The sequence below is a fragment of the Drosophila novamexicana genome, unplaced genomic scaffold, assembly GCF_003285875.2.
Source record: "Drosophila novamexicana strain 15010-1031.04,08,12 unplaced genomic scaffold, DnovRS2.1 tig00000644-arrow-pilon, whole genome shotgun sequence".
Lineage (NCBI taxonomy): Eukaryota > Metazoa > Arthropoda > Insecta > Diptera > Drosophilidae > Drosophila > Drosophila novamexicana.
This window is the reverse complement of record NW_020824814.1, coordinates 3,230,494-3,284,126: the sequence shown is the minus strand read 5'-3', so window position 1 is coordinate 3,284,126 and position 53,633 is coordinate 3,230,494. Positions and strand designations below refer to the sequence as shown.

Here is a 53,633-nt window from a genome sequence, read left to right as displayed (position 1 = left end):
CGCTGCGACTCTTTATTATTTATGAATTGAGACAACAAAAGCAAACCAAGCGCAGGTTCGAGTTGTCCGTACGTGGGACGTGGGCTCAAAGCACACCGGAGAAAATTAAACCACAAATAAGCCAAGTCAAGATGCGTGTGTGTGTGTGTGCGTGTGCGTGTGTGTGTGTGTGTGTGTGTGTGTGTGTGTGTGTGTGTGTGTGTGTGTGTTTAATAATAAGTCACAAAACAATGAAGCCGCAGTGAAGTGACAAGTGGCCCAAGGGGAAACGTGGGGCAATCATAAATTCATTCATGAAAACGCAGCTCGTCTTTTTTTTCTTATTTTTTTCAAAAATTATTTGTCTTTGTAGTTGATTGAAAACGGGCAACAGTTGACTTAGCCCCCCTCCACACTCAAACGAAAAAAAAAAGCGATAGCTACCCCGATCCTCAGCACGTAATCAGTTGTTACTCTGCTACTAAGTCTTCTGATACCCTCTAAAAGCATGCTGCTTGTCAGAGTATTAGTGAGCTTTTGTGCGAAAAGCTCTGTTTGCTCCAAATAGCTTCGTTGTGCTTTAAGCTTTTGGCTTGCCAGCGTCTGTGTGACGTGTATGTGAGAGCACACAATCGCACTTTGTCTAGGAACACACATTCCTTAAAGCTTTTATTTATTTATTAGACTTTCAAATTTATGGCTTGTTTGGCAAATTAATAATGAAAAGTATGATAAATAATTAAAAATAATAACTAAATAAATATTAATAAGTACTGTAATTACTGTAACCCTCGCTAAATAAGCTTAAAATCTTGCCTTGTAGTATACCCATTAATGTACATAAATGTCAACGATTTACAGGGTATTCAAACTGTTTTCACCTTTTTACACTTGTCGCTCTTGCGCGCTTTTTATCTATTTTTTTTTCAAGTGGTTTCGTCTTTGGCTTCGGCTTGTGGTCGGGTTTGTTTTTGTTTTGAATGGGGGGGGCTTAGGTTTTGGGCACACACGTGTGCTCCCATTTCTCACCTTCAATGACACCTTGCCGTAATAATCATGAAAATTATATATGACTTTGGTTTTCTTTGCGCACAATTTCTTCTCTTCACAAGTCATAGATATATATATTTTATTTATTTATTTCCTTTGAGTTGCTGCTTATTATTTGTTGTGCTTGCTGTTTGTCTTCTCATCTGCTGTTGTTGTTTATTTTCAGCTTTTTTTTCTCAAAGCTTGCTGCAATGTTGCGCTTGTTCAGTTTGCGCTACAGAGCTGAGGCGCCTTTCTAACACTCCAGTTGAACAAGCTGAGGCATATGATCTCAGAAAGAATCTGATCTACATGAGAGTAAGTATAAAAGTGCTGGGAAGGTTTGGGTCAAACTTTCGATTTTCATATTTTTGATGCCAGAGATATTGCCAAAACTCATCAAAACAGGTTAACTTTACTACTGAATCGTATTTTATTTTAATTTTTATGAATGCCAATTTATAGAAGGGATTCATACGAATTCAAAAAGGTATAATATTTCAAAATCAGACAATTTTTACCCGAGATATTCACAAAAAATCATCAAAAAAGTTTTGATTTTCGAAGCGACCCTGATTTTGAGAAAAAACGTGATGTAACCCCTTGCTTTTTTGCCAATTTGGGCCAAAATTTAGATTTGAATTCTTTTGATGCCAATCGATATTACTGATCCTTACGAGTCCAAAATGGTATAAAATTTCCAAATCTGCAGCTATTTGGCCGAGATATGACAAAAAATCATAAAAAAAAGGTTGACTTTACAAACGAATCGTTTTTTGGTCCACAACTTTCTATAACCCATCGATTTTAATTAAGTTTGAATGCCAATTGATAGTAGGGATTGTGTGTCTGATAATTATGAGTGAAATTCTTATTTTTTTGTTTAATTATTAATTTTTAAGGAAGCATCTATTAAATAAGATAAATAAACTATACATAATACCCTTTCAGATTCGCCCTGGTCAGCAGCTGCTAATAAAAACATGTTCAGACTGCAAACTAACAGAGTGTTAATATGCGAGTGACTTTAAGCGGACGAAATAACCGGCGCCCAGAAAATAAGCAAGCGATCAGAATTCGAGTGAGAACGATGCAAAATATTGCTAGCATGCACCGACATACACCCACACAAACACGTGCATGCCCAGAGATGAGCCAAAGCCTGAGATAAGCAATCAGCAGTTCGTGTGTGTGTTCGCTGTCATATTTTTCTGCTCACGCTCACGCGCTCTGGATCCTCTTAGGCGCTGATTATCTGATCGCTGATTGGTCCAATTAATGTTCTCAAGTGCTCATCTTTCTGAGCGCAGTTTTTGCGGACCTGCGCAACTTTGTTCTGCGTCAGTGTGGCCCTATTAGTCAATAGGGCATGTCGTTGTGCTGCGGCCGAAGGTCTATTAAGCCGTTTTGTGAATGTGATACATACATACATACATAATTAGATAAGGGACTAGCACGCAAATACACATACATTCGTACGTGCATATTTATGTTTGGGTAAGTGTTTCTTGCAATTATTCTAAAGTTTGACAAAAATTGAATCAAAATTTGAAGAAGTCCATCGACTTAATGTGTTTATCCTAAATTGATATAAAGGCAAAGTATAACAAAAAATAATTTTCTCCTTCGCAAAAAATTCTTGAGAGCGAGATGAATAAGAAGATAAGAAGACAATGCAAATATACACATGCATACGTACATATGTATGTATGTATGTATGTGCATATTTGCTCTAGATATGCTCTCTGCATATGTTTGGGTGTGTGTGTGTTATTTCGCCGACTTTTGTCACTTTGCGTCTGCGCAACATAATTTTGCTTTAGTTGCAGCGCAGCAGTCGAGTCAAGCTGTTTCTTTTTTTAAATATTATAAGTGAAAATTCTCATGGTATACGTTTTCGTATATAAATAACGTAAGATCAAATTTGAATAAGTTCATCGATTTGATAGACTTTCACGAATGTTAAAGTGTTTATTTTAGTGTAATATTCTTCACACTTCGCAAAAAATTTGCGAGAGCGAGATGAAAAAGAAGATAACAAACAAGCAATCATATACACACATATGTATATGTATGTATGTACGTATTTAACGATTCTCTCTGCATACATACGCATATGCGATATGAAGATAATGCACAAGCAATACACATACATACATATGCACAAATTTGACGATTCTCTCTGCATGCATGCATATGCATGTATGTATGTTTGTGTGTGTGTTTTCGCATTTGATATATTTATGTACTTATGCTTGTGCATGTTTATCTACGCCGACTTTTGTCGACTTTGCGTCTGCGTAACATAATTTGCTTTGATCAAATTATAAGTGAAAATTCTCACGTTTTCAGACTTCTCGGGTCGGAAGTATTAATAGCCATACTTGAACAATCCATCGTTTTGATAGACTTTCACGAATGTTAAAGTCATATTGCATACTGAGGTCAAACTAACAGAGTGTTAAATTGTGAGTGACTTTAAGCGGACAAAAAAACCGGCGCACAGAAAATTAGCAAGCGATCAGAATTCCAGTGAGAACGATGCGACACACACACACACACACACACAAACACGTGCATGCCCAGAGATGAGCCAAAGCCTGAGATAAACTATCAGCAGTTCGTGTGTGTGTTCGCTGTCATATTTTTCTGCTCGCACTCACGCGCTCACTATTCTTTTTGGGGCTGATCATCTGATCGCTGATTGGTCCAATCAATGTTCTCAAGTGCTCATCTTGTTGAGCGCAGCAGGTGCGACCAGCTTGATTCTGTGATAGTGTGGCCCCATTAGGCAATATGTTAACTCTGTTATAAATATCTAAATATTCTCTCTGTTTATGTTTGGTGTGTGTTTTCGCCGACATTGCGTCTGCGCAACATAATTTTGTTTGAGTTAAAAAGGGCAGCAGTCGAGTAAAGCTGTTTGAAAATATTAGAAATAAATATATTATCGGGAATATCAATTTATTCGTAAATAAATCGCAGATAGAGAAATATGGTAACATCAAAGTGCTTGCTTAGTTCTTGTCGGTTCTGAAATCGAAATTTCTTAGTGCTCTGTCGATTTTGAAGACTTTCACGAACCTCAAAAGGTATATACTTTCAAAGTCGGACTTAATTTAAACGATATTAAAAGCTTACAAAATAGTAATTCGTTTTTTTTTTTTAATTTTGCAGCTAAAAATGCTAAATCAATCACATTAAATACCCGAATGACCTCGTCTATTTCATGATATGAATATGATATACCTTAAACAAAATTGTATTTAAATTTCGACCAAAATGGCTTACATGGTTTCATGAACGTTGTTGCCAATCTGCTTCGATTCTCAAATCAACAATTTATAGAATTCCGTCGATGTTTAAGGCTCAGGAATCTTTAAAGGTATGTCTTTCCAAAGTCGGACGTAATAAAAACGATGTATTTTAGTTTTTTATTTTTCAGCCTAATCTTCCACGCCAATGGACAACATTTGGTCAGGAAACGATCGCTATTCATGGCACCTAGTTGACCTTTATATCCTTGGTTATTCCATATCATGGATGTAGTCCTAGCGAGCCTAAAGGACCAAGTTCTTGCAAAATGCGTGAAACAGGGTCCAAAAATATGTATGCTTTTCATTTACAGCCGCCCCCAGCAGCAGCCCCGCCCCCTGAATGGTTTCTAGTTGACTAGCATATCCTTGGTTATACCATACCATCGATATAGTCCTTGGGAACCTAAAGGATCAGATCCCTGCAAAATGCGCATTGAAATGGTCCAAAAACATGTATGCTTTTTCTTTCAGGAGCCCTTTACATTAGCTGCAGCTGCAGCTGTTATTTAACAGGCGGCTTACAGCGATTTTACATAAACTGCTAATTAACAGCACTCATTTTAATTGAGTTACATTTCTGCCCCTTAATGCTATGCAATGAATATTTTTATTCAAACCACTCGGCGACCTTCTGGGCATTTATGTTCGCCTGGTATTTGAGTGGAATTTTAGGGCAAATTTGGGGCGTCGCCGCCGGAAAGGGCGCCCCGTGACGGTATGCAATGAATTTTTTCGGCCGCAAAAATATTGTACGTCGACCTTCTGGGCATTTCTGTTCGCCTGGTGTTTTTCGGAAATTTTAGTTAAATTTTGGGACCCAGCCGGCCGTTAGGGCGCCTCTTTTGGGTATGCAATGAAATTTTTTCGGCAGCTAAAAATATTTTTTGTCGACCTTCTGCGCATTTCTGTTCGCCTGGTATTTTGGCAGATTTTAAGAAAACTGGAGATGTGACGTTCCAAAACGACATAACTCCAGCGCCAGCGGTTGCCAATGGAGATATGACGTTCCAAAACGACATAACTCCAGCGCCAGCGGTTGCCAATGGAGATATGACGTTCCAAAACGACATAACTCCAGCGCCATTTCTAAAAACCGTTGATTTTTGAATTTTTAAATAAAAAAACAGGAATTTCGCTTTTATTTTAAATTTATTTATGTTTCAATTTATAAAATTGCTGTTTCTTATGCTAATTTTCTTAATTATTTCTCTTAAAATTATACAAAACGAGCATAATTTATAATTTTAGCTTATTTAAACTTAAATTAACTAAATCTGGCCTTAATTAAGTCCGATCCTTAAGAAATCTGCTTTGTCACTCGTGGAGGTCCTTAGAGGTCCTTATAGTCCTTAATCTGGCGGTCTGAAATGATAAAAACACATTTAAATTAAACATATAGATAATTCTAGAAAATCGGAAAATTGGCCATAACTCGGGCATGTCCCTGCAGATTTTCAAAGGACATGGTGCGTTAGGATCATATAGACCCCCTGCATCAATCTGCATCATAAAAATATAGGGTCATCTAAGAATCACATGACTCGAAATCGGACTTGTAAAATTTTTGTCCCGGAGCGCACGGAAATGGCCCGAAAACACAAATCCTTGAATATCTTCAAAACTACAAGGACGATCTTAATGAAATTTTGCCAGTTGATAGTCCTGGCCAACACAATTATTTTGACATATGACTCGCCAGGATACGCAAGGATATGGTCGAGTTATGGCCTAATTTCTTTAAGCAAAATCGTCCTTAAAACTTTTTTGTCTGAAGGACTTTCGTCCTTTGGGTTGTAAATTGTTCAATGGGATGCTGAGGACTATCTACTGGCCAAAGGACATCCCGATAGTCCTTCAAATGGCGAAGTTAGCCCGGAATTTTTCGATTTTTGCCAATTTTGCGACTAACCCCCTAGGATAAATTTCGATGAAATTTGAAGCGACATAGCTCCGCCGTTGATCATGGCCAGATTATGTCGTTGTCCGCGTGGTGATATGTCGTTTTTAAATCATCAAAAAAGGTTCATTTTGAAAACCAATCGGTTTTTGGTCAATTTTTTTTAACCCATCGATATTGAATTTTTTTTGATTTGAATTCTGATGATGCCAATCGATAGTACTGATCCTTACGAGTCCAAAATGGTATAAAATTTCCAAATCTGAACCTATTTGGCCGAGATATGATAAAAAATCATAAAAAAAAGGTTGACTTTACAAACGAATCGTTTTTTGGTCCACAACTTTCTATAACCCATCGATTTTATTTAAGTTTGAATGCCAATTGATAGTAGCGATTCATACGAATTTAAAAAGGTATAATATTTCAAAATCAGACAGTTTTTACCCGAGATATTCACAAAAAATCATCAAAAAAGTTTTGATTTTCGAAGCGACCCTGATTTTGGGAAAAAACGTGATGTAACCCCTTGCTTTTTTGTTGATTTGGGCCAAAATTTAGATTTGAATTCTTTTGATGCCAATCGATAGTACTGATCCTTACGAGTCCAAAATGGTATAAAATTTCCAAATCTGAAGCTATTTGGCCGAGATATGACAAAAAATCATAAAAAAAAGGTTGACTTTACAAACGAATCGTTTTTTGGTTCACAGCTTTCTATAACCCATCGATTTTAATTAAGTTTGAATGCCAACTGATAGTAGGGATTCATACAAATTTAAAAAGGTATAATATTTCAAAATCAGACAATTTTTACCCGAGATATTCACAAAAAATCATCAAAAAGTTTTGATGTTCGAAGCGACCCTGATTTTGGGAAAAAACGTGATGTAACCCCTTGCTTTTTTGTCAATTTGGGCCAAAATTTAGATTTGAGTTCTTTTGATGCCAATCGATAGTACTGATCCTTAAGAGTCTAAAATGGTATAAAATTTCCAAATCTGAAGCTATTTGGTCGAGATATGACAAAAAATCATAAAAAAAGGTTGACTTTACAAACGAATCGTTTTTTGGTCCACAGCTTTCTATAACCCATCGATTTTAATTAAGTTTGAATGCCAATTGATAGTAGGGATTCATACGAATTTAAAAAGGTATAATATTTCAAAATCAGACAATTTTTACCCGAGATATTCACAAAAAATCATCAAAAAAGATTTGATTTTCGAAGCGACCTTGATTTTGGAAAAAAACGTGATGTAACCCCTTGCTTTTTTGTCGATTTGGGCCACAATTTAGATTTGAATTCTTTTGATGCCAATCGATAGAACTGATCCTTACGAGTCCAAAATGGTATAAAATTTCCAAATCTGAAGCTATTTGGCCGAGATATGACAAAAAATCATAAAAAAAGGTTGACTTTACAAACGAATCGTTTTTTGGTCCACAGACCCATCGATTTTAATTAAGTTTGAATGCCAATTGATAGTAGGGATTCATACGAATTTAAAAAGGTATAATATTTCAAAATCAGACAATTTTTACCCGAGATATTCACAAAAAATTATCAAAAAAGTTTTGATTTTCGAAGCGACCCTGATTTTGGGAAAAAACGTGATGTAACCCCTTGCTTTTTTGTCGATTAGGGCCAAAATTTAGATTTGAATTCTTTTGATGCCAATCGATAGTACTGATCCTTACGAGTCCAAAATGGTATAAAATATCCAAATCTGAAGCTATTTGGCCGAGATATGATAAAAAATCATTAAAAAAAGGTTGACTTTACAAACGAATCGTTTTTTGGTCCACAACTTTCTATAACCCATCGATTTTAATTAAGTTTGAATGCCAATTGATAGTAGGGATTCATACGAATTTAAAAAGGTATAACATTTCAAAATCAGACAATTTTTACCCGAGATATTCACAAAAAATCATCAAAAAAGTTTTGATTTTCGAAGCGACCCTGATTTTGGGAAAAAACGTGATGTAACCCCTTGCTTTTTTGTCGATTTGGGCCAAAATTTAGATTTGAATTCTTTTGATGCCAATCGATAGTACTGATCCTTACGAGTCCAAAATGGTATAAAATTTCCAAATCTGAAGCTATTTGGCCGAGATATGACAAAAAATCATAAAACAAGGTTGACTTTACAAACGAATCGTTTTTTGGTCCACAGACCCATCGATTTTAATTAAGTTTGAATGCCAATTGATATTCACAAAAAATTATCAAAAAAGTTTTGATTTTCGAAGCGACCCTGATTTTGGGAAAAAACGTGATGTAACCCCTTGCTTTTTTGTCGATTTGGGCCAAAATTTAGATTTGAATTCTTTTGATGCCAATCGATAGTACTGATCCTTACGAGTCCAAAATGGTATAAAATATCCAAATCTGAAGCTATTTGGCCGAGATATGACAAAAAATCATAAAAAAAGGTTGACTTTACAAACGAATCGTTTTTTGGTCCACAACTTTCTATAACCCATCGATTTTAATTAAGCTTGAATGCCAATTGATAGTAGGGATTCATACGAATTTAAAAAGGTATAATATTTCAAAATCAGACAATTTTTACCCGAGATATTCACAAAAAATCATCAAAAAAGTTTTGATTTTCGAAGCGACCCTGATTTTGGGAAAAAACGTGATGTAACCCCTTGCTTTTTTGTCGATTTGGGCCACAATTTAGATTTGAATTCTTTTGATGCCAATCGATAGTACTGATCCTTACGAGTCCAAAATGGTATAAAATTTCCAAATCTGAAGCTATTTGGCCGAGATATGATAAAAAATCATAAAAAAAAGGTTGACTTTACAAACGAATCGTTTTTTGGTCCACAGACCCATCGATTTTAATTAAGTTTGAATGCCAATTGATAGTAGGGATTCATACGAATTTAAAAAGGTATAATATTTCAAAATCAGACAATTTTTACCCGAGATATTCACAAAAAATTATCAAAAAAGTTTTGATTTTCGAAGCGACCCTGATTTTGGGAAAAAACGTGATGTAACCCCTTGCTTTTTTGTCGATTTGGGCCAAAATTTAGATTTGAATTCTTTTGATGCCAATCGATAGTACTGATCCTTACGAGTCCAAAATGGTATAAAATATCCAAATCTGAAGCTATTTGGCCGAGATATGACAAAAAATCATAAAAAAAGGTTGACTTTACAAACGAATCGTTTTTTGGTCCACAACTTTCTATAACCCATCGATTTTAATTAAGCTTGAATGCCAATTGATAGTAGGGATTCATACGAATTTAAAAAGGTATAATATTTCAAAATCAGACAATTTTTACCCGAGATATTCACAAAAAATCATCAAAAAAGTTTTGATTTTCGAAGCGACCCTGATTTTGGGAAAAAACGTGATGTAACCCCTTGCTTTTTTGTCGATTTGGGCCACAATTTAGATTTGAATTCTTTTGATGCCAATCGATAGTACTGATCCTTACGAGTCCAAAATGGTATAAAATTTCCAAATCTGAAGCTATTTGGCCGAGATATGATAAAAAATCATAAAAAAAAGGTTGACTTTACAAACGAATCGTTTTTTGGTCCACAGACCCATCGATTTTAATTAAGTTTGAATGCCAATTGATAGTAGGGATTCATACGAATTTAAAAAGGTATAATATTTCAAAATCAGACAATTTTTACCCGAGATATTCACAAAAAATTATCAAAAAAGTTTTGATTTTCGAAGCGACCCTGATTTTGGGAAAAAACGTGATGTAACCCCTTGCTTTTTTGTCGATTTGGGCCAAAATTTAGATTTGAATTCTTTTGATGCCAATCGATAGTACTGATCCTTACGAGTCCAAAATGGTATAAAATATCCAAATCTGAAGCTATTTGGCCGAGATATGATAAAAAATCATAAAAAAAAGGTTGACTTTACAAACGAATCGTTTTTTGGTCCACAACTTTCTATAACCCATCGATTTTAATGCCAATTGATAGTAGGGATTCATACGAATTTAAAAAGGTATAATATTTCAAAATCAGACAGTTTTTACCCGAGATATTCACAAAAAATCATCAAAAAAGTTTTGATTTTCGAAGCGACCCTGATTTTGGGAAAAAACGTGATGTAACCCCTTGCTTTTTTGTCGATTTGGGCCAAAATTTAGATTTGAATTCTTTTGATGCCAATCGATAGTACTGATCCTTACGAGTCCAAAATGGTATAAAATTTCCAAATCTGAAGCTATTTGGCCGAGATATGATAAAAAATCATAAAAAAAAGGTTGACTTTACAAACGAATCGTTTTTTGGTCCACAGACCCATCGATTTTAATTAAGTTTGAATGCCAATTGATAGTAGGGATTCATACGAATTTAAAAAGGTATAATATTTCAAAATCAGACAATTTTTACCCGAGATATTCACAAAAAATCATCAAAAAAGTTTTGATTTTCGAAGCGACCCTGATTTTGGGAAAAAACGTGATGTAACCCCTTGCTTTTTTGTCGATTTGGGCCACAATTTAGATTTGAATTCTTTTGATGCCAATCGATAGTACTGATCCTTACGAGCCCAAAATGGTATAAAATTTCCAAATCTGAAGCTATTTGGCCGAGATATGATAAAAAATCATAAAAAAAAGGTTGACTTTACAAACGAATCGTTTTTTGGTCCACAGACCCATCGATTTTAATTAAGTTTGAATGCCAATTGATAGTAGGGATTCATACGAATTTAAAAAGGTATAATATTTCAAAATCAGACAATTTTTACCCGAGATATTCACAAAAAATTATCAAAAAAGTTTTGATTTTCGAAGCGACCCTGATTTTGGGAAAAAACGTGATGTAACCCCTTGCTTTTTTGTCGATTTGGGCCAAAATTTAGATTTGAATTCTTTTGATGCCAATCGATAGTACTGATCCTTACGAGTCCAAAATGGTATAAAATTTCCAAATCTGAAGCTATTTGGCCGAGATATGACAAAAAATCATAAAAAAAGGTTGACTTTACAAACGAATCGTTTTTTGGTCCACAGACCCATCGATTTTAATTAAGTTTGAATGCCAATTGATAGTAGGGATTCATACGAATTTAAAAAGGTATAATATTTCAAAATCAGACAATTTTTACCCGAGATATTCACAAAAAATCATCAAAAAAGTTTTGATTTTCGAAGCGACCCTGATTTTGGGAAAAAACGTGATGTAACCCCTTGCTTTTTTGTCGATTTGGGCCACAATTTAGATTTGAATTCTTTTGATGCCAATCGATAGTACTGATCCTTACGAGTCCAAAATGGTATAAAATTTCCAAATCTGAAGCTATTTGGCCGAGATATGATAAAAAATCATAAAAAAAAGGTTGACTTTACAAACGAATCGTTTTTTGGTCCACAGACCCATCGATTTTAATTAAGTTTGAATGCCAATTGATAGTAGGGATTCATACGAAGTTAAAAAGGTATAATATTTCAAAATCAGACAATTTTTACCCGAGATATTCACAAAAAATTATCAAAAAAGTTTTGATTTTCGAAGCGACCCTGATTTTGGGAAAAAACGTGATGTAACCCCTTGCTTTTTTGTCGATTTGGGCCAAAATTTAGATTTGAATTCTTTTGATGCCAATCGATAGTACTGATCCTTACGAGTCCAAAATGGTATAAAATATCCAAATCTGAAGCTATTTGGCCGAGATATGATAAAAAATCATAAAAAAAAGGTTGACTTTACAAACGAATCGTTTTTTGGTCCACAACTTTCTATAACCCATCGATTTTAATGCCAATTGATAGTAGGGATTCATACGAATTTAAAAAGGTATAATATTTCAAAATCAGACAGTTTTTACCCGAGATATTCACAAAAAATCATCAAAAAAGTTTTGATTTTCGAAGCGACCCTGATTTTGGGAAAAAACGTGATGTAACCCCTTGCTTTTTTGTCGATTTGGGCCAAAATTTAGATTTGAATTCTTTTGATGCCAATCGATAGTACTGATCCTTACGAGTCCAAAATGGTATAAAATTTCCAAATCTGAAGCTATTTGGCCGAGATATGACAAAAAATCATAAAAAAAGGTTGACTTTACAAACGAATCGTTTTTTGGTCCACAGACCCATCGATTTTAATTAAGTTTGAATGCCAATTGATAGTAGGGATTCATACGAATTTAAAAAGGTATAATATTTCAAAATCAGACAATTTTTACCCGAGATATTCACAAAAAATTATCAAAAAAGTTTTGATTTTCGAAGCGACCCTGATTTTGGGAAAAAACGTGATGTAACCCCTTGCTTTTTTGTCGATTTGGGCCAAAATTTAGATTTGAATTCTTTTGATGCCAATCGATAGTACTGATCCTTACGAGTCCAAAATGGTATAAAATATCCAAATCTGAAGCTATTTGGCCGAGATATGATAAAAAATCATAAAAAAAAGGTTGACTTTACAAACGAATCGTTTTTTGGTCCACAACTTTCTATAGCCCATCGATTTTAATGCCAATTGATAGTAGGGATTCATACGAATTTAAAAAGGTATAATATTTCAAAATCAGACAGTTTTTACCCGAGATATTCACAAAAAATCATCAAAAAAGTTTTGATTTTCGAAGCGACCCTGATTTTGGGAAAAAACGTGATGTAACCCCTTGCTTTTTTGTCGATTTGGGCCAAAATTTAGATTTGAATTCTTTTGATGCCAATCGATAGTACTGATCCTTACGAGTCCAAAATGGTATAAAATTTCCAAATCTGAAGCTATTTGGCCGAGATATGATAAAAAATCATAAAAAAAAGGTTGACTTTACAAACGAATCGTTTTTTGGTCCGAGTCGTTTTTTACCCGAGATATTCACAAAAAATCATCAAAAAAGTTTTGATTTTCGAAGCGACCCTGATTTTGGGAAAAAACGTGATGTAACCCCTTGCTTTTTTGTCGATTTGGGCCAAAATTTAGATTTGAATTCTTTTGATGCCAATCGATAGTACTGATCCTTACGAGTCCAAAATGGTATAAAATTTCCAAATCTGAAGCTATTTGGCCGAGATATGATAAAAAATCATAAAAAAAAGGTTGACTTTACAAACGAATCGTTTTTTGGTCCACAACTTTCTATAACCCATCGATTTTAATTAAGTTTGAATGCCAATTGATAGTAGGGATTCATACGAATTTAAAAAGGTATAATATTTCAAAATCAGACAGTTTTTACCCGAGATATTCACAAAAAATCATCAAAAAAGTTTTGATTTTCGAAGCGACCCTGATTTTGGGAAAAAACGTGATGTAACCCCTTGCTTTTTTGTCGATTTGGGCCAAAATTTAGATTTGAATTCTTTTGATGCCAATCGATAGTACTGATCCTTACGAGTCCAAAATGGTATAAAATTTCCAAATCTGAAGCTATTTGGCCGAGATATGATAAAAAATCATAAAAAAAAGGTTGACTTTACAAACGAATCGTTTTTTGGTCCACAGACCCATCGATTTTAATTAAGTTTGAATGCCAATTGATAGTAGGGATTCATACGAATTTAAAAAGGTATAATATTTCAAAATCAGACAATTTTTACCCGAGATATTCACAAAAAATCATCAAAAAAGTTTTGATTTTCGAAGCGACCCTGATTTTGGGAAAAAACGTGATGTAACCCCTTGCTTTTTTGTCGATTTGGGCCACAATTTAGATTTGAATTCTTTTGATGCCAATCGATAGTACTGATCCTTACGAGCCCAAAATGGTATAAAATTTCCAAATCTGAAGCTATTTGGCCGAGATATGATAAAAAATCATAAAAAAAAGGTTGACTTTACAAACGAATCGTTTTTTGGTCCACAGACCCATCGATTTTAATTAAGTTTGAATGCCAATTGATAGTAGGGATTCATACGAATTTAAAAAGGTATAATATTTCAAAATCAGACAATTTTTACCCGAGATATTCACAAAAAATTATCAAAAAAGTTTTGATTTTCGAAGCGACCCTGATTTTGGGAAAAAACGTGATGTAACCCCTTGCTTTTTTGTCGATTTGGGCCAAAATTTAGATTTGAATTCTTTTGATGCCAATCGATAGTACTGATCCTTACGAGTCCAAAATGGTATAAAATTTCCAAATCTGAAGCTATTTGGCCGAGATATGACAAAAAATCATAAAAAAAGGTTGACTTTACAAACGAATCGTTTTTTGGTCCACAGACCCATCGATTTTAATTAAGTTTGAATGCCAATTGATAGTAGGGATTCATACGAATTTAAAAAGGTATAATATTTCAAAATCAGACAATTTTTACCCGAGATATTCACAAAAAATCATCAAAAAAGTTTTGATTTTCGAAGCGACCCTGATTTTGGGAAAAAACGTGATGTAACCCCTTGCTTTTTTGTCGATTTGGGCCACAATTTAGATTTGAATTCTTTTGATGCCAATCGATAGTACTGATCCTTACGAGTCCAAAATGGTATAAAATTTCCAAATCTGAAGCTATTTGGCCGAGATATGATAAAAAATCATAAAAGAAAGGTTGACTTTACAAACGAATCGTTTTTTGGTCCACAGACCCATCGATTTTAATTAAGTTTGAATGCCAATTGATAGTAGGGATTCATACGAATTTAAAAAGGTATAATATTTCAAAATCAGACAATTTTTACCCGAGATATTCACAAAAAATTATCAAAAAAGTTTTGATTTTCGAAGCGACCCTGATTTTGGGAAAAAACGTGATGTAACCCCTTGCTTTTTTGTCGATTTGGGCCAAAATTTAGATTTGAATTCTTTTGATGCCAATCGATAGTACTGATCCTTACGAGTCCAAAATGGTATAAAATATCCAAATCTGAAGCTATTTGGCCGAGATATGATAAAAAATCATAAAAAAAAGGTTGACTTTACAAACGAATCGTTTTTTGGTCCACAACTTTCTATAACCCATCGATTTTAATGCCAATTGATAGTAGGGATTCATACGAATTTAAAAAGGTATAATATTTCAAAATCAGACAGTTTTTACCCGAGATATTCACAAAAAATCATCAAAAAAGTTTTGATTTTCGAAGCGACCCTGATTTTGGGAAAAAACGTGATGTAACCCCTTGCTTTTTTGTCGATTTGGGCCAAAATTTAGATTTGAATTCTTTTGATGCCAATCGATAGTACTGATCCTTACGAGTCCAAAATGGTATAAAATTTCCAAATCTGAAGCTATTTGGCCGAGATATGACAAAAAATCATAAAAAAAGGTTGACTTTACAAACGAATCGTTTTTTGGTCCACAGACCCATCGATTTTAATTAAGTTTGAATGCCAATTGATAGTAGGGATTCATACGAATTTAAAAAGGTATAATATTTCAAAATCAGACAATTTTTACCCGAGATATTCACAAAAAATCATCAAAAAAGTTTTGATTTTCGAAGCGACCCTGATTTTGGGAAAAAACGTGATGTAACCCCTCGCTTTTTTGTCGATTTGGGCCAAAATTTAGATTTGAATTCTTTTGATGCCAATCGATAGTACTGATCCTTACGAGTCCAAAATGGTATAAAATTTCCAAATCTGAAGCTATTTGGCCGAGATATGATAAAAAATCATAAAAAAAAGGTTGACTTTACAAACGAATCGTTTTTTGGTCCACAACTTTCTATAACCCATCGATTTTAATTAAGTTTGAATGCCAATTGATAGTAGGGATTCATACGAATTTAAAAAGGTATAATATTTCAAAATCAGACAATTTTTACCCGAGATATTCACAAAAAATCATCAAAAAAGTTTTGATTTTCGAAGCGACCCTGATTTTGGGAAAAAACGTGATGTAACCCCTTGCTTCTATGTCGATTTGGGCCAAAATTTAGATTTGAATTCTTTTGATGCCAATCGATAGTACTGATCCTTACGAGTCCAAAATGGTATAAAATTTCCAAATCTGAAGCTATTTGGCCGAGATATGACAAAAAATCATAAAAAAAGGTTGACTTTACAAACGAATCGTTTTTTGGTCCACAACTTTCTATAACCCATCGATTTTAATTAAGTTTGAATGCCAATTGATAGTAGGGATTCATACGAATTTAAAAAGGTATAATATTTCAAAATCAGACCATTTTTACCCGAGATATTCACAAAAAATCATCAAAAAAGTTTTGATTTTCGAAGCGACCTTGATTTTGGGAAAAAATGTGATGTATCCCCTTGCTTTTTTGTCGATTTGGGCCAAAATTTAGATTTGAATTCTTTTGATGCCAATCGATAGTACTGATCCTTACGAGTCCAAAATGGTATAAAATTTCCAAATCTGAAGCTATTTGGCCGAGATATGACAAAAAATCATAAAAAAAAAGGTTGACTTTACAAACGAATCGTTTTTTGGTCCACAACTTTCTATAACCCATCGATTTTAATTAAGTTTGAATGCCAATTGATAGTAGGGATTCATACGAATTTAAAAAGGTATAATATTTCAAAATCAGACAATTTTTACCCGAGATATTCACAAAAAATCATCAAAAAAGTTTTGATTTTCGAAGCGACCCTGATTTTGGGAAAAAACGTGATGTAACCCCTTGCTTTTTTGTCGATTTGGGCCACAATTTAGATTTGAATTCTTTTGATGCCAATCGATAGTACTGATCCTTACGAGTCCAAAATGGTATAAAATTTCCAAATCTGAAGCTATTTGGCCGAGATATGATAAAAAATCATAAAAAAAAGGTTGACTTTACAAACGAATCGTTTTTTGGTCCACAACTTTCTATAACCCATCGATTTTAATTAAGTTTGAATGCCAATTGATAGTAGGGATTCATACGAATTTAAAAAGGTATAATATTTCAAAATCAGACAATTTTTACCCGAGATATTCACAAAAAATCATCAAAAAAGTTTTGATTTTCGAAGCGACCCTGATTTTGGGAAAAAACGTGATGTAACCCCTTGCTTTTTTGTCGATTTGGGCCACAATTTAGATTTGAATTCTTTTGATGCCAATCGATAGTACTGATCCTTACGAGTCCAAAATGGTATAAAATTTCCAAATCTGAAGCTATTTGGCCGAGATATGACAAAAAATCATAAAAAAAGGTTGACTTTACAAACGAATCGTTTTTTGGTCCACAGACCCATCGATTTTAATTAAGTTTGAATGCCAATTGATAGTAGGGATTCATACGAAGTTAAAAAGGTATAATATTTCAAAATCAGACAATTTTTACCCGAGATATTCACAAAAAATCATCAAAAAAGTTTTGATTTTCGAAGCGACCCTAAAATTTCCAAATCTGAAGCTATTTGGCCGAGATATGATAAAAAATCATAAAAAAAAGGTTGACTTTACAAACGAATCGTTTTTTGGTCCACAACTTTCTATAACCCATCGATTTTAATTAAGTTTGAATGCCAATTGATAGTAGGGATTCATACGAAGTTAAAAAGGTATAATATTTCAAAATCAGACAATTTTTACCCGAGATATTCACAAAAAATCATCAAAAAAGTTTTGATTTTCGAAGCGACCCTAAAATTTCCAAATCTGAAGCTATTTGGCCGAGATATGATAAAAAATCATAAAAAAAAGGTTGACTTTACAAACGAATCGTTTTTTGGTCCACAACTTTCTATAACCCATCGATTTTAATTAAGTTTGAATGCCAATTGATAGTAGGGATTCATACGAATTTAAAAAGGTATAATATTTCAAAATCAGACAATTTTTACCCGAGATATTCACAAAAAATTATCAAAAAAGTTTTGATTTTCGAAGCGACCCTGATTTTGGGAAAAAACGTGATGTAACCCCTTGCTTTTTTGTCGATTTGGGCCAAAATTTAGATTTGAATTCTTTTGATGCCAATCGATAGTACTGATCCTTACGAGTCCAAAATGGTATAAAATATCCAAATCTGAAGCTATTTGGCCGAGATATGATAAAAAATCATAAAAAAAAGGTTGACTTTACAAACGAATCGTTTTTTGGTCCACAACTTTCTATAACCCATCGATTTTAATTAAGTTTGAATGCCAATTGATAGTAGGGATTCATACGAATTTAAAAAGGTATAATATTTCAAAATCAGACAATTTTTACCCGAGATATTCACAAAAAATCATCAAAAAAGTTTTGATTTTCGAAGCGACCCTAAAATTTCCAAATCTGAAGCTATTTGGCCGAGATATGATAAAAAATCATAAAAAAAAGGTTGACTTTACAAACGAATCGTTTTTTGGTCCACAACTTTCTATAACCCATCGATTTTAATTAAGTTTGAATGCCAATTGATAGTAGGGATTCATACGAAGTTAAAAAGGTATAATATTTCAAAATCAGACAATTTTTACCCGAGATATTCACAAAAAATCATCAAAAAAGTTTTGATTTTCGAAGCGACCCTAAAATTTCCAAATCTGAAGCTATTTGGCCGAGATATGATAAAAAATCATAAAAAAAAGGTTGACTTTACAAACGAATCGTTTTTTGGTCCACAACTTTCTATAACCCATCGATTTTAATTAAGTTTGAATGCCAATTGATAGTAGGGATTCATACGAATTTAAAAAGGTATAATATTTCAAAATCAGACAATTTTTACCCGAGATATTCACAAAAAATTATCAAAAAAGTTTTGATTTTCGAAGCGACCCTGATTTTGGGAAAAAACGTGATGTAACCCCTTGCTTTTTTGTCGATTTGGGCCAAAATTTAGATTTGAATTCTTTTGATGCCAATCGATAGTACTGATCCTTACGAGTCCAAAATGGTATAAAATATCCAAATCTGAAGCTATTTGGCCGAGATATGATAAAAAATCATAAAAAAAAGGTTGACTTTACAAACGAATCGTTTTTTGGTCCACAACTTTCTATAACCCATCGATTTTAATTAAGTTTGAATGCCAATTGATAGTAGGGATTCATACGAATTTAAAAAGGTATAATATTTCAAAATCAGACAATTTTTACCCGAGATATTCACAAAAAATCATCAAAAAAGTTTTGATTTTCGAAGCGACCCTGATTTTGGGAAAAAACGTGATGTAACCCCTTGCTTTTTTATCGATTTGGGCCAAAATTTAGATTTGAATTCTTTTGATGCCAATCGATAGTACTGATCCTTACGAGTCCAAAATGGTATAAAATTTCCAAATCTGAAGCTTTTTGGCCGAGATATGACAAAAATTCATAAAAAAAAAGGTTGACTTTACAAACGAATCGTTTTTTGGTCCACAACTTTCTATAACCCATCGATTTTAATTAAGTTTGAAAGCCAATTGATAGTAGGGATTCATACGAATTTAAAAAGGTATAATATTTCAAAATCAGACAATTTTTACCCGAGATATTCACAAAAAATCATCAAAAAAGTTTTGATTTTCGAAGCGACCCTGATTTTGGGAAAAAACGTGATGTAACCCCTTGCTTTTTTGTCGATTTGGGCCAAAATTTAGATTTGAATTCTTTTGATGCCAATCGATAGTACTGATCCTTACGAGTCCAAAATGGTATAAAATTTCCAAATCTGAAGCTATTTGGCCGAGATATGACAAAAAATCATAAAAAAAAGGTTGACTTTACAAACGAATCGTTTTTTGGTCCACAACTTTCTATAACCCATCGATTTTAATTAAGTTTGAATGCCAATTGATAGTAGGGATTCATACGAATTTAAAAAGGTATAATATTTCAAAATCAGACAGTTTTTACCCGAGATATTCACAAAAAATCATCAAAAAAGTTTTGATTTTAGAAGCGACCCTGATTTTGGGAAAAAACGTGATGTAACCCCTTGCTTTTTTGTCGATTTGGGCCAAAATTTAGATTTGAATTCTTTTGATGCCAATCGATAGTACTGATCCTTAGGAGTCCAAAATGGTATAAAATTTCCAAATCTGAAGCTATTTGGCCGAGATATGACAAAAAATCATAAAAAAAAGGTTGACTTTACAAACGAATCGTTTTTTGGTCCACAACTTTCTATAACCCATCGATTTTAATTAAGTTTGAATGCCAATTGATAGTAGGGATTCATACGAATTTAAAAAGGTATAATATTTCAAAATCAGACAATTTTTACCCGAGATATTCACAAAAAATCATCAAAAAAGATTTGATTTTCGAAGCGACCTTGATTTTGGGAAAAAATGTGATGTTACCCCTTGCTTTTTTGTCGATTTGGGCCAAAATTTAGATTTGAATTCTTTTGATGCCAATCGATAGTACTGATCCTTACGAGTCCAAAATGGTATAAAATTTCCAAATCTGAAGCTTTTTGGCCGAGATATGACAAAAATTCATAAAAAAAAGGTTGACTTTACAAACGAATCGTTTTTTGGTCCACAACTTTCTATAACCCATCGATTTTAATTAAGTTTGAATGCCAATTGATAGTAGGGATTCATACGAATTTAAAAAGGTATAATATTTCAAAATCAGACAATTTTTACCCGAGATATTCACAAAAAATCATCAAAAAAGTTTTGATTTTCGAAGCGACCCTGATTTTGGGAAAAAACGTGATGTAACCCCTTGCTTTTTTATCGATTTGGGCCAAAATTTAGATTTGAATTCTTTTGATGCCAATCGATAGTACTGATCCTTACGAGTCCAAAATGGTATAAAATTTCCAAATCTGAAGCTTTTTGGCCGAGATATGACAAAAATTCATAAAAAAAAGGTTGACTTTACAAACGAATCGTTTTTTGGTCCACAACTTTCTATAACCCATCGATTTTAATTAAGTTTGAAAGCCAATTGATAGTAGGGATTCATACGAATTTAAAAAGGTATAATATTTCAAAATCAGACAATTTTTACCCGAGATATTCACAAAAAATCATCAAAAAAGTTTTGATTTTCGAAGCGACCCTGATTTTGGGAAAAAACGTGATGTAACCCCTTGCTTTTTTGTCGATTTGGGCCAAAATTTAGATTTGAATTCTTTTGATGCCAATCGATAGTACTGATCCTTACGAGTCCAAAATGGTATAAAATTTCCAAATCTGAAGCTATTTGGTCGAGATATGACAAAAAATCATAAAAATAAGGTTGACTTTACAAACGAATCGTTTTTTGGTCCACAACTTTCTATAACCCATCGATTTTAATTAAGTTTGAATGCCAATTGATAGTAGGGATTCATACGAATTTAAAAAGGTATAATATTTCAAAATCAGACAATTTTTACCCGAGATATTCACAAAAAATCATCAAAAAAGTTTTGATTTTCGAAGCGACCCTGATTTTGGGAAAAAACGTGATGTAACCCCTTGCTTTTTTGTCGATTTGGGCCACAATTTAGATTTGAATTCTTTTGATGCCAATCGATAGTACTGATCCTTACGAGTCCAAAATGGTATAAAATTTCCAAATCTGAAGCTATTTGGCCGAGATATGACAAAAAATCATAAAAAAAGGTTGACTTTACAAACGAATCGTTTTTTGGTCCACAACTTTCTATAACACATCGATTTTTAAAGTGTTTGAATGTCAATTGATAGTAGGGATTCATACGAATTTAAAAAGGTATAACATATCAAAATCAGACAATATTTACCCGAGATACCCAATCAAAATCATGACCAAACCGTTTTTCGTCAAATATTCTGATGTAAACATTCGATTGCTGATTTGATTGATGGCAATCACCATCTAATTACATCAAAATATTTGACAAAAAACAGTTTGGTCATGATTCTTTCTTTATTATATTTTTAATATCTCTGGTAAATAACTGTAGGCGAAACTCTCTGTTGGCTCTAAGGTCTCAGCTGTCATTTATGGCTAACGCACGTGTAAATACTTAACACCATTTTCAGTTGCGATTGCTTTGCTTTCTTTGGGTGATTGTTTTTTTTTTTTTGTAATTTGACTGCTTTCATTTTGCTTTCTGCGACAATGGTCCGTAATCGTTTTAGGTGTTGAAATTATGCGAGTAATTAAAGTTACAGAAATGGCACAAAAATGAGCCAACGAGCCAACGACTGAGAGATTGAGGATAGCAGATTAAGATCTAATAATTGGGCCGAGCACTCAATTTAAATACTCGAACGTCCCGATTTGGTCTTGTCAAATGAGTGCGAATGGCAGCCGCAACTCAGAGCTTGCCCCATTCCCATGCAACAATGTTGCAGAACATTTTTGAATACATCAGCGAATAAAGACGACGACGAATATTTTGTTGTTACAATCATGTACCCTTTACCAATGGCCAAATGGGGTATACTGCAATTTCACCTTTCTTTGCGTTTGTCATGATCCGGAATACTCCCATTATTTATATTACATTCTAGCCTTTAACAATGTCTAATTTGAGTATAGCAATATTTTACCTTTTTTCCGATTCGCATGAGTTCACGAGCTGATATGTCCTTGACTTTCCATTGGCAATATATTTCTTATTATTCGATTGACAAATAATCTGAAAAAAAAAACAAATTTCATCAAAGTTTTATAGGTTTTCTCTCTTCATCTTCCCCTTTCTCCTCCCTTCCACTCTCATCTGAATTATTATTTCTCTAGTCCGTACTTATCACTCTTTCCTAGTCCCCCTCTCTTTGTATCTGGCTCTTCAACCGTCACTCCCATTGTTTCTCTCTAGCTTTTAAATTTCGCCTTTCTATGCGAATCTCATGAAATCAAAAATTGATATTTTATTTAATTGATGCTTATAGATTAGAAGGGCATTGTTTGACTCACGACTTGGGCACAGGGTAGTTTCAAGTCCAGCACTTTCGACTACAACTCTTTCGTTGTTTTTTCTTGTTGTTGTTGCTTGTTCGTTTTGATGGTTCGAACCGCGCACAGTCAACGATTGGCGATGCCGCGATCCACCAATACCGATCTCTTTGCGGGTCACAGCAAAGAGGCAAAGCTGTTCGCCGTTTGTTGTTGTCATTGTTGTTGCCGCGGATCCATTAAGCCAAATGATGTGCAGCCTTCCGTAAGGAGCCTTGTGCAACAAAGTTGCAAATCGGAGACGTCGCGACGTCGGCGCAGCATCGCAACGTGGGGGCAGCTGCGGGAGTCGTCGCGTATGCAATGCATTAATGAAGTGATTTGCACTTTTTTTCTTTCATCTAGAGATCCTTTTGACCACCAACAGCAAGAACCGACAGCCAAGCGTAAGCCACCAAGCGATTCCGGGAACAATCCCATCAAGTGCCAGCCAAGGTAGGTGAGATTTATGACAGCCGTTGTGGATCATGTCAATGTCAGTTCCAACAACAACAACAATAACACTCGGTTGACTCTCATAAGATCGTCGAGTGTATGGATTGCCGAGTCCCGGCTGCGGAGAGTACCCTAGCTAATTGAACTGATCGCGAGGCGTTTCGAACTGATCTTGATGAGCAATTTACTGTTACTTTTGTAAATCATCTGCAAAAGACAGAACAATTTTCGGTTAAAACATTGCCAAAACTGGCTAAATTTAAAGCACAAAATGATCTGAGGTAACAAAGTGATCTTCTTCAAAATATCAAAACAAGAGCAAGTTGATTGTCGCTGAATTTCATATAAGTTTATACTTATTATATAGCTATATCATTCGAATTCTGATCATTAAGTAGAACTCCAACAGTTAAGGAATATATATTCATATATAGTAACATATATATAAAATTAACCGTCGTTCTATTGACAAGCTGATCATAATATAGAATTGCCACGATCAATAAAATAATGTAAATACTTATAATATAATAATAATATATATAATAATACTCTTCGCATATATGATAACAATTGAATTTGCAGTTTGAGCCTTGTAAATTTCTGATAAAAATATACATATATTCAAGAAAATATACTTATTCAAGAATCAAATAAATTAGGAATGGAAAACATGATCTCACTCTTTTAAGTATATTTAATTTCAAATATATGTTTAATTTTTTTTGTATTTCTTTCGATAGTGTTTACTTTATTGACATACTGAATGACTTTATATTGAATAAAATATACTTACATATATAATATAATATTATATAATTTTTGCATACCTGACTGAGTCTGATTGACTGACTGTAGATCAGGATCATGTTAGAAATATATGTATATACATACATAATAATATCACATGTCTTCAGACAAGATGATCATAACGCAGAATACTAACGATCATCTTCAGACAAGATGATCATAGCGTAGAATTCTAACGATCAAAGAAAATATATACACATATACAATAATTGTATTAAATATTATTCGCTTATCTGACTCAGGCTGAATTTGATGATCATTGTATGATCAGCATGATCTACATGCTCTATGGAGATTTGATAGTAAACTTTTGACAAGCGGATCATAACGTAGAATTTGACATACGCAACAATAAAATGAAATACTCTTCGCATATCTGGCTAAAGCTAAATTTACAGATCATGATCACGTTCAATGATAAAATCTTGACCGCTGGAAAAAAGCAGATCTATTCACTTAATTGTCTTGAGTGTACACACTTACATTTATCTGTGTTTTATCTGGCAAACGATCGTGATCTATTGATCTGAGATAATGCATTGTTCTGCTTCAGCTTCTGCTTCTGGCACACGAACTCACGGCTGCCGGATCCTGTCATCACCAACCAACCGAAACCACATTTTGCGCATAATTCACATTCACATTTTCATTTTGCAATGCCCGCTTCCTAATGCCCAACCGCCCCTTTCCCCTCTCCCGCTGTCTGGGCAAAAAGTGGACATTGACCGTCTGCAAGGCGAGTCAATGATCTTCAAACGTGTCAACATTAAAAATAGCAACCAAATGCGCCCAAGCCCCATTCTCAGTCGCATCCCCATGCCCCATGCCCCATGCCCCCCACTCCATAGTCCCAGCCGCAGTCGCAGTCGCAGTCTGTGCCCCAGCCAGTCAGATATGTAGACGTGCAGACGTTTGCGAAATGCCAAACTGAAGAGACCAAAGACACAATCGCGGCAACAACAACAACAACAACAACAACAACAGGCACAGACATAGCAACAACAACAACAACAAAAGGAACAACAACAACAACAGGATGTTTGGCGGCGCTATCAACGAAATTCCAGCATTTGATCGCGCCAAGAGCCGAGCGAGGATCGCAGACAAAATGCAAAGAATCAAAATTATACACACACACACACTCGCACACACACATGTTGTGCACAAACGGACAAAGCCATTAATTACTGATTGCCGATACTCTCGACGCTCAATGAATTTTGCAGACACAAGCGCAGGGGTGGATGGGGCAGGGGGGGGGGGGGGGGGGGGGGGGGGGGGAAGGGGCGTTGCAGGCGGCAAGTGGAAGTGGCAGCAGAGTTGTCTTTGACGATGGCGCTAAGCGAAGCAGAAAGCCGCAAGTCTCCAACTGCAAATACAACAAGCAAATACACATAAATCAGGCCAGTGCTGACCCCCCCTCCCCACTCTCACACACACACACACACACACACACACACACACACACGAGCACACATGCATATCGCACTGACCGTTATGACTTCCGCTCGAGATGAGCTCAGCGCGCAGCTTCTCTCGAATAAGTCAACGATCTTCAGATCTTCAGGCGCAAATTCGAGGCTCTGTTTTGTGCACTTTTCAATAAATACTTTCGAGCACAATACACTCTGCGAAATTTATGGGTATTTTGTGCTCAAATGTTGAAGCTTTATTATTGATTGAGCCACAAATTTAATTCTTGTCTCAAAACCTTTACGCTTACTCTTAAAGCTAAAAGTACAAAGACTAGAAATATATGGAACTGATTTAAAGCGATATTATGATTATCTTAATATTATTTTGTCTTATTTGAAGTTTGATAGTTCTTTTGACAAGAAACCCAGATTTATCTTTGTCAAAAATGCAGTCGAGCTCAAAAATTCATAATCTGCAACTGTGAAAATTGTTGTGCTTAAACCAAGTAACTCGAGCTGAAAACAAAGTTCTTATTCTAAGAACTCTTTCGTTTAACCAAGAACTTTTGAACCTCATTTGAGAATGTCTTTTGCTTATTTAGAATAGAGTAAATACTTATACCAAATCTTTTCCATTTGTTTCTAACAAAATTGTTTTATTTTAAAATCAAAGTAAATTCGGAACGAATAATGCTTGAAATTCAAAAATCAAAACAGATTGAGTCCAATCCCGATCGTATTAGAATTAAGAACAGTTTTTTTGTTTTCTCAGTGTACAGCGCAATGCTTTACAGAGACACACACACACACACACCTACACTCACACACACACACACACGCACATGCAGAAAGTTGCCGGGCGTATTCAATATGCGGCATTGTCCTTGAGCGTTTAGTCGAAATTTATGAAATACATTGAACTCCGGCCACTAAATTAGTCAGTTAAGGCAACAAAACAGAACCGAACCACAAAACAACAACAAATCCCCAAAAAAAGAATAAACAAATTTGAGCAAAAAAAAAAAAAAAAAGAAGAGAAGAATCAACAAGAAGAACAACAAAAATATGAAAAACATGACAAAAGTTTTGCCGCGCGTCGCATTAACAAAAATTTCAGCGTGTTGCATGTTTTTTCTTTGATTTGAGTGTGCGCGTGTGTGTCAGTGTGTGTGTATCTTTTATAGAGTACAAATCAAGTCGTTGACCGCCAATTCCAATTCAAACTTCTAAATGCAACGGTCATCAGCCTCTGACAGGGGCATCTCATGGGAACAGCGCACAATTCAGATCAAAACTTGGGGCCTTGAACAATTCCATATAGAACTTACGTAACGCTCTTTGAGCTAACTTATTGCTTGAATTATAATATATAACATTTGTGGGCTTGTCTTTGAACTATAAACGAACTATTAGTTTAAAGGAAGATGCTGGTTCGAATCACCAAGGCTCTTCTAGTAGTCGAATATAAGGTGTAAGGTGTGCTGTGTACTCCGAATTCAAAGATCAAGTCAAAAGTATGCCCTATTCTATTTCATATTTAATATAACAGTTAATTTTTTGAACAGTTTGAAAGAGAACATTATCAAATTCGAAAATCAAATTGCCTTTTGCTCGCTTTGTTCAGTCATAGAAGAGTTCTTTCGTTCCAAAGATCCTGTAGATCCGTCTACAATTAATTTGTATGTCCTCGATCTATTATATCTTAAATAATGTTTGAATTCAAATATCAGGTTTGATATCTCAAGTTCATAAGCCTTCCAGCAACTCGAAGAAAACCCCCTTAAATGGGCTACTATATAGATAGTTTTTATATCTTAAGGTGTTAAGCCTCTTATATAAATATATTGCAAAACAATCTGCTGTCTGTTTTCACATGTGTGTCTGATTGTGTGTGTGTCTCAAATATGTTATGCCTGTTATCCACATCAAATCCCGCATTGGCATTCTGCTTTTGGCCTACACTCAGAGTTCAGTTTCAGTTTCCGTTTCAGTTCTAACCTGTCCCTTGTCGGCCATTGGATTCTATGGCAATAAAAGTATCATCAAAGCTAATGCGCCGGTTTATAAGCTCCCAACGTTGCAGTTTTGTATTGGCCACCTGGGCGTGCCCTGGTAGAAGGAGTAATAAGAATAATAAAAAACAAAAAAAAAAAAGGATAGTCCGTTGCTGGAGCTAAGCGGCTGGTAAACTTCGTCCTGGCCCGGAAGATGCCCGAGTAAATCCTTGTCTTTGTTTGCGCAAAAAGAAAATTGCATTAAACTTTTGCGCAAATTTTCATCTGAAGCGCAAGAAGCATTTTTCCACACGTAATTCATATTTATGACAATGTTCAAAGTATGCAGCGAACGGGCTAAATCACGGCTGGGACGGGGGGACGGGGGGGAATGGAACAGGGAACGATGGCAATGAGAATGAGGCAACTTTTTGCTCAATTTAAAGTCAAGTGTCAACGCAAACTCCTCAAAGGGGCTCAACAGCTATCGACTCTTCAGGACCTCTTTTACTGGAGACACCCCCCCCCCCCCCCTACTGCCAATCCGTGAGCTAAACGAGCCCCTCTGCCCCTCTCTCCGTCCCCACCCTGCCTGCTCTTGGCTATTTGCACGCTTTGACATGCAAAACGCGCGCTTCATTTGACATTTTTCTTATTTCTTTCTAGTTCTTTTTGCCCCTTTTCCCACTTTTTGCCCTTTTTCCTTTTTTTTTATGACGTTGGCAACGCGACTCGTATCGGGTTCTTATACACCGTTAGAGCATGCTAACCAATTTGCCGCCACCCACACACACACACACAAATTTCAGTTCTTGTTTTTTGCTGTTTGCCTTCTGAAAAAAAAGAACCCTTTCATCAAAGGCAGCCACGTCTACGGTCTACGGTCTACGGTCTACGGTCCACGGCATTTTTTGCGGTCGCTGTTAATATGATTTTCCGCCTGCGCTTTTCTTTTGCCCTGACTTTTTCAACTATTTCATAGTTAGCTTCTGGTTTATATATATATATTTTTTTTTTATTTCTTTTCGGGCTTCCGGCAGCTTGTTCAATTATCATCTTTGCGGGGTGAGGCTACGCACTGCCATGTTTGACATTAAATTGTGTAAGAGGAGACGCAATGGAATGAAACGAGAATTAATTATAGACAAGGGAAGTTGACTCATATGATCTAGGACTTCTTCTTCCATCTAACCTCAATATTTTTTTACATTTTAATTACAAGTTCTTTACTTCCCCGTTTTATTGCCTTTATTTTTACTTGTTAAAAGTTTTTCCCGGTACCTTTTCCAATAAAATTAAATGGTATGAAACGAGAGGAATTGGAATGAAACGAGACGAAATGGAATGAAACGAGACCCTCCATAACGAAATGTTAGTTGACAAGCAGCTCGTAATTATAGACAAAGGAAACTATCTGGTGCTACGAACTGTATCTTCCTATCTTTACAATTACAAGCTTACAACTCCTGCTTTACGGCTTTCCAAACGAGACGAAATGGAATGAAACGAGAGAAAATAGAATATAACGTAACGAAGGGAAATGTAACGAGATGTAACGAGATGTAACGATATCTAAGATGATAACATCACTTTATTCTAGACAGTAGAAACTATATATATTTCAAAGAGTGTGTTTTCGATGACTTACTTGATATATGGCAGGCTTTTTCTGCTTCCACCTAAACTCCATTCCTTTTTTAGGTAAATTATAGCCTTTCAACTTTTGTTTACGGCTTTTCTTTTGACACTTTTCCAGCTGTATTTTCTTGAATGAATGGTATGAAGCTTGACAAAATGGAATGGAACGAAATGGAACGAAAGAAAATGGAAAAAAGAAAGCTTGTCTTTAAGCAGAGCTTAATTATAGACAATGGAAACTATCTAGTATTATAAAGAAAGTGATTAATTTGTTTTACTGATTTTTTACTAATTTTTCCACTTTTTTGAAGCATGCTTCATTGTGTCTCTCTATGAAACGAGACACAATGGAATGGAACACAGCGTTATGCTAGTTTCTAAGCAATTTTGTGTTTTGTTTTAAAGAGGGTGTTTTTTTTTTTTGTTTTACGACCTATAAGATCTATTGCATGCCCAGGCCAAACTCAACCCTTTTTTTTCAATTTTAATTACAAGCTGTCAATTACTACTTCAGCTTTTTTTCTTTTGGAAAAATTCAAGGAAATCCTTGCACCTTCATGTTGTCTAGAGTTACACGCACTTTGGCCCTGTCCTTGCGAGTATCGAGCCAAGTTTAGCCGGAAATTGTCGCCTCGTTCAACCCCTCATAACTCGCCCATAACTGGCAACTGGTAACTGGTTGCCCCAGTTAAGTAATTGGTGATTTCTCATCAACACGAAGCAGCAGCAACGGCAGCAGCGGCAGTCGCAATGAAGCTGTTGTCAGGCGAGCGCCTAAATAAAGTCGAGGCTCGTCTGGCAAGGGGATTAAGTGTCACGGCAACGGTTCGCCCCCTTCCAAGCCCTGGCACAGGGGTTGGGGTTCAACGGGATAACGAACTAGCCATGAATAAATAGGGAAATCAATTGTTATAGCGGCCAAGCACATTGCAACTGAGCATTAATCTTAAGGAGACCGCAGAGTACTCCATTTGCTCCCCAGGCTGGAGCTGGAGTAAGTGCAGCCATTTTCGGGGCGTGGCAGCGCAGGAAAATGGGACAATGCGCTTTGAGCAGAGCAAATACAACAAAGAGAAGATGAGGAGCAGCAGCAGCAGAAGGAGCAGGAGCAGCAGAAGGAGCAGGAGCAGCAGGACGTTGCCAAAGTACAGTCAGCGAGCGTGGAAAACAACGGCGGGCCATAAAGACGTCTGCTGCAGCTGGAGCGAGCGGGCGGGCGGGTGGGTGGTCGGTTGGCTGGTCTGAGGGTGTGGCAGTAGCTGCTGCTGTTGTAAACAGACCCCCCCCCCACCTCCCCCTCCACCTACCACCCTGAGCCAACCCACGCAGACGACATCCTTGTGACTCGACATCTGCCCTAATCATCAGCAGCCCCTCCCAACACCCCCTCCCCCCTCTCACCCAACATACACACACACACACACACGCCCAACGTTAGTTTCATGGAAGCTTTTAGTTGTCTGCAAAATTTTCGGCGCCCTTTTTTTTTTTTGCTGTGCGTGCCTTTGTGTGTGTGTCTGTGTGTGTGTGTGTGTGTGTGTGTTTTTGGGGGTTGAAATTTTTGGGTTTTGTGATAAGCACCAAGACAGGCGCACAGCGGACAAGGAGAGTGCTTGGCTCTGTCTCTCCGCCTCTGGCTCTGTCTGTGCGAGAGTTGTAAGCAGGGCATTGCACTCAAAGCTCCACGCTACACACTCCCATCGACCACACACACACACACAGACACACACACACACACAAACAGACACACAGATACACAGATACACAGGCACACTTGACGCTTTCGCATCCCATTCGCAGAGCGCATTGCAAAAGCTCTTTTGTTGTTGTTGTTGTTGCTGCTTTTTCGGTTTAAGGGTTCTCGTGCTTCCTCTTCGCGCGCTGCATCCGTGCACCTTGTGCTTTTTTGCTGCCCGCACATAATTACAAGATAAACTTTGCCAGTCAACGGCGCTCAGAGACTTGTCGCAGGTGTCCTCGACTGTTTCGCAGCTCGCAACTGGCCCAAAAAAGAACTTTGTGAATGAATCTTACGGCCCGCAAAGTGTTGCCCGTTGTAAATTATAATAAACAGTTCGTTCCCTTGCAAGTCCGGCGTAAGTGGGCTGGGCTGCGGCTAGTGTGTGTGGTCAGCAGGCTGACCAGAGTGGGTTATAAATAACATCAATAACTTCTGATAATAACCAGAGTACATTTTGCTTGCAAGAGTACTTTCTACTTTCAATCTGGCTGCTCCGTCTTATTTGAGTCCTGGGCCTGAGCATAATGCTACAAGGTATTGAAATTTATCTTGAGAGCTTGAATATTACACTTGATTTATGGCCTAAAAATTTCACTTTAAGAATCTTATTAAAAGTGCATTTCAGAGCAAAAAGGTCTCGTGCTTAAACCCCAATGAATAATACGAAATATTAGTGCATAAATTAGGCTAATATAAATATGATAACACTTATATATTTAATTATATTATTTCAATTATTGTAGCATAATATATATGGTATACAATTTATGAATATAATATAAGTTAAATGATAACAATAATGATAATAATAACAAGAGACCACGATTGGTAATCATATAACAATAATATAATAATATTATAATAATAATAATAATAATAATAATAATTCAACTTAATTGGAGTTCAGAATTGGCAATCGTAGGAAACTCTTACCTTACCTTACCTTACCTTACCTTACCTTACCTTACCTTACCTTACCTTACCTTACCTTACCTAACCTTACCTTACCTTACCTTACCTTACCTAACCGAAACAGAATATCGCTTTTAACAAAACACACTGTTAATAGAAATATGATAGATTCACAGATTCTATGCTTATCAGTAAGAAACCTCACATAAATGTACAAAGTTATTTTCTGCATATTAAATAAACGTCAAATAGTTCAATATATGCATGTCCCTAAGAAAAGCAGATACATTTCATGGAGAGCCAACACTTTAATATTCACACATGCAACAATCCTTAGAACAGTCCTTGCCTCTGTGCTGTCAACTCTAGAGCTTGTGGCATTATAATCTTCTGGCATTTGACAAACGCATTGACAACCCTGACACTCGCAGCAGCAGCAGCAACAATGTGCCGTTAAAAGCAACTCACATTGCGTTGCCCATGCTCCTGTTACGCTCCGATACGGGACTGACTATACAGTTACATTTACCGTTACATTTACAGTTACAGTTACATGGCCTCGAGAAGGATTCAGAGGGGCCGGCGCTCAGCAACGGTTGACAGCAGAAGCTGCCCTTAACGAGAGCCCGAATAGCGGGAATCGAGGAACTGGGGAACGTTGTGGAAACTGAAACGGGTCGCGGCAAGGGAAATGAGCGGGAGCCAAGCGATTTCCCGCGCAGCAGCAGCAGCAGCGGCAGCTGAAAAATGTTGTGCAAGAGTAAAGGGAAAAGGTAGTGGGAAAATATCGATTGGTTCCTTTTTGTTTTTGGGCAGTTACTGGGAGGCGAGGGGTTGGCTGGCTGACTGGAAAGAGCCATGTTGGAATTTCAGTGTTGTGTTTGGGGTGTTTGGGGTGTTTGTGGTGTGTAGGGGAGAGGGGAGAGGGGAAGGGGGCGATGTAACGTGGACTTTGGCGCGAATTTTCGATTAATGAAAACGCGCGCGCCAAGCGTTTTTCCCAGCCCACATGTGTGTGTGAGTGTGTGCAACGGAAGCGAAGGAAAATGCCATTGGGGCAGCTGCAACAGAGCGCGCCACACGGGACGCAACGTCACTCAAATGGGGCTGGGCCCAAAGGGGCGGGCTTGGGCAGGAGGCGGGCAACACATTCCGACTGCGCTTTCAACTGTCAACGATGGGCGCCCGGCGTGCAGAGAAACTCACAGACGCAGGCTCCCAACGTTTTTCGGGGGGATAAAGAACACGCGAATTGGACAACGACAACAACGAGGAGAGGAACGCGAACGAGGACAACAAAATCTGGCAGTCAGAAATGCTGACATTTTCGCAGCGACAGCTGTCAAAAGGACGAAGCCCCTCGATGCCAAGGGGCTGGACGATTGGATATGGATCTGGATATTTATGTGGATACGCTGCCAGCGACCGTGAGAGGGGGGCTCTGTGTGTGTAGGGGGCGGGGTGGGGATAGCTACTTGAGCTTCTTGCGGTAGGTTTTTGTGGGGAGCGGGGAGGGGGGGTTGCGCCGCGTCTCGTTATGCAAATTTTATTGATATGCCAAACGATTATGTAAAAGTTGCGCCTGGTTAAAGCGATTTTAATATTCACAGTTTATGTTGAGCTCCTGCTCCCGCGCAGCTTGTTGTTTGGCTTTTGTGTTACACATGGGAGCAATCCTTGCCAGCACCCAATCCCCCCCCTACCCCCTACCCCCTACCGTACCCAGCACCATTCCCTACTTGAGCCAAGCAGCTGAGCACTTTTCATGGTAGCTGATTATGACATGCCCGGAGAAACGGCCACTGGGCACAGATATGGGTTCGACTCGAGCGAGAGAGACCAAAACATCCTGATTACCAGCAGGGGGTGTAGAGGGAATGGTAGGGTGGGGTGTGGCCTCCTGGGGGGGTTGGTTGGCTGCGGCAAGCGCTTAAATTGTTTGTTTATAAATAACGCAGGCGGCTATTGATTAAAATTGAGCTTTAAAAATTCATTGAATGGTCGCTTAGTTTGAATTGTACAGCACACACACACACACGCACACACACACACACACACACACACACACATCTACACGATGAGCTTCAATACTCCAAATGAAGGGGGTTGGGGAGGGGCCACATCGATGGACACGCTGCGGTTCCCCGGTTGCACATGTTGAATGCGAATGCTTTAAGTGCTGGAAATTCAGAATATCCGCACTTGAACGGGATCGAAATGCCACTCGCAACATGAAATAAAATAAGCTGAAGGGAAAATAAATAATAATATAAAAAATATATATAGATCTTATTACAAAGGCAGCCTGTAGGACGTATTTACCAATTATTTTCAGCTATTCAATGCATAGTTAAAACAAAAAACAAGTTCAAGATAAATTTTGGTAAATAAACAACGGAGTTAAAAAGTTGAAGAGCAAATATCTAAAAAGGGCGGCTTATAGAGTGGCATTTATTTGATGGACTTTACGAGATAGTCAGGCCAGAAAGAAAGACTTTTAAGTACTTAAGAGCTTTTATAGAAAATGATGTTACGTCAATGAAAAATGAGTAAAGTGAAGCTTGTAAATGCTGAATCCTATAAAAACATCTGCCAAGATGTTTTCTGCTACCAAGCAGAATATTTCGCCATACAAAAACTCATTCTTCTACCGATTTATCCTTCAACTATATAACAATAAAGTGCGATATTGATCAAATTTGGTTCATAGTTAAGCAGCGTGGCTTAACCAGAAGATATATGGTCAAGATATTTTTCACACAAGAACTTAATTTTTGACAGTTTATTTACATTTTTTAAGCATTTCAACATTTCTCTCAAATATATTAAGGAAATCATTAAAAAATTTATAGGTTTTGCTTTCAACATGTGCATGTGATTTCAATTTTCTTAATGATCAAACGCCAAAAACGGAATTTACTCAAAAATAAATTAAACAATTATTTGACGATTATTTGTAAAGATCTAGTTGGCTTCTGCTCAGCTTTTACTGAAAGTGTTTTTACCTTAATCTCTTCTATCTATCTTTCTTGAAGCTCTCCGATTTGAAGTGCATTTAAATTAATTTACGCTCCACTCACAAGCTCTCGACACACCTGAAGAGCTTGCTCCAGACATGCCCTGAAAACGCGCTTCGGTTAATTCTCCTATGATCTAACAAATTGATCGATGAATGAACGAAAATGAATTTCAATGAAAATCGGCTCTTATCAACTGCGGAGCTGGGCGAGCGCTTATCAACTTCTAGTCAAATTCCCAGAGCATTGCGCAAGGCTGCATAACTCGATGTTTGACTGCAGTGTGAAATGCCTCGGGGGGGGAGCAGTTAAGGAATTTCATTGAGAAGAAACGAAACGGGGAAAAAAAACTTGGGTAAAATTACGAAAATGTCAATAATCAATTTTGACGATGATAAGTTATCGAAGCAGCTGCTTAGTAAGCGAATAACTGGCAATGCAAGTGGAAGTGCGCCGGACAGCAAAAGGCGGCCCGCCCCGCCCATTCACTCAGAGGGGGGAGGTCGAAGGGGGGGGGGGGGGCTGCTTGGTTCCGGGACTGACTGGCAAGTGGATGGATTTGACATTATCTGCAATAAAGATTACAAGTTGACTTCTTGTTTGGCTTTGGCTTTTGACTGCATGTCATAAAAAGGTTTTATGAGATGCCGCCAGCGGAGGGTGGGATGGAGAGGGGGGGGGGGGGGGGGGGGGGGCGTTTCGGGAGTCGCAGGGGCGGCTGTTTATTTATTTATTTTTCATGTTTTTTTTTTGTTGCAAGTCTTTCGCTCGATTCGGTTTTAGAGCTGTGATTATATTATCTTGATTTACGTTTACATTTTCCTGTTTTTTTTTTCCTCTTGTGGCATTTTTCCAGCATTTTACCTCACCACCCGCCTCGCACCGCCGCTTGTGCACCTTGTGAAAGTGCAACGTCATGCGGCTAAGGTGAAAAGTGGGGGAAGGGGAGGGGAGGGGAGGGAAGGGGGGGGGGGCAGATAGCAGCACCCAAAAGTGAACAGTGGGAGTCAAGAGTTTTGAGGTCGTTACGAACAATTTCTGGCTTATCTTTTATTTGCATTAAAATATATTTACACAGCACTGTGAATGGCATGAAGAGTTGCTGCACTGCACGAGGGGAGTGCGAGAGGAGGAGGGGCCGGGGGATACAAAGTCAAAAATTTGAACAGTGGAAGATTTGAGCCAAAACGGTTTAATAATAGATGCGGCCAACTTGAAGCTAAATGAGTAGAAAAGTTAACGAACGGAGAAAAAAGTGCAAAGTTGCTCAAGTGTTGGAAAGTTCGAGTTGAACAGAGCGCATGCAATAACAGCTATGTTAGTAACAGCGCTGCAATGTTAAATAACATAACACTGTTAGCAAGCAAAAGGGAAGGCGAAAGTTAAAGCTAATGGAAGAATTACTTTATAGAGAAGTGTAAAGAAGGTTTGTACCATCATAAAGGCAGGCATTGCTTCAAAATCGGGCACTATTTGAGTATATTTTATATTTGAATTTTCAAGTTATTTTCATCTCTTCAAATGCTGAAAAACCTTTTGCATAATTGCATTAACTAGCCACCCACAAAGTAGATTGTCTTCTATGTGCGTTTCCCTACCCTTCCCCTGGACACCCCTTCCTCTATTCAATAACCAATTTAGCTGTTCTTGATACGCCTTTGACTGCCGCCCCTCCTCTCCCGCTCCATCACAATCATTAACATCGCTTGGCAATTGGGAAATGTGAAAAGCGAATTGGAAGCCGTCGTTGTGGAATCCCTTTGGGGCAGCCGTAGACAATGACAGCACTTAGAGACATCAAAAAGCAATGCAAACGATACCCAACAATAATGCTCTCAAAGCGAACTAGTTCTGTGACTCAGCGCCCACACCCCCTCCCCGCCCCTTCTCCCGCCCTTTGCATCATAGTCATGCTGTCAGCCCCTGGGCTAGCAGCTACTCTTAACCATAATGCCAAATGCGACGCCCTTTTCATTTAATATAAAGCAATTTTCCTCTCAAATTCACTTCAATAAACAATTTTGGCAGGCACACACACCAACACACACTCGCACACTCGCACACATCAAAAGCAAACAAAAGCGCGCGACTTTTGAAAGGTTCCACCGCGAACTTGTTCCCACACCTTCCGCAACACCCACTCATCATTCGGGCTGTGGAGGTGGAATAGTTAACTACGGAAATACCCAAGGAAAACTGACTCAAGATGAGGCAATCAATTTATATAAGCACATCTTTTGCTTTCAATTCCAATTGGATGCGAAGTTCTCGATTCTTAAAGATTCGGAAGTGCGAGCGTTACGTTTTTGGGACTTAGAAAAAGCTTCTCAATGAAGAGCTAGAAATTAAATAATGTTAATGAAAAACGAGAAAAAGGCCGACGTTTTAATACCCTTGTGGACATTTCCCTTTTGCTGATAAGCGAAAAAAGTGAAGCTCGTAAGTGTGGACCTAGATGGAAGTATCTTGGATCTGGAAAAAGGGAATCTTTCTTTTCCCATCTTTCCTACCAGGATAGATCATTATCATATATCCTATGCCAGATTAAAGATTAAAGACTTAAACCTTTAGACTGAGTTCACATGGAAACAGACTGAAGGACAAACAGACAGACGAACATATATCAACTCAGCTGTTGATGCTGATCTGGAATACATATACTTAATGGCGTTGGAATTGTCTTCTTCTAAAAAGAATACATTCCATGACAAAAAATAATACAAAAGTAGAGATATTCCTGCAATTTTCCCTTGTATTTAATGGTATATTTCTGTCCACTTGATTTTCTGCCTCTAATTCGTGCTATTTGATTTGTGAGCATGTAGAATGTTTATTAAGTGAAAGATTCTGCCCGCCCGCTGTCCTGCTGCGCTCCTGCCCGCCCCTCGAGCTGGCTCTTGGCAATTATTTAAAAACTGTCAACTGTGAAAACAACGCGTGATTCACACGAAGCTGTGTCTCACGAATTGGCAGGCGGCGGACGAAGCGCGTCTGAATGGCAGCTGGGATCGGAACTGGGCTGCGTCTAGGGGGCGGGCTTGGGGCACGGCTGCTGCACTGAAACTGGAACAGGCACGGGCAAGAGGGGCTGGGGGTGGCAGCTGATTTGGCCTCGACTTGGCTAGGCACAGGCAAGGGTCCTTGTCGAGGGCTACTTCATGCTGTTGACTGCCGCTGACTCGTTGTCTGTCTCAAGTGGCAAAAACTGTGAAACGTTTATAAAGCACACACACACACACACAGAGAGATATACACGCACACACACGTACAAACTTGACCCAATTCTGAGCTGCGTGTGTTTATCCTTGACGCTGGTGAAAAATGGCGTTTATGAAGCGCTTATTGTGTTTGGTTTGGTTTTGTGGCGCTCGTCCGGCGCCCGCTTTGGAGCTGCTTCCGTTTCCGCACTTGAATGGCGTGCGCCACAATGAAAACCAGGACAGAAGCCCCTCAACCCAGCCCCGCACCCTGCCAGACCCGCTCCACAGCGTTTGTTTGGCATGCGCCGCTGCCTTTGTCCAGTTTGTCGCACGCGCCCCAACTCCGGCGCATCCGAAACATTTTACGCATCTATTGGCAAAGGCGTGCCTGTGGGTGCTCCCCCCCCCCCCCCCCCCCCCCCCTCCACTGTCCCTTGTCCTGCCTGGGCCACTTTGACAGCAACGGGAAACGGAAGCGGAAATTTCGTGCCCATGCGTTTTCATTTTTCGTGTTGACGAGCGCCGGAGACGCTGCCGCAGTACTACTGTGGTTTCTCTCCGGGCAGGGGCAGGAACTGGGACATGTGTGAGTATGTTGCTTGTATTTGTGCTGGCAGCCCGCCCCCTTTCGCTCTAGCCGCCGCTCCCCTTCCAGCGGCAACCGCAATTGCTGCGAAGTCAACAAAAAAAAAAGAAGAAACATCAACAAGAAGTGGTTGACTTTTCCTTGGGGCTGGGCCACACTTTTGAGGCCTGCCTGAAGGTCTTTTCTTTCAATTTTTTTTTTAAATTATTTTGTAAACTTTTGTTTCGTTCACATTCGTTTGATTTGTGGGCCTGTCCAGCAAAAGGGAAACTCTGTAAAGGGGGTCAGCATAAGCGAGTCTCGTTGCGGCACGCTACGTTCTGTGGGGCCTGTCGGCATGCAGAGGAAATTAGTTCTCCATAAATACAAGTTAATAGATTTATAAAATATCATAAATTTGGAAGCATAAAGACGTCTCACTCGCCCTTGGCAGCGGAAATGTATTTGATTTTCTTCGATTCTGCTTTGTGCGTTGTCCTTAAAGGTTTAACTGGCTTACTTTAAAGCCGCAAAGTTTGATTTGTGCAGAGATTTGCGACCTTAGCGGGCAATAGAAACTCGCTTTCAGTGGAGCTTAGAAAGAAATAATATCAGAAATTGGATTTTGATGTCCTTTGACCTCCTACGGATCCCTACCATCGATATTCAACCAATCATATCAAATATCAATGGTATATATTTTGAAAAAAAATATGGTTAAAAAAACATTTTCAACTAAGATAAATGCCGGCAATTGTTAGATTTCTTCTAAATGTCAAATATACGTAAGTTTGTCCATAACAAGAGTTCTAAAAATACCTCTCTAGCCCCTGTTTCAATTCTTATATAATTCCCAGAGACTAGAGAACTGTGATATTATATTCTTCTTCAAAAGAATAGATTTATTTGGGTAGAGATTTATTATTTTGCCTAAAATAGAGCTTATAGGAGATGTCATGGCAGTTGTCTCCAGTCTGATCTGATGCTCGTATTTTATTACCATCTCTCATGATTTATTTCTGCAACATCTTCTCCTGCTTCTGGCTGCCGTACAGCTCATTCGCAATCTCCAGTTGGCCGACTCTCAGCCATGTCTCGAGTATCTCATATCCCATTTCAAGAAACATTTTTTAATAAAATGTAAATTATGCGTCCTCGTTTGATAAATGTCCATTGAAAAACTTTTTAGTTCAATGTGTTGCCTTTGTTTTTGCGTGTATGTATATAGATATATATATATATATCCTCTTTTCCTCCTCTTTTTTTTTCTACCTCTCGTTTCGTTGTTGTTGCTGTTTTTGTGGCTTTTCAGTGGCTCCAATATTTTATTCATAGTTGACACGAAATGCGTAACAAATCGTTTCAAAGTCGATGCTTTTGCCGGGCCATGAAATTTATAGTTCTTGGCCTGCACACGTCGATGGGGGGAGGCGAGGGACGGGGCGAGGAGGGGCGGGAAGGGAGGGGATAGCTGGGAGTTGTCTCCGGGCTGATCTGATGGCCGTGGTTGGCTTTGCTGCTGGCGCTCAAATCAAAAATAAATAAATATAAAGCCAGTGACAGGCTTGTAGAAGAGGGCGGCTGCTGAGAGGGGGGTGCGCCGGAAGAGAGGGAGGGAGGGAGGGAGGGAGGTGGGGATAACTAGCAGAAGCAGCTGGGCTAATAAAAAGCGAATTTGCATTGAATTTCCACGCACGTCGCCAGAGAAATGTGGTAAGAGATCAAAAAAAAAACACAGAGAAAGAGGAAGGCTGAGGGCTGATCGAAGTGCAAATACCCTATAGTATAATAAATGTGCAGAATATATATTAAAGCGAGAGAGATGGGAAGCAAGAGAGAGATAAATAGCATTTTTAATATTATTTATATATAATACTATTTAAAAAGATTTAGCCTTGGACTGGGCATAATCCATGCCGAAAATTTGTTGACTGGGAGACTTACCCAGAATCCTCCGGTTATGCCCAAAAAGTTCTCCGGTTTTTCGTTATTCAAAACGTACATTCCCCTGAAAGACATAGAAATAAATTAAAGATACCTTAAATAGCATTTATGTTATCTTTGCCTTAACCTAGTTGAGAATTATAAGAATTGCTCGATAACTAAAGAGAGAAACTAAGGCAGATGCTTATACTAACGGACACTCCTATTAGGCGTACAGCCTTCTTGACTCTCAAACTATATATACATATACATATATATATATATTATCTTGTCCCATCAGTTCTTTATATATTTTCATATATTTTCCTACAATATCTTATATTTTAATTCTCTAATAACTTAGCTTCCTTCAATCAAGACCTGAGTCTCTATTCTCCTCCAGGCACCACTTGACTTGGCCTGCTTTTGAATTAGACCTGCTTGATCCCCTCCCCCTCCCCCACCCCCTTGCCCCAACTGTAGCCAATTTTCGGTGTCGTCTCTCTCTCGAAGAAAAAAAAAGCCAGAAGCAAAAATGGGCCATCAGCAAAGTTGATTTCATTTGGGATGTTTACAAACAAAACGCTGCGACAAAACAAAAGCAAACAATTTGCCAGTGGCTGCACCCCGCCCCCACTCCTCACCCCACCCCCCTCTCACTGTCACTGTCCCCGCCAGTGGAAAATGCAACTCTGCATTTGTCTGCGCGCCGTTTCGGGCGGTTCAATTTTTGCGCGCCAAATGCAGATAAGGCGGAGAGCAACAGCGTCGGACTCGGGTCTCGACCAGGGTCCAGGCGACGGCCTCGCCGCCGGCTATCGGGTTACAGCGCCAGATTGCCCCCAAGCCCCCCCCCCCCGTTCGTACCCCTCTGCCGGCGACAAACTCGCTTTTAATTGAAAAATGCCCGTGCGAGGCGGCGTCGCAGCTCGTAACTTGACATCGAAGTAGGCGACGCCTGGCGGGGATTGGTAGGGGCTCGGGTGGAAGGCAGGGTGCGGCAGGGGGCAGAGGGGGCATGGTTTGAGTGCTTGTGGCATCTGCTGCGGCAGCGCACGTGCAACGGGGCTTTTGTCAAAGTGTCGCCAGCGACGTTTGCAAATTTTCGCGCTTTTGGCGGGAACTTTTTGCCCCCCTTCCCCCGGCCCCTTTGCCTACAACTTCATGGCTTCATATTTATTCACGCCAGCGTGGCATAGTTCCCCTCCCCCCTCTTGGACCGACAACTTGTCAGGCTTTATGAAAGCCAAACATTTGGTCGGTTCATGTGAACCCACGCTAATCCATTTTCGCAAAGAGCCGGACCAAGGGGGAGGGGAGCTGCTACCTAATGCAAACAGATCTGGCGTTATCTGGAGTCTGGTCTGGCCCGGCTCCGGGCTCCGACTCCGTCTCCGTCTCCGTCTGGGTGGCGGGCGGCGACCGGTTATGTAAGCCGAGCAATTGCCCCGCGTCTTGGCAAAATTAGTTTTATGCAAATGGCGAATGCCACATAAATTTGCTCCATAAAACTGCAGGATGCAACGCAGGGGGCAGGGGGATGGAGGGGATTACAACTGCAATTGGTGACCAATTCGAGTTGGACTTCCACTTTCGCCTTGATGTCTTTTGTGGCCAGAGATTGCGTTACAATGGAAACCAGGTGGGCAGCCAGCTGGTGGGCTAAAAGCCGATAAAGATGATAGACAGACACGAGGAGAGAGAGAGAGAGGTAGAGAGGGGGGCAGATAGACAGTGTGCAAAAGTGAAATTGAATCAGTTGAAGACCTTAGGCAAAAAGTGTTCAACAGCAGCTGAATAAAATTATGCAATGTTTATAAAGACCTTTTTGATCGGAGACTGTTAGAAAAGAAAATCGATAAAGATGATGGATGGGAGTGAAAGAGAAGGAGAGAGCGAGAGAAAGAGAGAGAGAGAGAGAGACAGGCAAACAGTGTGCTAAAGTGAAATTGATTCAATGAAGAGTTTAGGAAGAAAGTGTTGAGAAGTTGGTGACTTTAAGAGAAAACCAGAGCGAAAGAAGAGATAGATAGAGAAAGAGAACAAGAAAAAATGGCAAGAGGCAAACAGTGTGCAAAAATGGCAGTTAATCAATGGGACATGAGTGTTGAACAGCAGCGAAATAAAATTATACAGAGAGAGAGAGAGAACGAGGGAAAGAGAGAGGTAGCGTGAAATTGATTCAGTGGAAAGTTTAGGAAAAAAAGTGTTGAACAGCAGCTGAATAAAATTACAATAGGAGTGATAGAAAGAGAGAAAGGCAGCTAGACACACAGTGTACAAAGGTGATGTTGATTCTATGGAGACTTACAGAAAATAGTGTTCAACAACAGCTGAATAAAATTAATCCGAGACTTTAACTAAACCAGAGAAAAAGGAAAGTCGAAATATGCGCAGAGACAGTGTGCAAAAGTGAAATATATATCCTGTTCAGAACTTATGCTGAAGTGTTAAGCAACAGCTTAAAACAATCAATGTTGTTAAACACTGTTTTGAGCGGAGACTTCGACTACGATACTCGCTGTCAGATTGTCAGATTGGGATAGCTTTGGATAGCGAAGCTCTTGAGGAATACAAATAATAATAAATACTTTGGCAATTGACTTATTATTTTTCTTCTCATCGATTAATTGCTAAGCTATTAGCGTGGGCAGCCCATTTGTCAGCAGCTAAATAAAGAGATACATGTATCAAAATGAGCTAAACTTCGTTTTCCAGTATTCTATTTGAGGCCTCCACACGGTCGGAAGCTAGCATCATAAATAGCTCGCCGAGTTTTCAATTCCCAAACCAATTCCAATTCCAATTCCTTTTATCGCAGTAAGATATCTGAAATCTAAGCGGGCAGTCAATGCCATAAATCAGACGTTGCCCCATAATTCAGCTGCAAGTGGAGAAGGAGATGGAGGAGGAGGCGGAGATGGAGGAGGAGGCGGAGGTGGAGATGGAGTTGGAGTTGGAGTCGCACGCATTTGGAATTCCTTGGCTAAACGATCGTTTAGCGTGTGGTAGGCGGAAGCGTGAGGGTAGAGGGGGAGGGGAATGGGGGGGGGGGGGGGGGGGCTGAGGTGTAGTAAGGAGCTGAAGGACACACGCGCACGTGAGCTGCAACTGGAGCTGGAGCTGAGGACAGGGGCAGGGGCAGGAAAGGGAGTTGGTCACCTTCACCTTTTGCTGTGGATAGTCAATAATTGCTTTGTGTGCGTGCGTGTGTGTGTGTGTGTGCGTGTGTCGGGCCTGTCGACAGGCTGAGTTATCGCTTTGTTTACATGATAATGAAAATGCAGTGCGGCGAGTGTGAAGTGCGGCACGCAACGTGCGGCACGTACGCACTGCAAAAGCCAGCCAAAAGACAATGAAGTTAAAGAAGAAGAAGAAGAAGCAGACATTGGCGTTGCAACACTCGAGCAGCCGCAGCCCCTCCCACCGCCTGCCGCCCACTCATTCGAGCTGCCAGCAGTCGATCACATTGCATCATTTTTGTGTGGCTTTTGCCACGACTTCCACACGCCCCCCCCCCCCCCCTCCCCCCTACCCACCCGCTGGTGGCACCACCTGCCAGTGGGATTAGCGCATTCACCTGGAGCGCATCCATCACGCGGATTAGCTTCGAGTTCCCTTCGACAGGGGGAAACTTTTCTTCAGGCTGGGAACTAGCATATATTAAGATATATCTATGTATATGTACACATGCATGTGTGTGTGTGGGTGTGTGTGTGTGTGTGTGGAAAATTTCCCCGAATAAAGTTTTCTTATGCGCCTTCATAAATTGTGCTATCAGTTGTTTGCATTTGCTGTTGTTGTTTTTTATGTTTTTTTTTTATATGTTTTAAGGGGTATTTTTCATATTATTTTGCTTATCTTTTATTGTTTGGGATTTTAGAAATTTCCAAGAATGGAAATCGAACTGTTGATTGGGAAATAAAATTCAAAATTACCCGATTTGCCGGGAATTTTTGCAAAAAGCGTGAATATGAGTTTGAATACGATCAGATATAAAAAAAAATACCGTTATTATTATTATTGGGATATAACGGACACTCGCATTAGTCAGAACCCTCTTGTGCCTCTATTAAGCGGACACTTCTTTTAAGCAGACAGAAACTAACCAACTGTCGCTGTCCGTTTAAGAGAGTTTTCACTATATATATATTACAATATAGTAGGTATACTAATTAGTATATAGTATGGTATTTTAGATAAGGTAGGGTGCTTTCACACACACAAACACACATGTGTGCACACATACTTATGTACATAGATGAATTTGTGTAACTTGTGTTGCATTAAATTAATCGCATATCTATCTATCGGACTATCGCATCGGGTGTGCGCCTATCGGCAGGCGTCCTTCTAGAATAGTCGGACAGCCCCGTTGTGACCCGCAGCACGCACATCGCCACACACACACACACACACATGCTCACACACTAAGCAGAGACAACAACAACAACAACGAGAAGCACAATCTGCACAACAACAAAACGTCTGCTGCTGCTGCGGCTGCTTCTTCTTGTTGTCTTCAGTTTTTGTTTTTATTTCGTTTTTCGTTACGAGACCTTTTACACGCGCGCACACAACGACATCTCGTCTGCTGGCAAACCCTCCCCAACGTCTGCCCCTGCCTAAGCGTAGACACAAACACACACGCACGCACGCACACACACATACGTGCAGGCAGCACGTAAGCGTTGTAAAATTACAACAGCGCCGAGCACAAGTTAAATTGGCACGAGGCTCGCTCGCTCGCTCGCTCGGCTGCTGTTGTGAAATTCCCATTCCACACACACACACACGCACACAGCTGCGACTCGCTCACACGCACACAAATTATAATTGTTTGTTATTCTTTTGTCTCGCTCGCACACTGGTTATCGGATTTCAGAAAGGCGCAGCAGAAGCAGCAGCACAACGGCCAGCAGAAAAAATACTCAAATACTACTGCATACTACGACAACAACAACAACAACAACAACAGAAAGCAGCACAGCGCCACACAGCGCTCTCTTTGGCTCTCTACACACACTCGCACATAACGAGCGCGGCCCCAACCATTCCATTCATACAAGGCATCGCGTATTAGACAGAGACGGAAGAGCAACAGAGAGTGAGAGAGAGAGACAGAGAGGCGCGCGTACAGACGCCGCCGCCGCCGCCGCAACGAAGAAGAAGAAGGAAAACAAAATTATTTACGATTTATTTTGATCCACAGCCGCTGGACGAGGGGTTTTTATGTCAGCGGCAAGTCGGGGCGGCTCTCTGTTGTGTGCGCCTGTGTGTGTACTCGAATCGGATTGGAATGGCAGCGCAGCGGGTACAGTTGGCAATGGTACGCAGAGAGCGTGCAGTAATTTATTAAGAGAGCGCCGCACAAATGAACTGTGGAACCTAAGTGTTCATTTTGCGCGCTACTCTTCTGGCCCAATGCCATCGTATTCCTATGGGAAACGAAATGGTAAATGGCGAGCGCTCAATTGCTCTCTTATGCCATGCATACACTTTCGTAACATTGCCTCTTCGCGCTTGCCTGCTCTGTTTTTGCTGGCATTCTGTCTCTCCCCACTCTAGTTCGTTACAAACTGCTTCTTCTTGCGGCTGCGACGCGTCGCTGCTGCCGCTGCGCTGCTGCTGCTGCCGACGCGCTTGCTGTGTTGTTGTTTTTTGTTGTAAACTGTACGCGAGTGGTTATTGTTGTTGTCGACGTTGTTGCTGTTGCTGTTGCGAGTACATTTTACGTTAGGTTTGTAAAATTGATCAACTCTCGCTCCCCCCTCGCACCGCTTCCCTACCATTCTCATGCCCATTACGAGTTCATAAAATTAGAAATGTAAAGTTTATTGGCGCGCTTTCAGTGTCTTCCCGACACACACACACACACACACACACACACACAGATACAGGCAAGGTGTGTACACACTGCAAGCGGGAGTCTTTTGTCTTTGCTCTCTGTCTGTCATCTGTTTAATGCTCCTTTTCTTCTCCTTCTCCCTCTTCTTCTTCTTCAAATGCAGCAGAAATCAAAATAAACAATTTGTGTTCCTATTTTCTTCACGAGTTGAATGAACCAGACCAGTGGCTGTGTCAGGGGGGGTGATACGGGAAAGGGGGGCGGGTCTCATAGAGACCCCCTCTTCGAATTTGTCGCTTTAATTGCCGTAAATACAATGCTAAAGTTAACGTTATTTATGTGTCAAAACAAATGTGAGACAATTTGAAGAACAGCAGAAGCCTGTGACAGAGAAGGGGTAGGGCAGGGGGTGGGGGTTTGACTTTAGCGTAGATAAGATATTGGAATAGTTGCGCTCATAACTCCGTGACAAGGAACTTCAAGTTTATTATAAACAAAATCATTTGAATATTTATTAGCAATAAAAAGACAAAGACACACTAAAAGAAATCAATCAAAAAAACAAAAACAAAAACAACCCTGAGCGCAGAAGAAGAAGCAGATAGCAAGGGAAGAGCACGACAATGGGAAAATTGAATATAAAAAACTGTAATGTGCGTGATGAGTGGGAAATATAGCTGTAAATTGAAGATATTAGGCCGGGAATTTGGGTGGAAGAGAGGGGCTGACTTAGCGAGGGTTGCGCCTAATGTTAGCTGTTTGTAATTATTTATTTTCTTATTGTATTATTTTGTGAATGGAAGTGAAATATTTAAAAAATGTCCCAACTCATGCATATTTGGCAGTTCATTTACGACAAAAGGGATATTTTCGCTTTATGTTGCGTAGAAAGTCCCATCGCTAGGCAGATCTTACTCTTCCAATTTCTCCCATTTGGCACGTGCTTTAACTAGGACTCTCTTCATTTACATAAGGAATGCTCTTAACGATCTTGCGTTGACTGCAAAGCTTCTCACACACATGCACACATACACTCACCCATTTAAGAGTTAATTCGTTAACCGTTAATTCACTTCAAATTTCCCACTCTCACTTCGAGTCGGCTCCAAAGTCCAAATGCGACTTGGCTTCCATTCATTTCCAGTCAAAGCTTCAATTACAGTTTGCAGCTGTTGTTGTTGTTGTTGTCTTGCTCTTTCTGCTTTGTTATCTGCTTTGGCACATTGCATAACGGTTTATTAGTGAAGGCTGTTTAGCAGCAGCAACAACAACAACAACAACAAACAAATGCCAAAGCACGTTTCCAGCCATTTCCAATGCCAAAATTTTGTTATTGTTTACACTGAAACGCATCTGTTTTTCCATTGCAATTTTTAATGGCCTTACCTGAAACAAGAAGAAGAGGAAGAAGTAGAGAAAATAACCAAAGAGAAAACGTAAATAAATAAATGAATATGTGTATAAAATTCTTTGGCAATGAGTTGCCAATTCGTTTCTGCTTCTTTTCTGTTCGCCCGCATTTCGATAGTTTGCACAATTTATGCAATTTTATTATGCAAATTGGGTTTTTTTTTTTTTCAGCCGTCTTAATATTATTTTTATATCGGCGTATTTCCAGAAAGCAGAAACCCATTAAAAATGGCAACTTTCGGAATGCTCAATTACGACGAAAAATGTTTAAAAATAAATCATCAACCGCGAATTCGCAGAAATTCACTAAGCTGAACGTTACAGCAACAATAACAAATAAAGTCATTTGGGAAAAGCCAAAGCTGAAGCAGTTAGTGCCGCTGGAAGCACTGGAAAGAGACGGCAAATGAACCCCATTCATTTCAGCGACAAATGAAGATTCCAAAGGGGATTTTTGATCCAGGTTTTACGTAATGCGGTATTTAAATAATACTGCAGTTATAAGTTGTTGTCTGGCGCCTGACTGGAAACTGGAATTTCTTGACAATGAAGCAGTTGGAAGCACTGGAAAGAGACGGCAAATGAACCCCATTCATTTCAGCGGCAAGTGAAGATTCCCAAGGGGATTTTTGGCCCAGGTTTTATGTAATGCGGTATTTAAATAATACTGCAGTTATAAGTTGTTGTCTGGCGCCTGACTGGAAACTGGAATTTCTTGACAATGAAGCAGTTGGAAGCACTGGAAAGAGACGGCAAATGAACCCCATTCATTTCAGCGGCAAGTGAAGATTCCAAAGGGGATTTCATGCCACTTATATTCCAGGTTTTACGTAATGCGGTATTTAAATAATACTGCAGCTATTTGTTGTTGTCTGGCGCCTGACTGGAATTCCTCAACTAGAATCGACAATGAAGCAGTTGGAAGCACTGGAAAGAGACAGCAAATGAACCGCATTCATTTCAGCGACAAATGAAGATTCCAACGGGGATTTCTTGCTATTAATATTCCAGGTTTACGTAATGCGGTATTTAAATAATACTGCAGCTATAAGTTGTTGTCTGGCGCCTGTCTGGAAACTGGAATTTCTTAACTGGAATCGACAATGATTATCAACAATGCACATTAAATCCAACAGCTGGCTGTGCAATTAAATGAATTTTCTAATTTCAATGAACTTGATTCCACGACTTATCGACAGCTGAGTCGATAACCTGTCTGTAAAGGCATTATTTAGCGCAATTTAAATGTAAGATCTATCTATCTATGAAAACGATGCGATTAGTGTTAGATAACTTTTATATAAACGTGATCTATTGAACAGCTTCCGTCTTGATTCTTTTGTGATAAAACTTGTTTGCCAGACACGAAACAATTTGCAAAATTTGCAATTTTTCTTTGGATTATATTGGAAATTCTCTTTTCTTTTTTTTTTGCAAAATTTAGACTCTTAAAATTGTAAATTCCTTGGCTCTTGGATAGGGTTATGTTCTCTAGTTCCATTCTGATTATATCATACTTTTTTTTAGGATCTACATTTCTTGACATATTTTTATGAAAATATCAAAAAACCTGCCTTTAATACTGTTGGAAATCTATTATAATATATACATATATTATTCATTTTAAATATGTAATCCTAATATGATAAAACTTGAATCGTTTGAGAGGGTTCCAAGTTTTATAGAGGCATATTTTCTCAGACAGTCTAGAACTGTCAGATCCCCCTTCTGGACTCCAAACTATCTTAACTTGGGCAAAACTTAAACGATTTTCATGAGCAGCGCCATTTTGAAAATGGCTTTCCCTCTATTTTTGATATTCCTATTATACGAAAGTTGTTTCAAAATACTTAGCAAGTGTTTCTAACTTTCATTGTGGAAAGCGAAACTTTCTTTCTGATCGGAAAGTGCTATTTGTGCGACATTTTCCGCGACTTTGCGCTGTTTCTTCTTGGTAAGAGATAGGTTTCCCGGGAAAAACTAGTCATCAAAGTGGCCACAGATATCATCTTTCAATGTGGGTGCAATTCCTGAAAATTCAGCGAGCTGCAAATGTGAAAAGCTGCCCGAAATAGATGCGAGCTGTGATTCTCTCTCTGCCCTCCTCTCCTCTGCTCTCCTCTCCTCTCCTCTCTCCTTGCCCAACTGCAGTTGAGCAATTACGAAATGTCACAAATAATTTTCGAGAAATGTTTTTCTTATTTTTTTTTTTCGAAAAACTAGCCCCCTGCCCGCCCACTGGGCTGTCGGGCGGCAAGACTTCCGGGTCTTTGCATTGCCGGGATGACAAATGATGACATGAGAATTTCTCTGTACAAAATTGACATGTGAAGGGTGCGAGTCCAAATAGAAACAATATGAATATGCCAAAATACTTGGAAAGTGCAACGAGATGTTGTCTTGTAACCGCCCCCCTCCCCTGCCTCACTCCCCCCTGGGCAGCTGTCACCATTTGAGGCGTGGCGCAATGATGACCAATTACTTGGAAAATGCAACAAAGTTGCAAGCAAAATGCCCGAAGCCAGCTCTTTGCCAGGGACCCCCACAAATGTCAGCTATTAAGTGACAGGCCAGGCGGGGAGGGGGGAGGGGGGAGAGGGGCTGGGGGCTGGCAAGTGGCATAGGATTGCCGCAAATTCAATTTCCGCAACACAACAACACAGCGACAGGCAACAGCCCGTGACTGTGCACTGCGCGAAAATACCCAGCACATTTCTTATGCTCAAATTAAATTGAAAAAAAATTTTGCAAAAATATGTGTTCTAAATACAGTTTTATACTTGAATTAAATTATTTGAAATTTTGAATATTGTTTTAATTTATTAAAATATTAAATTAAACCTGTTTGGCATAAATCAATTTTTTGTTTTATTTAAATATACTTAATTTAAGAATAATCTTACTTTTAAATTTAAGCCAATAATTATTTACTTAAATTGAGCGCGTCTTAAGCTTATTTGGAGCAAGCGAATTCTTGTTACAAATGTTTTTCACTTGCTTCAAGTTAATTTTGTGGCATGAAACCAATATTTTTTTAAGTTTTGTAGCAATCGTTTTAAGTTAAATTTAATTTCAAACTTGAATTAAGATTATTTTTACTTGAAAGACTTTTATTAAATTGTACTTAAATTGAGCACGTCTTATTTTTAGCTTGCGAATTCTTGATTTAAGCTACTTTTTATAGATTTCAATTATTTTTCATACTTAATTTAAGAATATTCCAGCTCAAAAATTGTTGTACATAAGTTCCTCCTGCAGTTGCACTCATAGGCAGGTCAGTTTTTCTTTGAGTGTAGTCGAACCTCAAGACCCCAAAAGTCCAAAACCATTCGCACATTGTCGCCCCACCTTCTGACTACCCCCCCCCCCCCCCCTTACCCCTCTGGCTGCAGCATTTTGGCTTTGGTGTTAATTGCTGTCACAGCGCAGGCGACAGGCAAAAGGATGCCCATCCATGCGGGCTGCCCCGCCCCGCCCCGCAGCCGCCCCCAAGCCTGGTTTGACGATTCAATTGTGAGCAAGTGCAGCAGCTCCCCATCCAGCCCCCCGCTACCCCCCGCTCTACCCGCAGCGTTGACACTTGTCGCCGACTGCGATTTCGTGTGCCGCAGCCCGTCTTCCCCCACCTCCCCCCACCTTCCCGCCGCCCTCTTCCTGTGGCTCTCTTCTGTCATAAGTGATTTTTACAAAGTGTTTGTCTGCGTGAATTGTTGCGCTTTTTTCGGGAGGATTTACAACGTGTGCCACGTGACATTCGCCTGACACTTAACGGACACTTGCCACTTGCCACTTGCCACTTGCCACATGCCGCATGCCACTTGCCCCGCTTGCATGCCCCGTTCTTCGACTTACCCGCAAAATACGCATACGCCATGTGAAACGGAGGCAGGCTGAGGCGCCGAAATGAGCGACTTTTTCGATACTCTGGAAAATGTGAATGAGTAAGAAAACATAAAGTTTTCCCATAGGCGTGCAACACATTAAATGCATTTGAAAATGAACTTAAAGCCGAAACCAAGCCCTTTGACCTCCTGACACTGGAAGCGGAGGCGTGAACTTGCCCATAAAGTCGTAAACATGCTTCCTAAATTATTTTATATCGCAACCAATCGCATTGTAAACAAAGGTTCGTTAAACAGTTTTTCACTTATTTTCCACTTTTGCGGGTGGAATTGAAAAGACAAACACCTTCTTGAGGTAGAGTAGCTTCTTGAACTACTACTCTCTATTACTTTCTCTCTCTCTCTCTCTTCCTCTCTCTCTCTTTCTATCTCTATCTATCTCCCTTTCTCTCTCTCTCCCTCTCTATCCCTCTTTCTCTCTCTCCCTCTCTATCCCTCTCTCTCTCTCGTTCTCTTTTTCTCTCTCTCTCTCTCTCTCTCTCTCTCTTTCTCTCTGCCCCTCTTTCTCTCTCTCTTTCTCTATCTATCTATCTCCCTCTCTCTCTCTCTCTCTCTCTCTCTCTCTCTCTTTCCCTCTCTATCCCTCTTTCTCTCTATCCCTCTCTCTCTTCCTATCTCTCTCTCTTTCTCTTTCTCTCTATCTCTCTCTCTTTCTCAATCCCTCTCTCTGTCCCTCTCTTCTGCTTCAATCAAAGGTATGCAAGCGGCGATTGAGGAGAATGCAACGAAAGGACTCTCAACACACACACACATAAAACAAGGTGCTTCAAACTCGTTAACTTTGTTGTTGTTGGTGTTGTAGGGCAAACATTGTCGCCGGCTGTAAGGCAATGGGAAACCCGTAAAAAGTGCAACGCGGCGTATGAGCAACGGGACGAGAGCGGGCGCAACTGGCTCGGGGATTATATCAGCAGAAGGCAGCCGATTCTGGCGCCAGCCTCGCCGTCGACTCGACAAATAACGAGCGCAAAATGTTTACGAGCATCAAAATAAAAGAATGCAACCAAATGTAATAAAAGAAATAAAAAACTGCGAGCGGGGCACATGGAAAAAATTGCAGAGAAAGGGGGGGGGGCAGGTGAGGGGTGTGACAAAGGGTAGTATGGGGGTGGGGCGGGGGTACATTGTGCTTAAATCAGGGTGAAGGTTAAGGTGTTTCCTTAATGACTTACGCACAAATGCATTTAATAGTCCAATAAAATGCGATATTACGAGGAAGGGCAAGAGATCTACAGAAGGTCAAGGATAGGAAACAAAGAGTAAGCATTTTAGGAGAAACAAGTAAGAGCAGGGAGTTCCCGACTAGGCGATACCCTAAAGCTTCTAAAGCAGTTATATAGAAAGCTTCATATTCTACTATCACGGCTCTTTATTGCTGGACAATTGCGGGTAGATTTAAACTAGCGATTTTGCTCTTGTCGGTCCGACGCTTAAACGTTCCAGTTGACACGGTTCGTGAAATTTCGCATCTCTCGACAACTGATTCGTTTCGTTATGAGATCATATACAAAATTGCAGCTAGATTTCAGCTGGCGACTTCTCGCTTATCAGTCCGACGCTTAAACGTTCCCCAAATTCCCACCTGACTCTGTTCTTTAAACTTTGCATCTTTCGGGAACTCATTCGTTTAGTTGTATTCACAAATAATCTTGAAATGAATGCTTGATTTAATACATATTACATTGTTTCCATTAACATTTTAATATTGCTACAAATTATTTTGACAGCGCTGAAAATGTTGCAATCTAAGTTTGATTGAGGTGTTCCTTAGACTAGATTTGATAGGCGCCTTGTTGAAAGCTGGCTATCTGTAGAAATCAGAATTGATTTGTGACCCTTGACATTGTTTGTAATCTGCCCAGCTAAAGCCCTGATGGAATCTGATAAT

The 53,633-nt window shown here is 38.9% G+C and overlaps 1 long non-coding RNA gene across 1 annotated transcript; it reads right to left on the bottom strand.

Moving 5' to 3' along the window:
* Nucleotides 1–5,544: 5,544 nt before the first annotated feature.
* On the bottom strand, nt 5,545–22,797 carry LOC115762835. The gene is made up of 3 exons (XR_004017834.1): nt 22,727–22,797; nt 22,530–22,618; nt 5,545–5,687 (listed from the first exon to the last, which is right to left on the bottom strand). It is a non-coding gene; the product is annotated as an uncharacterized LOC115762835 (long non-coding RNA).
* Nucleotides 22,798–53,633: the final 30,836 nt, after the last annotated feature.